The sequence below is a fragment of the Nomascus leucogenys genome, chromosome 2 (genome assembly GCF_006542625.1).
Source record: "Nomascus leucogenys isolate Asia chromosome 2, Asia_NLE_v1, whole genome shotgun sequence".
Lineage (NCBI taxonomy): Eukaryota > Metazoa > Chordata > Mammalia > Primates > Hylobatidae > Nomascus > Nomascus leucogenys.
Window position 1 is genome coordinate 50,716,716 of NC_044382.1, and position 72,089 is coordinate 50,788,804.

The following is a 72,089-nucleotide window of genomic DNA, read 5'->3' on the forward strand; positions in this document are numbered from 1 at the left end:
ATTTTAAAGCAGGAGATACCATAAGTAATGATACTCCAGGCCTGTAAAGCATTTTTCATTGTCCCACATTGCAGCTAAATGAGTATAAACTCGACAGTGTTCTGATTTCACAACATATGCATTTATGACAACTGCTAAAAGAACTTTACAGGCTCCTACGATAGGTTCCAAGGGATTTTTGTTTTTGCTTAAGCAGTCTTGAGGAGATCTAAACACAAGATAAACTTTGACCCCACCACTCTGTTATCTTTACAAATGCAGAAGTCATTTGGAAACCAAAACCAATTGCTGAGTAAGGGCTGAGGAATTTTGGTGTCATTTTAAACTAGTCTCTACTGAGGCAGGTTTAAACCCTGGCTCTCAGGCCAGGGGCAGTGGTACCAACACCCTCTATTTTGGTAGCACGAAATTTCTCTCACCTCCTCCTTCGTGTCCAGCAGCCATGATGTGTACAGTACACTTTGCTGCAGCAGCAGCAGCTAGTCTTCCTCAGGAATAAACAACCGAACACCCCAGAGACCAGCTCCAGGTGGCACTGTCAGCCAATGGGGACTGGCTCCACTTGCTCTCCAGAGGGTTTTTCACCACCTACCCATGCCAAGACTGTTTTGTGAATTCAAGTCTACTTCCTAAAAAAAGGTCCTTTTGGATGGATTTGGCTAGTGTGCTATATTACTTTATTGTATAGAAAAACCTCTGCAAACTCTCACACAAGACTTACCTTTCACCTGGCTGTTTTTGTAGGCAAGAGCATAATAGTAAATGGACCCCAAAGTGGTTTTCCAGATACAAAGTGACATCATATCAGCAGTAGTTCAGAAGAAGCCCTGGGTACTGGAGGGATTTCATGGGTGGAAGAGACAGTCTAATTATCTTTTCCTCTGGCTCTCAGCAAAAAAACAAGACCAGATGTAAACAGGAAAAGAAAACCAATGTGAAGTAGAAAAACATACCTTTTGCATTGGCATTTACCTTAAAAATAAGAAAAACACCAATTTTACTTAAGATGATAGTTCTTTAACATTTCTTATAAGCCAGATGTTTTTCATTCAGTTTTGGACATTGCCAACACACTTTTACAACTGATTCAAGTTATCTTCAGGCTTGGCTTTAGTTTGAATGTTCCCTTTCAAGCTCCTCAATACTCCTCTGTTCTTTACTTTTACCCCAATGTACTCCAATAATCACGCAATTTATTTATTACAGGAAATCATATACCAATCCTTCCTTGCCTTTAAATAGAGAAGCATCAAGTCATACCACTTTTGTTAAATAATAACCAAAGTTTTTTTCAATATTGTCTTAAAAGTAGCATCTTATAATGCATAAGAACATTTTTCTAAAGATAAAAGTTTTACTAAACCCATATCCCTGATAATAAAAGTCAGCCAGCAATCTCCTAAAATTACTCCCAAATATATCCAAGTGTTCAAGTACAAGGTTAATATTATTTTGATGAATTCTGTATTCATTCAACTGCTAAATCACAGGATACAAGACCTGGGTTGAACTTTTTCTTAAATAGTTTGCATGGGCAGTCCCTGGTGTGCTGGGCAGTTTCCTGTCTCATCAAATCCCTGGCAAGCTGGGAGGGAGGGAGGAGATGCTGAGCAGCCTCTATGGTCCTTCTTGAACCAAGCTGCTCCCTGCTGGATATGACAATGGCTCAGAAGCAGACTAGCAATTCTCAAAGGACAGGGAGAAAAATCACCACAGTTGCTGGCAGAAAACAGCCAGTGTACTATTTATTTCCTCAGGTGCTTCCATTGGGGAAAAAAATAAAAGTCTAATATGCCAGAAAAATCATCACTGAACCAATAAGGCACAGTAACATAATTCTAGTGACCTACTTCTCAATGAACACACATCTGAGAAAAAAACTGCCAGTATTTTATTCTCATGGAAAAACAGAACAAGTCCACAAGTTGGAGTCATGGAGGTAAAATACAGATGAAATGGAAAACAGTCTCTTGTCATGAACTCTCACTTTCAAATACCATTTTATATGGAAGTTACTTTACTGGGGGGCAAACAGAAGGCCATGTTGGAGTCTCTTACTTTTGGAAAATGGAGAATCAAAAATTTGCTAATCAACAAAAAAGGAGGGAAAATCCTTGGTAAAGCTCTACAAACATAATTATACATTTATATTTTACCAATAAAAGATAGCTAGGGTAGAAAAAACAGATGGTTAGAAACTGGTGCCAAACCAAAGTGAAAGCTTTGGTGCTTTCTCTAAACTCCTATCCTGTTTCTTTAGAAAACACCAGTTTTCTAAAGAAAGATTACTCTGAATTCACCAGGGTTCTATCACCCCAATTCATCCCTCCCTTTCCACCCCCAAGACACAAAAGGGCCATGTAGTTTTTTTGTCCGGCACCACTTGGGAAGGGGCTGGGCTCAGGGGGTGGGAAGAGCTACCTGCTGCCCTAGATTGAAAGGGAGGAGGTGGCCACACCACTCTTTGTATTTTTATCACGCACATAAAAGGAACAAAAATCATTTGGCAGTTTTAAGTTTAATAGGTGCATACCTTTACTTCAGGAATTAAACTCCTTATGATAAATAAAAGAATTAAATCAGATTTTTTTTTTAATACAGATAGGGGTCTTGCTATGTTGCCCAGGCTGCTCTTGAACTCTTGGCCTCAAGCGATCTTCCCACCTTGGCCTCCCAAAGTGCTAGGATTACAGGCCTGAGCCACCACACCTAGCCCTAAATCAGAATTTTTTTAAAAAAAATTTACTTAAAAGAAAAATGGAAAAATAAAAGTTTCAACACTAGACTGCCGCCCTGTTAAGAATGTCTAATATGCAATCAAAGTATTGGAAAGCAGGCATTTTTACCAAAGAGCAATGTCACTATAACTTATGAACAGAAAGTTGTGAAATATTCATGGAAACCAGTGAAGAGAGGAAACACCGGCAATTGTTCGACACAGAACAGTGAGCAGGTACTTTGGGAGTAAGGCTCTGAGAGATGGAAGATGCTGGTCTCAGATCTGAGGTGGATGTCTGGCCAATCGTCTTGGCTCCAAGGGGGAAGAATGCAACTGGCAGGATTCGAGGAGAGGGCACTTCTGCAGCCCCCAAGCAAGTCTCTAGTTTTCACCCCAAAGTGGATGCACTTTCCAACCTCAGCAAGGCCTCCTCAGGAGGATTTGCTTTCTGATGTGTAGTAGCGGTACAGGAAACCTAAGAGAACAGCGCCTACGATGGGTAAAATCCAATATGCCCAGCAACTAGGAAGAGGGGGAGAAAGCAATAAAGTTGTTAATAATTTAGGCCAAATGTTCACTATCTTTCAGCTTTCACATGTTTTTATACAGGCAAGGAGTTTTTATTTACTTTGGGAAATTTAACTGCTTTTATCACAAAGTAGTTGGGGAAAAAATATTTGAACTGGAGTGACAATATTACAAAGTAATTTTTTAAAAGGTTAAAAACAACCAATAGTATGATATCAAACAAGATGCCTTTAAATGCCTCTATATGTGTTTCTACAAAGTCATATAATGGTTATTTCTGAGTTAGGGATTATGGATACTCTCACATTTTCCTCGTTGTGCTTTTGCTTTTCACGTATTCTACAATTAAACATTTTTAAACAGGAAAAAACACCATTATGTAAGTGACATTTCATATATGTATAAAAACATATATCCATCCCAATATAAATTTGGAAGTAATCATATCTAATATAACTACCAGAAATATCCCATCTGCTTCATATGTATTGTAAAGATTTAATCCTTACAACACCCTATGAAATAGGGTTATTATTCTCATCTCATACAAGGGAAATATAAGCTTTGCACCCCAAATCCCAAAGCTAGTAAGGGAGTTGGAGAGTCTGATTCCAATCCCATCCTCTTAATTCTTAGTTAAGTTTGGACACTAATAAGGATACACATACACACAAAGCATATACAGTTCTAATAGGGTGAAGCAAATGGCAGCTTCAGAAGTACTGCAAGAGACCTTCCTTAGGAGCTTCAGAACAGTCATCATTCTCTTAACATAATAATTCTTTAATAGAACTTATTAGCACACTAGTTTTAAAGTATAATTCTTCCATGATCCAAATGACCCGGCTGCCCCTCTACTTAAGACATATGAGTCTTGGTATTAAAAGGTTTTGAACTCAATAAAACGAGCTGAAGTTCATAAGAAAAATGATTCTCTTTGCCTAAACATGCCTAGCACTCTGTATGCTTACATATAGCAGAAAGCTACTCTGGACTAGTTTAGAATATCAGCCAGGTAGCTTTGTTTAAAAAACCAAGCAATATGGCACGTATAATGGCAATACGCACATGGGGACTCTGAAGTAATCTCCTGATAAGAGTAATGAATTCAGACTCCTTTAAGAGCAACAACAAGAGACTAAAGAATCCAAAAGTATGATCCTTGAGAAAACATAGAAGAAGAAAATTTCTTTCTTTTTTTTTTTTTTTTGAGACGGAGTCTCACTCTGTCACGCAGGCCAGAGTGCGGTGGCGCGATCTCGGCTCACTGCAAGCTCCGCCTCTGGGGTTCACACTATTCTCCTGTCTCAGCCGGTCCTCGTGATCTGCCCACCTCGGCCTCCCAATTTGCTGGGATTACAGGCGTGAGCCACTGCGCCGGCCAGAAAATTTCTTTAGTACAAGACTGAGAATGGTTGACACCAATCCTCACATAATCTTTCCTAATACTTAACTGCCACTGAGGAGAGAACCAGAGGAAATACATTTATACTGCATCACAGGAGATTCAGGTTCAACAATAACTTCCTATCATAAGACAGATTTTTCTTCTTGGAGATCCATCTAGACTACTACACGTTTGTGATTCATTTATTTTTATTGTTTTGTAGTATTCCATTGTATGAATATACCACAATTTATTAGGGTTGTTTCCGATGTTTGATTATCTTGAGTAACGCTGCTATGAACATTCTTGTACATATTTCTAGGTGTACTTGTGCACACATTTCTATCAAGTATATCACTAGAAATGGAATTGCTGGGTCAAAAGTTAATTCATCCTATCGAATTTACTAGATAATGCCAAACTGTTTTCCAAAGTGATTATACTCATTTACATTACCCTAGGAGTGCTTAAGAGTCGGGGATAAATTTTCCAACCAACACTTATTTGCAAAATTTTTAATTTTTACCAATCTGGTTGGTATGAAATATACCTATGATTTTAATCCACATATCACTAATGATGAATGAGATTCAACCTCATTTCCATATGTTTACATTTGTGTTTCTTTTTCTGTAAAGTGCTTAAATCTTTTTCTCATATTCTACTGAGGTTTTAAAAAACTGATTTGTAGGAATTCTTTATATCTTCTACCTAATAATTCTTAATCAGTTTTATGTTTAGCATAAGTCTAAGTTTTATAGCATAAGCATAAGGTTGTTTTTTTTTTTTGAGATGGAGCTTCATTCTTGTTGCCCAGGCTGGAGTGCAATGGAGCGATCTTGGCTCACTGCAACCTCTGCCTCCCAAGGTTCAAGCGATTCTCCTGCCTCGGCTTCCCAAAGCTCGCACCACCATGCCCAACTAATTTTGTATTTTTAGTAGAGATGGGGTTTCACCATGTTGTCCAGGCTGGTCTCGAACTGCTGACCTCATGATCCACCCGCCTCAGCCTCCCAAAGTGCTGGGATTACAGGCGTGAGCCCCTGCACCCGGCCCTGCACAAGCATAAGTTTTGTTTAAAATCTGCAATTTTGTGGCTTGTATTTTCAAAATTTTTATGCAACATTTCGCTGATCCTAAGCCCTTAATATTAAGGAAACTAAATTTACTAATAGTTTGTACTCTTTTATACTGTGTCCATTACCTCAAATAATAGATCTGATATTTTATGGGAAAAAAAGACATATTTTCTTTCTCTGAAATACTTCGAGATGTCCAAAAAATAGAAGGGCTAGCTCTATATAATCTCCACAAAGATATTGTACAAGCCAAGGATTCCACAGTCATTTTAGATAGAGGCACTTAAGGGAAGGCAATTTATAACTTTCAGAGCTAATATTAATGAATTACTAATATTAATGCCAAGGAGTATATTGTAAATAAACCTGAGAAAACCCAAATTCCTAAATATGACCATAGTATTTTTTTCTCCTGCAAAATGTAATAATAGCACTTACCTTACAGAGTGGTTGTGAGAAGTAAATGAGATTAAGTTTTAAGTAGAATCATGTAGCTGGGTTGAACTTCGGGATTAAAGGCTGACCCAATAGTAGCTTCCTGTCCATGCATCCTGGCCTCTTACTGAGTGCAATTCCAATTTATGTCACAATAAGATTAAAAAATGACTCAAGGCATGAACCTTTTAGATTATTCAAAATGGCTGAAACTGTAAAAGTTAATTTTTCTAATGTCAAGGAACAATTGAATTTGCAATTATTTGGGCCAAAAAAGAATTAGTTGTCAAACTGCACTCATAAGTTAAGTTACATACATATATTTATGGAAGAGTCTCTTGCCAGACATTACCTTGAACATACGGAAACCTGTTAAGGGGATACTAACCTTTTGCATGTATCATTTTTTGAAGGGTCCTGAAATGAAATGACAAAAAAAAAAAAAAATTCAAAAATAACAAACAAAAAGAAAGAAGATTAACATAGCATATATACATTTTCTTGATCAAGCTACGTCAACCCTGTAACTGATACCAGAACTTCATCTTTCATGCATTTTGATGTTTACAAATATATAAGCAATGGATAGACTGGGAATTTTATTTCTGATAACATACTGGCACTTCACTAGGTTCCTTCCTAGTGAAGAATCACTAATGAAAGCATAAAAATGACCTAAACTTTTTTAGATGTTAAAAAACGTTAATGATACAAACTATATTGAAATGGACTACTCTGCGGCCATGATGATGTATCTGGTTCAGCTGGGCTTGCCATTGGCAGTAGCTAACATCACACTTTCTAAAAACATTTTTTAAAGTCCAAAAAGCTCTTCTAACATGTAGATCAACTGTGAAATGCTCTAGATCATACAGATGATTGCTTTGTAGATCACAAAAATACACTGGTTCACTCTTTGAAATCACAATAATTATGACAGGAGACCTTAGAATTGATTTCACAATGAAAAGAGAAAAAATGGAGTCAAGGGAAAGAAAATGACAAAATAATCTTAAAAAACAAATCTTGGCAATAAAAAGTACTGAAGTATTGATATATGCTACAAACTTCAGAGCATTATACTAACTGAAAGAAAGCAGACACAAAAGACTACATATTATATAAATCTGTTTATATAAAATGTTCAGAACAGGACAATCAATAGAGTTAGAAGTAGATTAGTGGTTGCCTAGGGCTGGTGTGAGGAGGACGAGTTGTGGGGAAATGGAAAACAACTGCTAATGAATATGGGATTTCTTCTTGGACTGAGAAATTGTTCTAAAATAGACTGCACAGTTCCGTAAATACACTACAAACTATTGACTTGTACACTTTAAATAGGTGAACTGTGTGGTATGTGAATTGTATCACAATAAAGCTGTTATTAAAATTTTTTTACTCAATTTAAGTATCAAATGAGTTATTGATTCCATTAATCAGCTGTATAGTACAAAAGGCCTGCTAACTTACTGCCAGAGGACAATAACCCTTTAGCATAGGTTGTTGCTGCCCAAAATACCGTCTCTGCAAAATGTAGAAGTATATCAGGTTATGAACATGGAATATTAGCTCTGCTTAACCACTGTTTTCAATAATCTCCAAGAATTTCCAGAAACCAATCACATTGGCCCCGATATACTTTAGAAATGAGTTTTAATTTCCTATATCCAAAACACTGTCATGCAAATAAATACATGCCCCAAACCTGAAAGAAATTAGCCTGTAGGCAAGAAAAATGTCAAACGAAAGGTTTTAAAGAAACCATATTAACATACTACCATACTTCTTTAAGACTTTAATGATTATCGTTATCTGGGACATTTCAGCTAGTCTAGTAAGGATCCGATTAATTAAAATGAGTTACAAGTCAATCTTTGAAAAATACAACAAATGTTACTGTCTACTCTACAGATTCAGAAGGTAGAAGTGGTAGCGATGGCAGTATGTGCATCAAGTTAATTTATAATGTTGCCTTTTAAAATAAATATTCCACCACAGTAACCAAGAAATAATTGAATTCCATCAAGAAAATGTTCATGGTCTTTTATGCTTTAGCTACATAAATACCAATGATTTATAGACAAAAAATGTAGTTACTATTTTTAAAAGGGATAATTTGAAAGGCTTATATGAGAGCATCACAGCATAATATATGTATTATGATGTTTAATCTATAGAGTAAAAATCATATACTTCATATAAATGGATTCTCTAGATTTCAAAGCTTTTAGCCTCTTTTACAATCAAAACCCCTGGATGTCTGCTAAGTAGGGTGAGCCTTAGAAAAAGGTAATAAGCAACTGAAGAAGAAAGAGAACAAAGACAGCCAAAACCATACTATGCTGAAATGTAAAAATTTCTAAACAATAAATAACTTAAAACATATGGTGTTCTTTGAACTAAGTACTGCAAAACGTGCCTGTTTTAAGATCAATCCATCCCTGGGGATGCAAAAAAAAAAAGACCAACTTGTCTAACCCATTAAAGGAAAGAGAAGAGAAAGAGGCATACACTCCCTTTAGGATACTGACAGCCAAGTAGATGCAAACCATAGTGACCCCACTTTTAATCAAATACATGATAATCAAAGAGATGTTGAAGGCACAGCTCTTAGCAGCCAAGACTCTCAGCCAAATTTGGAAATAAACCAAATCGGTTATTTTTAAACTGAAATGAAAAAAGTTCTATTAACACATAACCTCCCTTCACCTCCACCCTTCCCCTAGGCACAGTTCCCCCCAGTCTTCATTTCCACAGCTAAGCACTGGACTAAAGCTAATGGATGCTTAAGTGAAAATCTTACAGTTTATAGTTGACTTTAATTTATCCCTTCAGGTATTGAGGCATATCTAGCTGGTTATGTCCATGCCCAGATTTTAATGCTCTCAACCTTTGGCCTGGAAAGTAATAATTGCAATACTATGATTTTAGTTACAAGAGAGTGAATCAAATCCAAAGTTCTTCCAGCATAACCCCTACCAAGCAATTAATATGCATGCTTCTTTTTCTTCAAAAAGCTTAGAATACACTGGGGCAAACAACAAAATTGCTGTGAGTTTTGGTATTATAGGTTCTAAAACAAATTGCTGTTAAGTCTACTCTGACTTTAGCTCAAAACTCATGGAAATTAACTGTTTAAATAAAACTGGTTCCTCAAGTTCAAGGTTCATTAAGGCTTTAATTCCCCACTAAAATAAATAAGTAGAGGCTGGGCACTTTGGTTCACATCTGTAATCCCAACACTTTGGGAAGGCTGAGGCAGGAGGATCGCCTGAGCCCAGGAGTTCAAGGCTGTAGTGAACTAAGATTGTGCCACTGTACTCCAACCTGGGGGACAGAGCAAGACCCTGTCTCAAAAATGAATAAATATATTTATATACATATAAACACAAAAGACAGACTTTTTAGGGAAAAAGGAAATATTTTGTAATACCTGAATAGAATATTTATAAAGCTGCTCATAATTAAAATTATATCTAATATCTTCAAGCCCAATGTTATAAATCAGTTTCCTCATTTGTAAAATGAAAGACTCAGATCAATGTGAATTCTAAAGTCATATTCAATTATCTCAACACAATTTTCTGAGCCAAGGACATTGTGGCGAAACCTACAGGAGCAGGTTTCTAAAGGGTAGAGAGAAGAAAACATCATTCTCTCATGTCTAGGAAGACTGAAGCAGCACTACCATAAATAGATTTTTCTCTCTTCCACCAGCTACATAAAGGAGTAATTTCCCAGATACTCATCGCACCATAAGCACTAACCCAATTTGATAAGATTAAGAGAATGACAAAAAGGCCGGGCATGGTGGCTCATGCCTGTAATCCCAGCACTTTGGGAGGCCAAAGTGGGCGGATCATGAGGTCAAGAGATCAAGATCATTCTGGCCAACATGGTGAAACCCCGTCTCTACTAAAAATACAAAAAGTAGCTGGGCGTGGCAGCTTGTGCCTGTAATCCCAGCTACTTGGGAGGCTGGGGCAGGAGAATCGCTTGAACCCAGGAGGCAGAGGTTGCAGTGAGCTGAGATCGCACCATTGCACTCCAGCCTGGTGACAAGAGTGACATTCCGTCCCCCCACCAAAAAAAAAAAGAGAATGACAAAGAAATGTCTCAACTGGCAACCACATGGAAAGGATGTGGGGGTCAATGAGGGTGCATTTCACGATGAACTTTGTTTATGAGAAAACATGAGAGAAGAGCACACACTTAAGGAATGGAGTATACTTTGTCATCAGGACATAAATGTAGGAAAGAATGAACCAGAATCATGATTATGACACATTAAAATAGACAGGGAAGCCGGGCGCAGTGGCTCATGCCTGTAATCCCAGCACTTTGGGAGGCCAAGACAGGCAGATCATGAGGTCAGGAGCTCGAGACCATCCTGGCTAACAGGGTGAAACCCCATCTCTACTAAAAATACAAAAAAATTAGCTGGGTGTGGTGGCAAGCACCTGTAGTCCCAGCTACTTGAGGAGGCTGAGGCAGGAGAATCGCTTGAACCCAAGAGGCGGAGGTTGCAGTGAACCAAGATTGCGCCACTGCACTCCAGCCTGGGCAACAGAGCAACACTCCGTCTCAAAAAAAAAAAAAAAAAAAAAAAAAAACACCAAACCTCAAAAAAACAGGGCAATATACCTTCAGCCTATACAGCTTACATTTAGGCTTTCAAAAGCTTAAAAGGCAAATATAAGGTATATAAAGACCTTATGTTTTAATTCCTACACTGCTATTCCAAGAGGATTCTAAGTATTTAAAATTGGAAAAAGTAGATTTTAAGCCACAGGACACCTTTGGCAAATTTAATGGGTATTTATTTAGGTGGTCTGGTAGAGATTGTGTAGCTTTGAATTTGGAACACTTTGGTATCTCTGTGGCCAGTAACTTACGAAAAACAAGTTGGGAACTTCTAGCTTCAAATTCTAAACTGGAAAGGATTTTTCCCCCTTAATACCATGGACCTTATAGCATGAGCTACCACTGTATGAATTTTAACATTAGGTTCATTTTACCACCTAAAATGTTTGAGTATTGAAGGTATATGATTTCAGCATTTTACAGTCCCAACTATGACACAGTCATGTGGTATGGATCTTGAGGACAGCCTTCTCATGAAGCTCCAATGTACTAAAATATTCAAGTCAATAAGAACCATTTCTTTCTGGATATGAATATAATTTAACAATTACTGCCTTGCAAAGCATATAATCCTAGAGTCAAACCGTTATATTAAAAAATTTCCCTGTAGATATGGCAAAATTCAAAGATGAAAAACAGCCCCTAAAACAAATTGCTATAAACTCTCTTAAGAACTCATTGTGATAAAATATATAACACCTCACTCAAAAAAAAATATTAACACATTCACAGGATGATCTCTATTGGGACTTAAGAAGTGAAAAATTTGTTATAACACTGGAGGACTGATTTGAAAAGAATGTTTCCTTGCCCTTCTGATCCCTTGTTTTGCAAAACCATATATAATTTCTAAGTAAAGCTTTACCAATAGAAGACATTAGTCCTTGAGAACCCTCAGCAAAGGGTATTTTGTCTTTCAAGAGTAATTTTGGCATCACATTCTATGCTTTCTTTCAAAAGATTATGTTACAAAATATAAGCGTTATACAAAAACGGGAAATAAGCCAGGCGCAGTAGCTGGTGGCTCATGCCTGTAATCCCAGCACTTTGGGAGGCCAAGGCAAGTGGATCACCTGAGGTCAGGAGTTCGAGACCAGCCTGGCCAACATGGTGAAACCCCAATTCAACTAAAAATACAAAAATTAGCCAGGCGTGGTGGTGGGCGCCTGTAATCCCAGCTACTCAGAAGGCTGAGGCAGGAGGAGAATGGCTTGAACCCAGGAGGTGGAGGTTGCAGAGCCGAGATTGCGCCACTGCACTCTAACCTGGGTGACAGAGCAACACTCCATTCCCCTGCCCAAAAACAAAACAAAACAAAACAAAAAAAAAAACACAGGAAACCAGGAAATAACCAGACAAAATTCTCTGGTAAATAGCAATCACTCCTTGTCTAAAGGGCATCAGCATCCCATTCCAAACTTTAATAAATTAGGTAGTCGGTATGGTAGGGATATTAAATAATTCTTAAAAATAAAATTTTTAATTTAATGTAATCAACTAACTATATTTCATAATTATAAACAATATATTCTTTTTAGTTTCTCTCTCATAAAAGAAGTAAACTGTATGTTACATAATACATTATATAACAGAAAACTGTATGTATAATAAAATTCAGTAGCATCTGGGAGAAAAAAATGTAACTTTAAATGCAATTAATAGACCGCTTCTAACATGTAAAATTTACTAGATTTCAAAAGTTAAGCTTCTTAAGTTAAAAATGAAGTTTAAAAAACACGTTAAGCCTATATGGAGACAATTTTATTTGTTTTAAAAAACAGATCAAATCCTTTGAAAGCAAATGTCATCATATCAACACTTTCATCTACGGAATACTAAATATCTACTTAAAAAATGAGAAAGATCTTTTTTTTTAAGACAGAGTCTCGCTCTCTCGCCAGGCTGGAGTGTACTGGCACAATCTCGGCTCACTGCAACCTCTGCCTCCCGAGTTCAAGCGATTCTCCTGCCTCAGCCTCCTGAGTAGCTGGGACTACAGGTGCGCACCACCACACCCAGCTAATTTTTGTATTTTTAGCAGAGACAGGGTTTTACCATGTTGGCCAAGATGGTCTTGACCTCATCATCCACCCACCTGGGCCTCCCAAAGTGCTCGGATTACAAGCGTGAGCCACCGCCCCCAGCCCAAAAGATGTTAATAAACTGACAAGAAATAATGATGAATAAAAAAAAATTTTTTTTGAGACAGGGTCTCGTTCTGTCACCCAGACTAGAGTGCACTGGCACAATCTTGGCTCACTGCAACCTCTGCCTCCCAGGTTCAAGCCATTCTACCGCCTCATCCTCCCATGTAGCTGGGACACCACCAGTCCCAGCTAATTTTTGTATTTTTAGTAGAAACGGAGTTTTGCCATGTTGGCCAGGCTGGTCTCGAACTACTGGCCTTGTGTGATCCGTCCTCCTCAGCCTCCCAAAGTGCTGGGACTACAGTCGTGAGCCACAGTGCGCAGCCAACAAATAAAATTTTTAAGTAAAGAGAAGCAAGGTGAAGAATAGTATGTATGAGGCTTTTTTTTTTTTTCGAGGCGTAGTCTCGCTCTGTCGCCCAGGCTGGAGTGCAGTGGCGCAATCTCAGCTCACTGCAAGCTCCGCCTCCCGGGTTCACGCCATTCTCCTGCCTCAGCCTCCTGAGTAGTTGGGACTATAGGCGCCTGCAACCACCCTCAGCTAAATTTTTGTATTTTTAATAGAGACGGGGTTTCACCGTGTTAGCCAAGATAGTCTCGATCTCCTGACTTCGTGATCCGCCCGCCTCGGCCTCCCAAAATGCTGGGATTACAGGCTTGAGCCACCGCACCCGGCCGGCTTTTTACTTTTTTAAAGGAAATGATGGTTGGTTGGTTTGTCTATCTATCCATCCATCCATCCATCCTTATGAATGCATGGAATCTTTGGAAGAGTACACAACAACAAAAAAATGATGGCTGGTTACCTCTAGGGAAGGGGAACTAAGAGTCTGAGAGCTGGAGATACGAGGGAACTTTTTTTTTTTTTTTTTTTTTGAGACGGCGTCTCACTCTGTTGCCCAGGCTGGAGTGCAGTGGCGCCATCTCTGCTCACTGCAAGCTCCACCTCCAGGGTTCACGCCATTCTCCTGCCCCAAGTAGCTGGGACTACAGTTGCCCGACACCACGCCCGGCTAATTTTTTTGTATTTTTAATAGAGACGGGGTTTCACCATGTTAGCCAGGATGGTCTCTATCTCCTGACCTCGTGATCCGCCCGCCTCAGCCTCCCAAAGTGCTGGGATTACAGGCGTGAGTCACCGCGCCCGGCCAACTTTTTTTATAGTATACTGTTTTGAACTATTTAAATTTTCTTTTTACCATGTACATTTTATAATACTCATTCAAAAAAAATGTAATGGGGAACTGGTCAAATTACTAGACCTATTTGACTACAAGATTTGACCAGTAAAGCAGTTGAACTATTATCTAGATAATATCTGTTGAAGAAATGAATGAAATGGTGCCCACTTTTTTAGTCAGGTTAGGATTTGTATGCACTTTATCTCTTGAACTGATGGCAGATTAAGTGATAAAACAGCTAACCAAGAAATAAATACATCATCAAAGAGAGAATTCATAGACCACGAATATTTATAGGTTACTTGCTAAAGAGCAGGCAAGCAGGCAGGCAAACTGGTACAGAGGGCACTAAGTCTGTTTCTAAGGTGAGTTTCCATAACCAAAAACAGACCAGAAAAATGTTAAGTCAAATATAAGTAGGAGATTGACGGCTCCCAGCATGAGGGTTAATCCAGCAAGCAAGAGATTCACAAAGACAAATCATTTTTAATTCTAGTTAGTTATTTTTGATTGAAGCAGGTAAAAAAAAAACTCTGTTGCTAGATCTTTAAGTTTTTAAGTCTTTACGTTTTTAGTATAATAATTCTGGGCCTTCAACTCAGGTACTATCCATCTAACAATAAAACAATGGTGAACATTAATTATTTACCTGTGTTATAAAAGTAATATGAAAGGTGTTTTCTAAAAGAATTAGGGAATGGTTACTGACTTACACTCTGGAATAGCAACATTTTGAGTGTTTGTTTCTCGGGGCGGGGGGTGGCAGTAGGGAAGGTACGGTTCAGACAGGGAGTAGATATGGGGTTGTGGAGGTGGGAGAGGAGACGGGTAGAAATAGAGGAAAGGAGAAGGAAAATGGAAATGAAAACTCTCTCCCATAGGCTGAAGATACCTTTTAATTTGACTTTTAAAAATCACTTCTTCATAAAGATTCAGAAACCATGAACCAAGAGAAAGGAAGGTAACCAATAAAATGAACTCCACTTCCATTCCTTAATGGTAAATGTTTAAACCAGAGATAAAATATGGAGAAAAGAGATACCTACATCCTAGACACCAAGTGCCTATTTAAACCTCTGTAAGAAATAAATCTGAGAGATCAAGAATTTCTTCCTGGAACTGAAGTCAGGTTGGAATATAGCTCTGTAAAAACCTATGTAGGTGGTCTTGAAAATGTTCCAAAAGGCCTTTCTTGCCTGATCTGCCTGAAGTAGAGCAGAGTGACTAGAAACACAATAGCCAGACTCTCTACTTAATGAAGGCATGTCCCTTGAGTACAGTGACATGAGGAAAACAGGATTGAAAACACTGCCTTTAGTCACTTTTTAACCCAGATAGGGGCTAAACTACATTTGGAGACTTCTAAGTTATTATAGAACTTGGTGAGCTTAAATCCTTTCTTTTTCTATCTTTCTTACAAAAAAATCTAAGGCCCAGTAGTTTTTTGGGTTTTTTTTTTTTTTTTTTTTTTTGAGATGGGGTCATGCTGTGTTACCCAGATGGAAGTGCAATGGTGTTACCATGGCTCACTGCAGCCTCAAACTCCCGGGCTCAAGCTGTCCTCCAGCCTCAGCCTCCCCAGTAGCTGGGGCTGCAGGCACACATTACCATGCTCAGCTAATTTTATGATTTTTTAAAAAATAGAGACAGGGTCTCACCATGTTGCCCAGGCTGGTCTCCAACTGCTGGGCTCAAGCAATCCTCCCATCTCAGCCTCCCAAAGTGTAGGGATTACAGGTGTGAGCCACTGCACCTGGATGGCTCAATAGTTTTGATTCAGCTGAGAAATCTCTAATTCTTTGGCCTATAGAAGGCAGACAATGCTTACCACAGAAGAGAATTAAATTGTCCTAAGTTTTCAAATGAAAAGATGGGTGTATCATTCAGCAGAAAGTTTGGGCTTAGCTACCTACTTATCACCTAGATTAGTTAAATTGCAAATTCCTAAACTCTATCTCCAGAGATTCCAAAGCAGTAGGAGTAGAAGCCCAAGAAATAAACATTTCCTATATATATTCATGTACATACCAAGGGATTCTGATTGAGGTGATACAAGAACAGAATTTGGGGAACATTGTTCTACATTCCTAAGAATGGTCCTAACTATACTACCACGAAAGAAAAACAGCAACAAGAAGCAATCTGTAGACGTCTAGACATTGTAATTGCGAACATATTTTTTCTATTGTTTTAATATAAAAGATGCTCTCATAGTTGCTGTGCAGAAATGTGTTACGGCTCCTATATCCCTTGAATCAGATGTTGACCTCTGAGAGTGGTATTTTCTGGACATGTTCAATATACAAATCAAGGCCATGCTTAGTTCAAATTTTACCATAATAACACAAGTTATTAGGAGTAAGCAACAACAAAAAATGATGGCTGGTTACCTCCAGGGAAGGGGAACTAAGACACTGAGAGCTGGAGATAGGAGGAAGCTTTTTACAAAATACTGTTTTGAACTATTTAATTTTTTTTTTTTTTAAGGATTGGAGAATGGATAGTACATGTGTTAGGAGGAGAGGACTCCTAATGCAGTTAACAACCAACAGTTGTTACAAAGTGTTTTAAGAACCATGTCATTCGCCTTTCAAGAAACAATTCAATAGTTCAGAGTAGCAGTCTAGCAAGATGGAAGAGTTAATTTACACAAACACTCTGGATTGCACGGCAACAGATGGCAGACACTGTTAAGCAAGCAATCTCTTGAGTTAATAGAATTCTTGTGTCTAGGCCAACTTTAATTGCTGTGTCAAACCTATTCAGTAATTCCGGCTCAATGAGGAATGGGAAGCAAGCAGCAAGGAGGAGGAAAATGGAAGGGAGGCAGCATCACTTTCCTATGTTCTAGTTGGCACCTAAACTTCTGTCCCTTTAAATTAGAGTGCTGTGTAACAGCTATCTGAAGGACAGAAATTAAGGAAAATTGTTAGGGAATAAGGGAAATGAACTACCTAGCATGTGGGAAGCAGAAAATGGTTCCATATTTTCTTCCTGGTATGCAATGCAGTACACATTAAAGTTTTCAAACACTCAAATACTTAAGTCTTTTGTTTTCGCTGTATTACTAAGTAACCAGGAAGGGTGTGGGCCTAATTGAACCTACAGGATAAAAGAATTAAATTTGGAAAATAAGCACAGAAAGGCCTCTGTATTACAGATAAAGAAGATAACCTATAAGAAACAAAACAACTTTGCAATTATTTTTTTCCAACACAGAAACAATTATTATCACTTGTTCTACATAATGTAAAAGTAAGATATTTTTCTACAACTGAACCCATAAACTAATTTCTTTCAAAACCACACAGAGCATAGCTTTGGAGTTTCAGTTTAAAAAAAAAAAAAAGCGTATAGAAGCATTAGCAAAATGTTTCCTACTGTTCAAGACTCAGCTATTCTTTTTTTACTGAGATGATACTGAGTCCAAATTCCTGAAAAATAGGATTTTTGCTTGGGGAAAAAGTAAATACTTTGTAACTTCTCTTGTTAAGAAAAAATGTTTCAAAAAGCAGTTCTACTTGAGTAAACAGAAATATAAACACACAAGACAAACCGATGACTTCTTACCTTGCTACCATTTTCAGGTTTAAGGTCACTCTGTTAAAAAAAGGAAAACAAATAATATTTTAAGGCATACCCAAATGAATTCTCACTATATGCTTCTTTCTAACTTTGGAACATGAGACTGTATTCTGGTGATAGTGAATTCCCTGGGAGACTTGAGGATCTATAGAAAGATACCCCTACTCTGAGCATATCAGGGTCCCTTGTTAGAATGGTATATATGGATAGTTTTAAAAGTCCATAATTACTACCTTTAGCAAGGAGCTTGCAAAAACAAGCAAACCACTATTTTAGGTAAAGGTGTTATTAACTGCATTACAAAAATAAATCAACATATAAAAATAATCCAGAATCAGTTCCCTTAGCTTTTTAGAGATATTACATTTGCTACCTGGCAAAGAAGAAATTATATCCTAGCACAGTAAGACTAGACAATTTTGGAGAAAATTTAGCCTGATGGCTAGACTGAATGAATTTCCATTTTAATAATTTTTTTTTTTTTTTTTTTGAGACAGAGTCTCGCTCTTTCACCTAGGCTGGAGTGCAGTGATGCAATCTTGGCATACTTCAACCTCTGCCTCCCAGGTTCAGGCAGTTCTCGTGCCTCAGCCCCCTGAGTAGCTGGAATTACAAGTGTGCGCCACCACACCCGGCTAATTTTTGTATTTTTTAGTAGAGGTGGGGTTTCACCATGTTGGCCAGGCTGGTCTCGAACTCCTGACCTCAAGTGATCCGCCTGCCTGGGCCTCCCAAAGTACTGGGATGACAGGTGTGAGCCACCGCGCCCGGCCAATAATTCATTTCTTCATCCTGTTCTGCAGCTGTTGAGTAGTTTTCTCTGCATAAGGGCTCCCATCTCTGACAGTTCTTACCGGATGGATATCACCAATATAGTACTGCTTTAGCATTTCTCTGGCATCAGAAGAGTGTCCTACATCTTCAAAGCTTTCACTTGCATCTACACCAGCTTGTTCCAGCAGAACCTCTTCTCCTCCAGGGTGCTAGAAGGAAAAGATATTTACTGAACCGAGGGTTCTCTGAAAAGTAAACCAACAAGTTACTTTCCCATACCCCTTTCTTCCTTTCTCCCTTTAATAGAAATAATGGAACAAATTGACATTGTGTGCTGCCTGACAGGATGCAATGGGAAGAACATAGCATAACTTCCGTGATACTGTGGTCAAAAATGCATCATATGGGGATTACTGTGAGGACACCTAGGACAACCACAAATTTAGAAATATCCTACAAAATCTCTCTGGACAGGTCTGGCCTGTGATCTCTAAAGATACCACAGTCATGAAAGTCAAAGAAAGAGTGAAGAAACTGTTCCAGATTGAAGGAGGCTAGAGATTCATGACAACTGGGAACAATGTGTGATCCTAGGTTGGTTCCTTTTGCCAATATTATTGAGATAGCTGCAGAAACCTAACTGAGGACCCCAGGCAAAGGGTATATGCAATTCTTTATTCTATTCTTGCAACTTTTCTGTAACTTTGAAATTGTTTCAAATTAAAAAGTTAACTAGGCCAGGCACGGTGGCTCATGCCTGTAATCCCAGCACTCAGGGAGGCCAAGGCAGGCAGATCACTTGAGGTCAGGAGTTCAAGACCAGCCTGGCCAACTTGGTGAACCCTTGTCTGTACTAAAAATACAAAAAGTGCCAAGCATGGTGTTGGCGGGTGCCTGCAGTCCCAGCTACTCAGGAGGCTGAGGCAGGAGAATCACTTAAACCTGGGAAGGTCAGGTTGCAGTGTGCCAAGATCACACCACTGCACTCCAGCCTGGGCAAAAGAGTGAGACTCTGACTCAAAATAAATGAATAAATAAATAAGTTAACTATATAAAGTAGTGCCTCAGGAAGTAGATTCTATAACTATCAGCTATGTGACCCTGCACAAGTTATTAAGAAATTGAGATGTCTTTAGTTCCTTACTTGTAAAATGGAAATATTAATAAGAGTACCTGTCTTGACAACTATTGCACATATGAAATGAGATAAGCATATAAAACACTTTGTACTCCAGAAGAGCATAATATAATACCATCTACAATTTTTAAATGAAGATACATATATGCATATTTATACCCAGGCATAAAATATCTCTGAAAATGGTGAAAGAACCTAGTGGCTGGGAGATAGGGTAGAAGGAAGACTTCACCACATACTCTTCTGAAATTTTTTTTTTTTTTTTTTTTTTTTTTTTGAGACGGAGTTTCGCTCTTGTTGCCCAGACTGGAGTGCAATGGCACAATCCCAGTTCACCGCAACCTCTGCCTCCCAGGTTCAAGCGATTCTCCTGCCTCAGCCTCCCGAGTAGCTGGGATTACAGGCATGCACCACCACGCCCAGCTAATTTTGTATTTTTAGTAGAGACGGGGTTTCTCCATGTTGGTCTCTAACTCCCAACCTCACAGGTGATCCACCCGCCTCGGCCTCCCAAAGTGCTGGGATTAAAGGTGTGAGCCACCATGCCCAGCCTCTGAAATTGTTTTACCAAATAATGCATTACTTACTCAGAAAATTAATCATTTTGTAAAATTATATTTAGCAGTCCTTGACTTAAATACTCAAAAAACATTTACTTAAATTAGCAAATTTAGAATTTATATTAATATATCGAAATTTGTATTTTTGAAATATTAATGCTTTTTACTTTTTATAATAACCATTTCAGCAGGAATAAATTATCATTCCTATTTTAAATAAATGTTAATTCAACTGAAGTATAAAAACTGTGTTACTTCCCAGTCATAGTCACCAGCCTATGAGCTCCCTGAGGATAAGGATAACTTCTATTTTTATCTCCTAAAAGGTCTCCACCCAGTGAGTGGGTCTCGCATCCCAGTATTTAAGAATGCTATTTTACAGCAAGAGGAAGACAGCCACGATTCACTTGTTATTATATCTGAAATTCTCAGGTTATTATATCTGAAACTGTTCTTTGTTGTGGAACTAAGTCATCAGTTCTGGAATTATGTCCCAATTTGTTCTATATACCTCAACTATGGATGATATTTTTTCCTTTTGACACATCCCAACTATTGTGTTGCTTTTCAGAGTAAAAGGACAATAAAACTCCTTAGTAGATTACAACATTTCAGGGAATGACTGAATTTTTGACTTGCTACACAGTTCTTTCCACAAAGTACTTTCACTTTCATCAGTCTCTCACCACTTATAAACAAGAAAAAGCACAACACTTTTTTAAAATATTAAGTAAAAATTATATATTCACGGTGGTAAGTTTGGAAGAAAATAATCAACTGGAGTCCTGGAACAGAAATAAGTCCAGTTAACAATTTGGTGCATAAAATTTCATTTTTCCTGTGTATTCTTTCAATCATTTCTGCCATAAGTCTACAATTTTTTATTGAATCCTTACTATTTTATGTGGTAGGCAGTGATAAATAAAAGTTTTTTGTGTTCTCACAAAGTGAATGTTATAATGTTTTATAGCCTGCTTTTTTTTTTTCACTGAAGCAAGTGGGGGTCAGAGTGATCAAACAAAATTCTTTGGTTTAATAACTTTCACTCTAAAATATGGTCTTAATAGAGATGGCTTAGAACAAGCAAAAAGACGTCAGGGAGCTCTTGGTTTCTGTTTAGAACTCTATAGTCTTCAGATAGAGTTAATGAAAATCAAATGGATGCAGGGCGGCCGTGGGCCACTGGCAGCCCAGCTGGAGGAGCTGGAATCAGTCCACTAGGCCCGAGGCTGTAGCAGGGTCCTGGCCAGTCTTAGGCCAAGATAATACCCAGGCTGAGGAGCATGAGAAGGCCTCGAGGAAAACCCAAAGAGCCCCGGAACCCCAGGAGAAGCCAGACCAGCTTTCAGTGAAGACAGAGGGTAGGAGCTACTGTCCAACTCTAGCATCAGCCACTGGATGGTCCCGCCCATATTTATCATCTTCTTCTTCTCAGATATGATCTGCCACTACACGTTCATCCTGGTACAGAGCGACAAGAAGCTCACCCAGGAGCAAGTATCTGACAGTTAAGTCCTAATCTGAAGCAGAGCCTTCAGTGAAAATGGAAATTACATTCCCAAAAAGTCTTTTTCTTGACATGAGAATATTACATCAACAACCCAGAGGATAAAAATATCACCACTTCCTCCCACTATGCTCTCAGGCATGATGAAAGGAAATATAACAAACGTCATCCCTATGATTCTTACTTGTGAATGGATCAACATTGACATACTCAGGCATTGTTGCAACCAAGGTCCTATTTCCACTGACCCTCTGTTTTTTTGTTGTTGCTGTTTGTTTGTTTTGAGACGGAGTCTCACTCTGTTGCCCAGGCTGGAATGCAGTGGCACAATTTCGGCTCACTGCAACCTCTGCCTCCCAATTTCAAGCGATTCTCCTGCCTTGGCCTCCCAAGTAGCTGGGACTACAGGTGCCTGCCACCATGCCCAGCTAATTTTTGTGTTTTTAGTAGAGACAGGGTTTCACCACATTGGCCAGGCTGGTCTCGAACTCCTGACCTCAGGTGATTCACCTGCCTCGGCCTCCTAAAGTGCTGGGATTACAGGCATGAGCCACTGCACCCGGCTGACCCTCTGGTTTTAAGCCTATGCTACAGCAAGTTATCAAACCACTCACATTAGATCCACCCTGAATGAGCTCTGCATCCTGGTATTTCCTCAACGTATTTGGGCTTCAGAGAATTTACTGTGATTCTGGGCCAAGATAATGGCAACTGACCAATAAGAAATGAGGCAGGAGCAAATGACCAGAGCAGCCATGGCCATGCCCACAGAAACCAGCAAAGTTTCCAAGACAAAGTAGAAAGTTCTAGAGCTGATGGGTCACCAGTGGACACCAGATGATGTCAAAGAGCTCATGGGCAAAGACCTTCACTTTGAAGTTATGTTCAAAAAGGAGTTACAAGACCAAGTGCCATGGCTCACGCCTGTAATCCCAGCACTTTGGGAGGCTGAAGAAGGTGGATCACTTAAGGCAAGGAGTTTGAGACCAGCCTGGCCAATGTGGTGAAACCCTGTCTCTACTAAAAGTACAAAAATTAGCTGGGCATGCTGGCGCTCACATGTAATCCCAACTATTCAGGAAAACCACTTGAACCTGGGAGGCGAAGGTTGCAGTGAGCCACAATCGCACCACTGCACTCCAGCCTGGGCAATAGAGTGAAGCTCTGTCACAAAAAAAATTAAAAAAAAGAGTTATAAAGTTCCGTTTTTTAAAGACCAAGCAGTAAAGATTAGCTCTGCCAGAACTTGGAGTAGCCCTTAACCTGCTTACTTGTGTTTGAACTAGAGCCTCTCAGAATTAAAAAAATAATAAAAAAAAAAGGATAGCTAGGCACAGTGGCTCACACCTATAATCCCAACACTTTGGGAGGCCAAGGCAGGAAGATTGCTTGAGGCCAGGAATTCAAGACCAACCTGGGCAATCAAGACCTTGTTCTCCACAAAAAAAATTTTAAAAATTAAAAAATTATCCAGGCATGGTGGCTACTCAGGAAGCTGAATTAGGAGGGTCATCCAGGAGCCAAGGAATTCGAGGCGTGGCGCCATTGCACTGCAGCCTGGGCAACAGAGACCCTGTCACTAAAAAAATTAAAAATACATAAATATTAAAAAATAAAAAATAATAATTTTAAAAGAAAGATATATGAGCCGCTGAGCATGCAGCAAGGATTATTCTTATCTGAGCCAGGTTTCCCTTTATGCCTGAAACTAGAAAAAATGCAGGGTGTGTGCTGGATGATTTACAGGGAAAGAGCCATTTAAAAAATGTTTTATATTTTCCTTCTGGTGACTCTAGAAATGAGAGGCAGAGAAAGGGGAAAACTTAAGCTAGCCAAAATATAAACATTTACTAAAAATTCAATCTTTGAAAAAGCATTATTATTTTCTGAAAGATTTCATGTAAACAAAAAGAAGAAAAAGCATTATTAATTATAACTAATTATTATATGCAGTCTGACTTTTAATCACAGTAAGCTCCTATTTTCTTGGGATCCAAGCACCCTGCATTTTTATATTTAATTGTGTTAGTATTTTTATAACTTTCTTTACAAAAGTAATAATTTTCATTACCAAAAATTTAGAAACTATAGATAAGCAAAATGAATCTCCCTGTATTGTTCATTTTAGCCTACAAGATGACATGAAGAGCAAATATGTGAAAACTTCATTCATACAAACTCTTTTCAGATGGATTATCCAGGGCCAGGAGACAGCAAACCTTCTATATATTTTAATACTATCCAGGGAAAATTAGTGACCCTGACATACTGCTAGATCTATTTCCCATCTAGGGAACTTTCAGGATCATCAAAGACAGGTTAAGTAATGGGAAGTTCTTGATCTAGAGTTGAGAATATTATCAAACCCACTGAAAAAAAAAAAATGAGTTTCTATACTGTATATGTCCAATCAGTTGAACTAAAAACCCCAGCTATTCTAGATAAGAGTTTACATAACTTTTTAAGAAGGCAGAGAGATCAACTGCTGGCAGATATGTAGGTGAGGGTTGCGCAGGAATTTTTCTGTCTGGAATAAATGTCCAGGGAAGTGGCAGGGTACCATTTTTGTATCAACAGGTAGATGAAATTTGCATAATGAGCACTGTAATCAAAAAGAAATGACTCTTGACTACAAATTAAACCATCTCGCTTTCTCTTTAAGAAATAAATCAAAGAAGTAAGGCCAGTCGTGGTGGCTCACGCCTATAATCCCAGCACTTTGGGAGGCCGAGGCAGCAGATCACGAGGTCAGGAGACCGAGACCATCCTGGCCAACATGGTGAAACCCTGTCTCTACTAAAAATATAAAAAATTAGCTGGACGTGGTGGCATGTGCCTGTAAGTCCCAGCTACTCAGGAGGCTGAGGCAGGAGAATCGCTTGAACCCAGGAGGCAGAAGTTGCAGTGAGCTGAGATTGCACCACTGCACTCCAGCCTGGGCAACAGAGCAAGACTCCGTCTCAAAAAAAAAGAGAAGTAAAACTGGGAAATCAGAATAATATCTGTGGACTGTATTAATGTCAATATCCCGGTTGTGATACCATACTAAAGTCTTGCAAAATGTTACAAATGGGAGAAGAGTACAAAGGATCTCTATCATTTCTTACAACTACATATGAATCTACAATTATCTCAATAAAAGTTTCCATTAAAAAAGAAATCAAATGAAGGCCAAGCACAGCGGTGCATGCCTGTAATCCCAGCACTTTGGGAGGCCAAGGTGGGAGGATTGCTTGAGCCTGGGAGTTCATGACCATCCTGGACAACATAGTGAGATGCTATCTCTTTCAAAAAAAAAAAAAAAAATCAAATGAGATCCCTTTATACTAAAGAGAAATGTGTAATAGATATATGTATTTACACACACAAACACACACACACACACACACAACACACACGACCATAGCAGCATTGATTACAGTCCCAAACTGGAAACAGCCAAACAGCAGAGTATGTACAAAATGAGATATAATCATATAATGGAATCCTAATCTGCAATGAAAAAGAACGAACTACTGCCACACACACAACACATGAGAATGCAACATGTTGAACTAAAGAAACCAGACACAAAAGAATACATACTGTGAAATTTCCATTTATAAAAAGTTCAAACACAGGCAAAATGAATCTATGCTGTTATGGTAATACAGTGGGTACCTCTGGGGATGAGGAAGAACCAGATGGTGGTTATACAAGTGTGTTCACTTACTACAGTGACATCTTATGGCTAAATCTCAAAAATATAGGCAGTACGTAAAGTAAATTCATAGAAACACAAAGTATAATGTGATTGCCAGGCACTGCGAAAGGAAAAAAAGGGAATTTGTTTAATAAGTATAGTCTCATTTTTGTAAGATGTAAAAGTTCTAGAGATCTGATTCACAACAATATTCAATATTCAATATTTAAAACAATTTAATTGTACACTTAAAAATGTTTAAGATGGGCCAGGTGCAGTGGCTCAGGCCTGTAATCCCAGGACTTTGGGAGGCTGAGGCAGGGGGATCACCAGAGGCCAGGGGTTGGAGACCAGCCTGGGCAACACAGCAAGACCCCAATCTATATTAAAAATAAAGAAGGCCAGGCGTGGTGGCTCAAGCCTGTAATCCCAGCACTTTGGGAGGCCGAGGCGGGTGGATCACGAGGTCAGGAGATCAAAACCATCCTGGCTAACACGGTGAAACCCCGTCTCTACAAAAAATACAAAAAATTAGCCGGGCGTGGTGGCGGGCGCCTGTAATCCCAGCTACTCGGGAGGCTGAGGCAGGAGAATGGCGTGAACCCAGGAGGCGGAGCTTGCAGTGAGCCAAGATCGCGCCAGTGCACTCCAGCCTGGGGGACAGAGAAAGACTCTGTCTCAAAAAAAAAAAAATAAATAAATAAAATAAAAATAAAAAAAATAAAGAAAAAAAATTGGCCAGGTGTGGTGGTGCACACCTGTAGTCCCAGCTACTTGGGAGGCTGAGGCAGAAAGATTGCTTGAGCCCAGGAGTTCGAGGCTACAATGAGCTACAATCACACCACTGCACTCGAGCCTGAGTGACAGAGCAAGACCCTGTCTTTAAAACAAACAAATGTTTAAGATGGTAGATTTCGGCTCACACCTGTAATCCCAGCACTTTGGGAGGCTGAGGCGGGTGGATCACTTGAGGTTGGGAGTTTGAGACTAGCCTGGCCAACATGGTGAAACCTTATCTCTTCTGAAAATACAAAAATTAGCTGGGTGTGGTGGCCCACACCTGTAATTCCAGCTACTCAGGAGGCTGAAGCAGGAAAATCACTTGAACCTAGGAGGCAGAGGTTACAGTGAGCAGAGTTCACACCACTGCACTCCAGCCTGGGTGACAGAGTGAGACTGTCTCAAAAAAAAAAGATGGTAGATTTCATGCTGTTTTTACCATAATATAAATTTTTAAGTAAAATACAATTAAAAATAGAAACAGTCCGGGCGTGGTGGCTTACAACTGTAATCCCAGCACTTTGGGAGGCCAAGGCGGGTAGATCATGAGGTCAGGAGTTCCAGACCATCCTGGCCAACATAGTGAAACACCATCTCTACTAAAAATACCAAAATTAGCTGGGCCTAGTGGCGGGCACCTGTGGTCCCAGCTATTCGGGAGGCTGAGGCAGGAGAATCACTTGAACCCAGGAGGCGGAGGTTGCAGTGAGCCAAGATCGAGCTCCCATTTGATTTTTCACAAGGATGCCAAGTCCATTCAGTGGAGGACAGAACAGTCTTTTCAACAAATGATGCTGGGAAACTGGATTTCCACATGCAAAGGAAAGGTTGAACCCCTACCCCACACCATATTACAAAAATTAACTCAACAACCTAATATAAAATATCAACAACCTAAATATAAAAGGTAAAATCATAAAACTCTTAGAGAAAACATAAGGGTAAATGTTCATGACCTTGAGATTGGCAATGGATTCTTAGATATGATACCAACAACAACAAAAAACAGATTTGGACTCCATCAGAATAAAAACTTTTGAGCATCAAAGGACATTAAGAGTAAAAAGACAATCTACAGAATGTGAGAAAATATTTGCAAATCATGTATCTGATCAAGAATATCCAGAATATATAAAGAACTGTAACCTAACAACAAAGACACTCCAATTTAAAAGTGGGCAAAGAGCTCTCTCGCTCTCTCTCCTTCTCACATCCAAATTTAAAAAAAGGCAAAGAACTCCAGTAGACATTTCTCCAAAGAAAATAAATAAATGACCAATAAGAAGATGAAAAGATGTGCAATATCAGTAGTCATTAAGGAAATGAATTCTGTCAGAAAGGGACTCCCCACACCAAAAAAAAAGAAATGAAAATCAAACCATAACGAGACACCACTTTACATCTGCTAGATGGCTACAATTTAAAAAAAAAATCGAAAAATGGGATCTTTGTACATTGCTGGTGGGAATATAAAATAGTGCAGCTGCTGTGGGAAACAGCTTGGAGGTTCCTCAAAAAGTCAAACACAGAATTTCCATATGACCCAACAATTCCACTCTTAGATATGTCCAAATGAATTAAAAACAGATTCACACAGATACTTGTACACCAATGTTCACTGCAGCATTGTTCACAACAGCCAAATGGTAGACAATCCATGCCTATAAACAGATGAATAGATACAAAAAATGTGGTATATACATAAAATATTATTCAGCCTTAAAAATGAATGAAATTCTGATACATACTACAACATGAATGAACCTTGAAGACATTATGCTAAGTAAAATAAGCCAGATACAACTGGACAAATATTGTTGATTCCATTTATATTCTAGAGTAGTCAAATTGATAAAAACAAAAAATAGAACTGTGATTACCAGAGGCTGGGAAGAGGGGGAAATAGGGAGTTATTTAACAAGTACAGAGTTTCAGTTTGGAGTAATGAAAAATTCTGGAGATAGATGGTAGTGATGATTGCACAGCAATGTGAATGTACTTAATGCCATTGAACCGTATGCTTAACAATTAATAAAATGGTAAATAAAAATAAAACAAAACACATTATGCTAAGTGAAAGAAGCCAAATACAAAATGACAAATATTATATGATTCCATTTATATGGGGTACCTAGAACAGGCAAATTCAATGGAGACAGAAAGTAGATGAGAGGTTAGTTTGAGTTTGGGGAGAGGAATACAGAGTTATGGCTTAATGGCTAGAGTTTCTGTTTGGAGTGGTAACGAAAAAGTTTTGGAAATAGATGGTGGTGATGACTGCATAACAGTGTAAACATAATTAACGCCACTGAATTATACAACTAAAAATGGTTAAAATGGCAAATTTTGTTATCTATATTTCACCACAATAAAAGAAAGAGTAAAGTTAGGTTTATATATCTATAATTAATATAAACTAAAAATGTGCTTTTGTCTGAATCCTAACAAAACAAGACAGAAGTGTATGGGGGCAGGTTATGCTCAGTAGTCTAGATTAGTTGTCTATACTATTCAAATCTACTAGATACTCAAAAATTCCTCCCTACTTTTTATTAAGTAAACCTAGTAAGACAGTAGATATTTCCCATTTTTTTCTAGGATTTGCTTTGTATTTAAACCTCTTGCGAATTTGCAAAAAAACATTCTTCCAACCTGAATAGCCTTTTTACTTTAACACTAATGGACTCTTTGTCTACTTAATATTAATATTATGTACGCAGTTACACAATATTACAAATGAAATGTTTCAAATAAACTACACTGCAACTGAAATTATAAACTGCCAAAAAAGATGAAACAATGATTGTGATCTATTCATTTCTATCTAAGTCAAGCAATAATAATCAAGTGAAATACTTTACGGCTACAAAGGAAATTTCGTAATGTCCTCTTGTGAAAAATTTTATCCAGTTCAACTGTCCAAAGAATATGTGATAGGAGTAGGGGACATCTATTGACTTTTCCTTAAGTTCATTTACTTTACTAAGTATTTTTGGAGAGCAGACAGAAAATCTATGTTTCAACAAAGAAGAGGACAAATTCCTTATGGAAAATAATACTTCCAGATTACTAATTCTATGGAAATAGGGGACTGATGGGCAGAAAAGAGGAGAATGTGAAGAATGGCAGTTATAGAATAAATATCTTGTTGGAAAAAAATTACACAAATTATCTGTAGGTGGAAATTCCATAGTGATGTAATAAAAATATAACAATGGAGATATACTAGAGATCACCTGACTTGGAAAATGAAATCTAGAAACATTAAGATTGAGGAAGTGCAAAATTAGGCCTGGTGATGAAAGGGGGTCCTCTGGCCAAACACGTTACCTCGTCAAAATAAAACATGGAGGTTAAAATTTTGGAGAGGACAAAAACTACTTCCTAAAAAACAGTCTGCAGGGCAGAGAAAGATAACAGACCTGGGGGGTGAACAGGAGGAAACGATGCAGGTCTATAGGTATTTGCATTTGGGTTAGAATGAGCCTGATAAGAAAAGGCTGTCACCTAAGAGAGGCAAACCAGCTGGCTGCCAGGAATGGTGTAACCTTGGCAGGGTCTGAAGTTCAGGTCTGCAGTCCAAACATAACTTGACATCCTTATCCCCCAGATGGGGTCCCACTGCACTGATTCTCACAACACCATATGTACCTTCATGATATTTATGTATCACAATTGCAATTATTTATTTAATATCTTTCTTTTCCATCAGACTAGATAAACTCCATTGGGAACACAGACCACGCCTGTCCCATTCATGGCTGTTTTAGAACACAGCATGGTGCCTGGAACATAATGGGAGCTGGGAGTGAGCACACACAGCGCTCACAAGCGCGAACACACATGTGAGTGCATGCCATGCCCCCGGGCAAAATGAATAAATAAATGAAAGTAGATTCCTTGATCAGGTCACCTCACCTGGGCAGTGATAGAGGTTAAATTCTGCATCTTATTTCTCACCTTCCCTAGAACTAACCACTTGGAACCACTCTTGGCAGAGAGCATTCTTTCTATAAAATTATAATGTTAGGCCAGGCACAGTGGCTCGCTTCTGTAATCCCAGCATTTGGGAGGCTGAGCCAGGAGGATCACCCGACGTCAGGAGTTTCAGACCAGCCTGACCAACATGGTGAAACCCTGTCTCTATTAAAAACACAGAAAATTAGCCAGGCGTGGTGGCGGGTACCTGTAATCCCAGCTACTCGGGAGGCTGAGGCAGAAGAATTGCTTGAACCCGGGAGGCAGAGGTTGTAATGAGCTGAGACCGCGCCACTGCACTCCAGCCTGGGAGACACAGTGAGACTCCATCTCAAAACCAAATAAATTAATTAATTTAATTTAATTATAATGTTAATTCCACTGGCCAGGCAACAATCAACTTTCTTTTGACCAGCCTTGGAGAAGTACAGTAGGAATTATTAGTCAAACGCCAAAGCTTTCAAAAATACCCTAGGATTGTACCAAATCGAGCCTGCATTCTCAGCAGTCTTAAGGCAAGGCCACTCTATACCTCACACAACAATTACTTGGGCACAGATCTTCCCTGCAAATCCAAGTCATCTAATTTACCTTTCAATCCTTCAAAGCACTTGCCACTTGGTACTCAAAAGATGCTGCAGGAAACAATGCAATTTTGTATTCAATGCAATTTTGTATTAAAAACAAAAATAATCACTAACACTTATTGAGCTCTTTAAGCCAGGTAACATGCCATAATAAGTCTATATATGCATTATTTAAATTACTTGTCACAACCACAACTACCCTGTGAAGTATGTGCTATTATCTCCATTTTACAGAGGGAAAAGGGCCTTTACAGAGCTTATTTCCACAAGGTTCCACAACTATTATGTGGTAAAGTAGAAAGCTCAACCAGACACTTGGACCCCAAAGCTAATACCCAGCCACTAGAGAAAATGCTTTCAAGTCAAAAATAGCAAACAACCCAATTTTAAAAAGGGCAAGACCAAACAGATACTTCATAAAAAGGCATATATAAATGGACAATAAGCCCATGGAAAGATACAACTTCATTAGTCATCAGGAAAATGCAAGTTAAAACCACAATTATATACCATTACACACCCATTACAATGGCTTTTTTTTTTTTTTTTTTGAGATGGAGTCTTGCTCTGTAGCCCAGGCTGGAGTGCAGTGGTGCAATCTCAGCTCACTGTAACCTCCACCTCCCAGGTTCAAGCAATTCTCTTGCCTCAGCCTCCCAAGTAGCTGGGACTACAGACATGCACCAACACACGTGGCTAACTTTGTATTTTTAGAAGAGACGGGGTTTCACTATGTTGGCCAGGCTGGTCTCGATCTGCTGACCTCGTGATCTGCCCACCTCAGCCTCCCAAAGGGCTGGGATTACAGGCGTGAGCCACAGCACCTGGCCAACCACACACGCATTAGAATAGTTAAAAGTAAAATAACTGACAAATACAATGTATCAAGGAAGATGTGAAGAAACTGGAAAACCTACATTGTGGTGGGAGTATAAAATGATACAAACACTTTGGGAAATGCTCTGGCAGTTGCCTAAAAAGTTAAACAGACATATAACCTAGTAATCTCACTCCTAGCAATTTTACTACTAGGTATTTGCCCAGGAGGAATAAAATCATATGTCCACACAAAGATTTGTACATGACAGTTTCTAGCAGTTTTATTCATAACAGCCCCGAACTGGAGACAACCCAAATGTCAATCAACAAGTGAATGGATAAACAAATTTTGGTATGTTCACACAATGAAATCATAAGTTACAAATCACTGATAACACAGAAAAAATAGATGAATCTCACAGATATACTGAGCAAAAGAAGCTAGACAGAAGAGTACATACTATGGCGTTAGAAATAAAATCAGTGCGTATGGGGACAACACTGGTAGAAATGTTCTATACAGTTATGTGCCACATAATATGGTCAACAATGGACCATATATATGATGGTGGTCCCATAAGATTATAATACCATATTTTTATTGCACCTTTTCTATGTTTAGATGCACAAATACTTGTTACTGTCACAACTGCCTACAGGTTTGTACAGGTTTATAGCTTAGGAACAAGAGACTATACCGTACAGCTAAGGTGTGTAGTAGGCTATACTACCTAGGTTTGTGTAAATATACTCTATGATGTTCGTGAAGGGGTAAAATCAACTAATGATGCAGTTCTCAGAATGTACCCTCATTGTGAAGTGACTCATGACCGTATATTGATTGTGATGGTGATTATACAGATGAGACATTTGTCAAAACTCACTGAACTCTACATTCAAAATCTGTACATTTTATTGTCCCTACATTTGATTTCAATTAAGTTGATTTAGAGAAAAAAATGTGACAGCAAAATATTGATAAACCCAAATGTTTATCAACAGGATACTGCTTAAATAATGATCCATATAATAAATCCTATGCAGCTGTGGTGAAGGAGGAGGAGGGATGCCAGTTATTGCTATGGAAAGATCCCTGAGATATACAGTTAAGTGAAAAAAGGCAAGACGCAGATCAGTGTGCACAGTATGTTATCTTTTGTGTAAAAAAAGAGAAACTACATTCACTTTGGCTTGTACAGGCAAAAAGAAACTAGAGGGATACACAAACAATGGTAGTTAACTTTAGGAGGCAGCGAAACCGGGCAGAGGGGAAGGTGGCTTTTCACTATATACCTGTTTGACCTACTTAAGAAATGAAAAAATTACCTAGGTTCCAGGAAAGGGGTATCTGTTCTAACTTCCCTATATCACATTCCCAATCCTTCCAAATTATATTTAAAATGTGAACGAAGCTATAAAACAGACCTAATTCCATACTCTGCAGCCATGAAAAACATTGAGGCAGATCCTAGGGTACGGTTAAGAGTACAGGCCACAGGCCGGGCATGGTGGCTCAGGCCTGCAATCCCAGCACTTTGGGAGGCTGAGGCAGGGGGATCGCCTGAGGTCAGGAGTTCGAGACCAGCCTGGCCAACATGGCAAAACTCGTCTCTATTAAAAATACAAAAATTAGCCAGATGTGGTGACAGGTGCCTGTAATCCCAGCTACTCAGGAGGCTGAGGCAGGGAGAATCGCTTGAACCCGGGAGGTGGTGGAGGTTGCAGTGAGCCGAGATCGTGCCATTGCACTCCAGCCTGGGTGATAGAACGAGACTCTGTCTCAAAAAAAAAAAAAAAAAAAAAAAAAAAGAGTACAGGCTATAGGGTCACAGTGCTTGAGTTCAAATCTCACTTGTGCCACCTAACTTTATGACTCTGTGAAAGTTACTCCTCTGCTCCTGTTTTCTCATCTCTAAAACAAGTTGTTGGGAGGCTTAAAAGAGAAATTACATGTAAAGCACTTAGAATAATAAGCACTCAATAAATACTATGACGACTATGAGGGCAAATCAACTAATAGAATACTATGACTCTATTTCTGTATATATTTGTACATATTTGTATATATAAGTATACACATGTTTGCACATATAAGTATATGCACGGAAGATGTAGTATTCAAACAAATTACTGGGATTGAAAGAGTTTAGCCTACCCTAACTTAAATGTGTTCAGAACACTTAAACATTAGCCTACAGTTGGGCAAAATCATTTAACATGAAGCCCGTCTTACAATAAAGCGTTGAATATTTCATGTAATTTATTGAATACCACACTGAAAGTGAAAAACAGAATGCTTGTATGAGTACTCACATATCACTTTCACACCACGGTAAAGTCAAAAAATTTTAAGTCAAGCCATAGTAAGTCAGGGACTGTCTGTAAATTGCTTCAATGTCATCCCTCATCTTAAAACACGTCAGTGGTTTTCTATTACCTTTTAGATCAAATCCAAACTACCTACCAGACTTTGCATGTCCTGGCTCCTCCCTAGCTCTCTGGCCATTCTTGTCCTTCATTCACTATAGACACAGCTTCTTTCAGTCCCACTAATGTGCCAAACTCTTGCTTGACTTCAAATGCTGCTGGAATGCTCTTTTCTGTATTCTTTCCAAATCAGGTTCATGACCATCAGCTCAATTAAAAGTTATCTTCTCACAGAGGCTTTCCCAGATCACTCTTATTAAATTAAATCTTTCCTGATTTTTCTTTCTCATTTGTTTTCTTCATAAAAGTGCCATAATTTAAAATTATTTCATCTGTCTGTTTTGGTTTTGACTCCTCTAGAATGGTAGCTTCAAGAAGGCAGTACCATGTGATTTTTTTGTTTTGTTTGTTTTGAGACAGGGTCTCGCCGTCACCCAGGCTGGAGTGCAGTAGTGCTGTCTTGGCTCACTGCAGCCTCGATGTCCTGGCCTCAAGCCATTCTCTCACCCCAGCCTCCTGAGTAGCTGGGACTATAGGCTCATGCCATCATGCTCGTCTAATTTTCATATTTTTTGTAGAGATGGGGTTTCACCATGTTGCCTAGGCTGGTCTCAAACTCCTGAGCTCAAGTGATCTGTCCACCTTGGCTTCCCAAAGTGCTGGGATTACAGGTGTGAGCCACTGCACCCAGCTTTGTTTTGTTTTTAAGACAGAATCTCACTCTGTCACCCAGGCTGGGGTTCCATGTTTATTTTTATACACCACCAGGGCCTACTACTATACAGAACTTAACAAATATTTGTTGGGTTAATAAAATGTTATACCATTTACGAGATGGGTCCTAAAGTAATATACTCATTTATGGTGACAGTTTCTAAAAACACATATAGGCCGGTGCCATGGCTCACACCTGTAATCCCAGCACCTTGGGAGGCCGAGGTGGGCAGATCACTTGAGGTCAGGAGTTTGAGACCAGCCTACCTACCATGGTGAAACCCCATCTCATAAAAACTAGCCAGCTGTGGTGGGAGGGACCTGTAGTGCCAGCTACTCCAGAGGCTGAGGCAGGAAAATCGCTTGAACCCAGGAGGCAGAGGTTGCAGTGAGCCAAGGTAACGCTACTGCACTCCAGCCTGGGCGACAAAACAAGACTTCATCTCAAAATAAATAAATGATTAAATACACATATAAAGCTTTAAAATAGGGCTGGGCATGGTGGCTCACGCCTGTAATCCCAGCACTTTGGGAGGCCGAGGAGACTGAATCACCGGAGGTCGAGAGTTCAAGCCCAGCCTGGCCAACATGGCGAAACCCCGTCTCTACTAAAAATAGAAAAATTAGCCGGGCATGGTGGCATGCACCTGTAATCCCAGCTACTCAGGAGGCTGAAGCAGGAGAATCACTTGAACCTGGGAGGTGGAGGTTGTAGTGAGCCGAGACCATGCCACTGCACTGCAGCCTGGGCCACAAGAGCGAAACTCTGTCTCAAAAAAAAAAAAAAGTTTTAAAATATCACAATGTTATTTCAAGTTACTCTTTTGACAAATGGCTATTTATACACAAGTCAATGGCTTCCAAATTTTCACTTGTAATACCCAGTAAGAAAATAATTTTACACTGCAATCCAGTAAACACCATATACATGAGATATTATAGGCCAGGCACAGTGGCTCATGCCTGTAATCCCAACATTTTGGGAGGCCAAGGCGGGAGGATCACTTGAGCCCTGAGTTTGAGGCCAGCCTGGGCAACATGATAAAACCCCATCTCTACAAAAAAATACCAAAAAAATTAGCTGGGTGTGGTAGTACATACCTGTAGTCCCAGCTACCTGGGAGGATGAGGCGGAGGATTGCTTGAGCCCAGGAGGCAGAGGCTGCAGTGAGCCAAGATGGCACCACTGCACTCAAGCCTGGACAACAGAGCCAGACTGTCTCCAAAAAAAGAAAAAAAAAAAAAGACATTATATATAACTGAACAAAGTTTCACAAAATTTTACCCTTGATAAGAGAGATGCACTTTGATATTTTCTATTCAATGTCATAAGATATTACAATCATTTTTATGTGATTTTTCTAAACTACTAAATAGTGGAAAGATAATGACATGTACTACTTTCATTCATGATTTCAACAACTCATGAATGCACTGATTCAAACAATGCAAAATTAATCTGCTAGGGAAAGACAATTCAATTATATTACCAATTCTAAACTACCACATTCAAACTCCAGTATCACACTCTAACCAGGCATTAATCAAAAAAATGGTAAGCTACAGACACAGGACACTTAGATTAGGAACCTCTTGCTAAAGGAGGGGCCCCGAAGTGACATCAGATTGGAAAGAGAAGGATGAACACCAGTGTAAATCTTCCCTCTCTCATCTAATAGCAACCCAATTCTTGAAGACTCATAAGCCAAAAACTTTGGTGTTATCCTTGACTCCTTTTTCTTTCATTCCCCAAATCTGGGACATCATTAAATCCTATTGGCTCTTCCATCACAACACATCCAAAATCTGACACTTGTTCTGCTACAACCCACTATCTCTTGCCTAATTACCAAGACAGCCTCCTAACTGGGCTCCTCAATTCTGCCCTTGTCCTCTTGAGAAGGCAAAGCCAGCTGGACTTCCTGGGTGGAGTGGGGACTTGGCAAACTTTCGTGTCTAGCTAGAGGATTGTAAATGCACCAATCAGTACGCTGTAAAAACACACCAATCAGCACTCTGTGTCTAGCTAAAGGATTGTAAATGCACCAATCAGCACTCTGTAAAAATGGACCAATCAGCGTTCTGTAAAATGGACCGATCAGCAGGATGTGGGCAGGGACAAATAAGGGAATAAAAGCTGGCCACCCCAGCCAGCAGCAGCAACCTGGTCCAGTCCCTTTCCACACTGTGGAAATTTTGTTCTGTCACTCTTCACAATAAATCTTGCTGCTGCTCACTCTTTGGGTCTGTGCCACCTTTAAGAGCTGTAACACTCACCGCGAAGGTCCATGGCTTCACTCTTGAAGTCAGCGAGACCAAGAACCCACCGGAAGGAACCAACTCCAGACACACTCTTCCTTCAGTCTTTAACTATTCAACCACTGTGGCCTCCCTGACTGTTCCTCAAACATACCAGACATCCTCCCATCTCAAGGCATTTGAACTTGTTTCCTCTGCCAGGAATGGTCTTCCTACAGATATCCTCATGGCTAGCTCCTTTACTTTGCTCCTGGCCTTTACTTAGTCAAATTCATAAAGTTATCTCGCCACCATCGCTAAAATTTCAAACCCTCCTCCTCACACCACATACATATTCCACAGTCCTCTTCCCTGTATTATTTTTCTTTTTTTTTGTCTTTTGTGATGGAGTCTCACTCTATCACCAGGCTGGAGTGCAGTGCCACAATCTTGGCTCGCTGCAACCTCCACCTTCTGGGTTCAAGTGATTCTCCTGCCTCAGCCTCCCAAGTATATGAGACTACAGGCACATGCCATCACGCCCAGCTAATTTTTGTATTTTCAGTAGAGATGGGATTTCACCATGTTGGCCAGGATGGTCTCAATCCTGACCTCATGATCCACCCGCCTCAGCCTCCCAAAGTGCTGGGATTACAGGCGTGAGCCACCGTGTCCAGCCCCCTGTATTATTTTTCTTCTTAGCACTTACCACTACCTAATGTAGTATATATTTTAGTTATTTACTCTGCTTATTGTCTGCCTCTTATGCCATGTAATCTCCATGAGGGCATAGCTGTTTATTCACTACTAAGTCTCTAGCACCTAGAACAGTGTCTGGAACATAGTAAAGGCTTAACAAATATTTGAATAAGTAAATGAATGAATAGGCTTGGAATGAACAAGAAAACAGAATAAATAAGAATAGCTAATTAGGCTGAGCACAGTGGCTCATACGTGTAATCTCAGCACTTTGGGAGGCCCAGGCAGGAGGATCCCTTGAGCCCAGGAGTTCCAGACCATACTGGGCCCAAGGGGACATAGTGGGACCCCAATTCTTTTTTTTTTGAGATGGAGTCTGGTTCTGTCGCCCAGGCTGGAGTGCAATGGCGCAATCTCGGCTCACTGCAACCTCTGCCTCCCAGGTTCAAGCGATTCTCCTGCCTCAGCCTCCTGAGTAGCTGGGATTATGGATGTGCGCCACCATGCCCAGCTAATTTTTTTGTATTTTTAGTAGAGACAAGGTTTCACCATTTTGGTCAGGCTGGTCTCGATCTCCTTACCTCGTGATCTGCCCGCCTCGGCCTCTCAAAGTGCTGGAATTACAGGCATGAGCCACCACACCCAGCCAGTGGGACCCCAATTCTACAAAAAATTTTTAAAATTAGCCAGGCATGGTGGTGCACACCTTTTCCCAGCTATTCGGGAGGTTGAAATGGAAGGATCACTTGACCCCAGGAGACTGAGACTCCAGTGAGCCGCACTCCAGCTTACTGGGTGAAAGTAAGACCTTGTCTCAAAAAACAAAACAAAACAAAAAAAACTGCAAGTAAAGAGCTGTGGCTCAAGCTCCAAGAGAAACCTTGGCACATTAGTGATGTCTCTGGCTATATCAGCATGTGGTTGAAACAGGTTAGTTACTTCTGGAATCTTCACAGAGGAAAAAAAAAGAAAGAAACAGGTTAGCAACTATTACTTGAGACTGAATTAATGCTCTCTGTAAGGGCTGTATTCCCTCCAAGCTCACCATCTATTCTGAATCAATCAAGAAAAAAAAATGGAGGGAAATAAAACCACAAATGAAAAACATGACTTTTTTTTTCTTTGTTTTGAGACGGAGTCTCGCTCTGTCACCCAGGCTGGAGTGCAGCAGCGCCATCTCAACTCACTGCAGCCTCCGCCTCCCAGGTTTAAGCGATTCTCCTACCTTAGCCTCCCAAGTAGCTGAGATCACAGGTGCCACCACGCCTGGCTTATTTTTGTATTTTTAGTAGAGACGAGGTTTCGCCGTGTTGGCCAGACTGGTTTCGAACTCCTGAACTCAGGTGATCTGCCTGCCTGTGCCTCCAAAAGTGCTGGGATTGCAGGCATGAGTCACTGCGCCTGGCCAAAAAACTTGATTTTCTCCCCATTATGAACCATGCTTTAGCATGAAACTTATTATGAAGCAAATACCAGAAGTCATAGCTAAGGCTAGAATTTTGAAGTAATGCTATGCAGACAAGAGAAATCAAGGGATCTGTCAAATCTGCTACTAATTGATTGTATGACCAGGATCTCTCTGAACCTGTTACTTACCTCTGTTAAAATAAAAATCACTACTATCCAAGTCACCCTCCACTAGCTGTTTTGAAAGCCCTTTTTTTTTTTTTGGAGTCTCGCTCTGTCGTCCAGGCTGGAGTGCAATGGTGCAATCTTAGCTCACTGCAACCTCCACCTCCCAGGTTCAAGTGATTCTCCTGCCTCAGCCTCCTGAGTAGCTGGGATTACAGGCGCCTGCCACCACGCCCAGCTAATTTTTGTATTTTTAGTCGAGTCGGGGTTTCACCATGTTGGTCAGGCTGGTCTGGAACTCCTGATCTCATGATCCGCCAGCCTCAGCCTCCCAAAGTGCTGGGATTACAGGCGTGAGCCACCGCACCTGGCCGGCAAAGCACTTCTTTTTTTTTTTTTTGAGATGGAGGCTCGCTCGGTCCCCCAGGCTGGAGTGCAATGGCACGATCTCGGCTCACTGCAAGCGCCGCCTCCCGGGTTCACGCCATTCTCCTGCCTCAGCCTCCCGAGTAGCTGGGACTACAGGCGCCCGCCATCATGCCTGGCTAATTTTTCGTATTTTTAGTAGAGATGGGGTTTCACTGTGTTAGCCAGGATGGTCTCGATCTCCTGACCTCGTGATCCGCCCGTCTCGGCCTCTCTAAGTGCTGAGATTACAAGCGTGAGCCACCGCGCCCGGCCGGAAAGCACTTTTAAAAGCATAAAATGCCATACACCATACAAATGCAAGAAGTTAGTAAATTCTGAGTTTGTTAAATTATTGTTCACTACTAAGATTTACTAAAAATAATGTTCTTTGGGGGAAACTTTTAAATTTTAAAAGTTTTTAGAATTAAAAGTCAGGATGCAGAGATTTCTCTTTTAGGCCCCAAATTAATCGAAAAAATATTTCACCAGTATATTTGCTGCAGAGAAATAGAAGTGAACTTTCACAAGTCATTAATCTATTGCTCAAAATAAAATGATCACACACACACACACACACACACAAAATCAAAGCTTCAAATCAATCTTTAGTGGCTGCATATCACTAGTTGCCTGGGGTTGGGAGAGAATCACTGCAAAGGGAAAGGAAGCTTTTTAGAGTGATGGAAATGGTTTATGTCTTAACATGGATGGATACATTTTTCAAAACTCATCAAAATGTACATTTTAGATAGGCACAGTTTACGTATGTATATTACACCTCAATAAAGTTAGTTTAAATTTTTAAAAGTCTATACTGTTTCCTTAATTAAAAAAAAATTAGTTGCACCATGGTCTCAAAGATAATTTTTAAAATGAGATCTAATGCAACAGGCTTGAAGATTAAATAAAACAGTCTTGAATATTTAAGAAAAATGACAAAACATGAGTCAAAGACAAAAAAAAAAGGGTTGATTTATGACTTTCTGGCCTCAAGGTCAACTCAAGATTAGGGGAAAAAAAAAAACAGTGGAGGCATAATCAAAATGGGGGAGCGTGTGGAGAGAAATCTCAGCTTCTACTCTAGAAGACGAAAACCAAAAACGGTATTACTTCAGAAGGCACACTGGAAAAGCACAGATGTGGGTGCACTTCAGACCTAGGTTCAACGGATCTAGGCCGTTAACTCTATGGCCCTGAGACTCCTCAACCCGTGAGGCTGTTTTCGCTTTCTGTAAAATAAAGATAATGATGGCTTAGAGTTTAGCTGAGCACACAGCAAGTGCTCGACACATAAGTAATACATGATATTACATAAGGCACCAGAACTCGGAGCTGACTGGAAATGCATGCAAACTAAAGCCCTCCTCCAATCCCACCCCAGTTTCCCTCTGAGGGTCGTGATCCCTTTCGTACGCCTTATCGCCCCCGGCCAAGCCCTCCTTCCTTCCCACATACCCTCCATACAGCCTTTTCACCCCTCGCCCCAGCAGCTTCAGAGGCCTCCCGCCTCCCAGGCCCCACCTCGTTAAGGAAGCGGGTGACATCGTAGACTCGCCCATGGATCACAAGCCACAGTTCCTTCAAGGAGTTGCGCTTGGCCACCTCCTCCAACCGGTAATAGGTGACTGAGGTCTCGACTTCCTGCCCTTTCCCATCGCTGCCGCTAGCTTCCGCAGTCGCCATTGAACCGGACATACCGCCTCTACACCGCTAACTGAGATTCCGCGACTACTTTCCTTGAGAGCCCGCGCTCAGCCTTCCTCGGCTTCCGTAACCAGGGCCCATAAGGCCTTGAAACGGTTCCTAGCAACAGCCAATCAAACTTCCGAATAGTTCCTGGTTCGTTTTCTTTTCACCAATGAAGCGAGTGGCTCAGTTCGAAATCCCGCCCACTCCTCTCCCGATCCTCCAGGTGAAAGTCTGGTTCGAGGTCCAACTAACCAATTAGGGTCGTTCAGCCCCTCCAACCTCGCCAATCAGATACCGCGATTTTTGGACTGGCGCCCAAAAGAGGCGTGCTGACAGGTGTCACCTCAGGAGAGGTTCCACTTCGTTCAGCCTGTGGGCCTTTAGGGTCTCCACTGTTCCGCTTCCCTTCCCATCGCTGTGGCTTTCTCCTGAGTCTCAGGAAGCTCGTATCCCCTACACTACCGGCGCAGCCTGTATCCCAACCCTGATTTTACATCTTTGCTGCCTCCAGGTAGTGATCTGGCCAATCCCGTCTCTCCTCAGTTTCCCCATCAGTAAAATGGGCTTGATAAACGCTCTTTTACAGGGGGGTTTGCCTTTTTTTTTTTTTTTTGAGACAAGGTCTCGCTCTGTCGCGTAGGCTGGAGTGCAGTGGCGCGATCTCAGCTCACTGCAACCTCCGCCTCCCAGGTTCAAGCGATTCTCCTGCCTCAGCCTCCCGAGTAGCTGGAATTACAGGCATGCGCCACCACGCCCGGCTAATTTTTGTATTTTTAGTAGAGACGGGGTTTCACCATGTTGGCCAGGCTGGTCTCGAACTCCTCACCTCAGGTGATCCGCCTGCCTAGGCCTCCCAAAGTGCTGGGATTACAGGCGTGAGCCACCGCGCCCGGCCCGGTTTGCCTATTTTAATGACAGTGCCTGTAAAGCGCTTGGCGCATAGTAATCGCTAAACATGGTAGCCGATTAGAAAGGCAATTGCTGTCCCTTGGGACAGCAATTCGGGGTAGAATGTGGAGTATCCCACGTTTCTACCACCATTCAGAATCCGATTTTCAAACGAATTCTGTGATGATCAGGATCAATCGGCATTATTTTAGTCTCTACGTGATCTAAAATAGAATTGAACTCAACTGCTCTCCGCTAGAGGTCCCGGCACTTTGGAATTCCAAGTTTGGTTAAGGTGCAGTGTTGTGCGCCACTTTTTAACTGCCATTGTAACTGACAGATTGCTCTTCCTATAATGTCATTTTCATCCTGTCAGTCTCGCAGTTTACCATTCAGGGCTCTCCACAATCCATTCGCAACCTCTTTCACTAACATATAATATTTTCCACCACTCCCTTTATAAGCCTGTTGCACCAGCCCCGACTCCGAAACCTCCTGGTTTAAAACCACATCCGTGGTCATCCCAGGTCCACCGAGTTAATTTTAGATCACGTAGAGACTAAAATAGTGCAAACTGATCCTGATCATCAAAGAATTCATTTGAAAATCGGATTCTGAGTGGTGGTAGAAACATGGGATACTCCACATTCTACCCTCAATTGCTGTCCCGAGGACTCCTCTTCCTTTCAAAGCCTACTGGCTTTTCAAGTTCCTCTTCAGTTTCTTCTGTTTTCAAACTTCTTCTCCTACCGTTTTGAGCTCCAGTTGGTTCCATCCCTTTGTAGTACCTAAGAAAGCATATTACTATTTTGGGAAACCTGCTAAGTCTATAAATTTTAACTTTACGTATTTTACCTCCCTAGTTAGACTGACACTATGAGAGCAATCTCACAAGATTCTTAGGATCCTCCACAAACTCTACATTCAAATATTTACACTTATTCCAGACATTTACTATTTACTGTTACAAGTCTTATGATAGGCATTGGGAGTAGAGAGATAACATAAGAAACAAAACCTCTGAAAGAAATAAAAACATGTACAGGCTGAATGCGGCGGCTCAAGCCCCGTAATTCCAGCACTTTGGGAGGCTGAGGTGGACAGATCACTTGAGCCCAGGAGTTCAAGACCAGGCTGGGCAACATAGTGAGGCTCTTGTCTCTTCAAAAAATACAAAAATTATCTAGGCATGGTGGCACACAACTGTAATCCCAGATATTTGAGAGGCTGAGATCCGAGGATGGCTTGAGCCTGGGAAGTCGAGGCTGCAGTGAGGTATGATCACACCACTGTGCTCCAGCCTGGATGACAGAGCGAAACCCTGTTTCAAAAAAATAAATAAATAAATAAAAATAAAAAATAAAAAAATTACAAATTCTAGTACTTAAGTGATATATACATGTAACATTTTATTTGAAAATTTTTTTAGAATTTCAAATAAGCAAGTTACAAAAATAATACAATGAATGACCGTATACTTTTAGCTTAGGTTTACCAATTGTTAATATTTTTCAGTATTTGATTTTTTCCATATTATTTTGATCGTTGTTGTTAATAATGCTGAACTATTTCAGATATCACCACCCTTTACAGCCAAATAATTCTACATGTATCTTCTAAAAATAAGAACGTATTGTTACATAACTGCAGTATGATTTTCAAATTCAGAGAATTTAACATTCACACAAAACTATTATCTAACATACTCTCCATATTATTTTCCATTATTGTATTCATGTCCTTCATGGAATTTTAGTGTGCCTGTATGACCCAGGATCCAGTTCAGGATCATGTATTGCACTTATCTAAGTCTCTTGAGTCCCCTTTAATCTGGAACATTTCCTTAACTTTGCTTTTGCTTTCATGACATTGACATTTTTAAATAGTATAGCCTCAAATTGAACTTTACACTGAAAAATTATTGTGACCTAAATATTTTGGTTATAAATTTATATTTACAATTTATAGCACATGTTAGCCAGAAAGTCTGGCTTGGAATACCTGTCCCTGCCACTCACAAACTTGGTGACCTTGGGCAGGTTTCTTAGCCTCTTTTTTTCCATGTGGATACCCGCTTGTTCCGGCACCATTTGATGAAAACGCAATTCCCCCTTGAATTGCTTTCCTGTCTTTGTCGAAAATTGATTGATCATATAAGTATGGTTCTGTTTCTGAACTTTCTACTCTGTTCCGATGACTTATTTGTTTTTCCTTGTGCCAATTCCACAGTCTTGATTACTGTAAGGCATTAAATCAGGTAATATAAGTCTTATAGCTTTGCTCTTAACTTTTGAAAATTATTTTTGCTATTCTAGATCTTTTAGATCTTTTGTATTTCCATATACTTTTTTCTTTTTTTCACTCTCGTCACCCAGACTGGATGGAGTGCAATGGCGCAATCTCAGCTCACTGCAACCTACACCTCCCAGGTTCAAGAGATTCTCCTGTCTCAGCCTCCAGAGTAGCTGGGATTACAGGGCCCCACCACCACACTCGGCTAATTTTCATATTTTTAGTAGAGAGGGGGTTTCACCATGTTGGCCAGGCTGGTCTCAAACTCCTGACCTCAGGTGATCCGCCCACCTCGGCCTCCCAAAGTGCTGGGATTACAGGCATGAGCCACCATGCCCGGCCCTACATACAATTTAAAATCAGCTTGTTGACCAAGTGATCAAATTAAAACATCTCCATAATAAATCATGTTGAAAGCATGTACCCCCTGGTGTGATGTGATGAAAAGGGCATGCACTGTGGCATTCTTCCACAAAACCCATAACCATAGTCCAAGCATGGGAAAAACATCAGGTAAACCCAAACTGAGGGACATTCTACATAATGCCTGACCAGTACTCCTCAAAACTGACAAGCTCATAAAAAAAAAAAAAAAAGGAAAGATTGAGAAATTGTCACAGACTCAAGTAAACTAAGGAGACATGACAATTAAATGCAGCGTAGTATCCTGGACTGGATCCTAGAACAGAAAAAGGGCACTAGGGAAGAACTAGCGAAATCCAAATAAAACAGTAAGGTACCAGTGTTGATTTCTTACTTTTGACAAACATATTATAGTAATGTAAAATGTTATCATTATGGAAAATTGAGTGAGTATAGAGAAAATCGTTGTATTATTTTTGCAACTTTTCTGTAAATCTAAAATTATTACAAAAAAAGGTTATTATTTTTTGCTGGGCACTGTGGCTCATGCCTGTAATCCCAGCACTTTGGAGGGATTACAATCCTCAAGGATTGCTTGAGCTCAGGAGTTCAAGTTCTGTAAATCTAAAATTATTACCCAAAAAAGGTTATTATTTTGTGCTGGGCACTGTGGCTCATGCCTGTAATCCCAGCACTTTGGAGGGATTACAGTCCTCAAGGATTGCTTGAGCTCAGGAGTTCAAGACCAACCTGGACAACATAGCAAGACCTCATCTCTTTTTTTTTGAGACAGAGTCTCGCTCTGTCACCCAGACTGGAGTGCAGTGGCATGATCTCGGCTCAGTACAACCCCCGCCTCCCGGGTTCAAGCAATTCTGACTCAGCCTCCTGAGTAGCTGGGATTACAGGTGCCCACCACCATGCCCAGCTAATTTCTTTGTATTTTTAGTAGTGACAGGGTTTCACCATGTTGGCCAGGCTGGTCTTGAACTCCTGACCTCAGGCGATCCGCCTACCTCGGCCTCCCAAAATGCTGAGATTACAAGCGTGAGCCACTGTGCCTGGCCTGCAAGATCTCATCTCTTTAAAAAAATGTAAAAATTAGCTGGGCACGGTGGTGGGCACCTGCAGTCCCAGCTGCCTGGGAGGTTGAGGCAGGAGGATTGCTTGAACCCAGGAGTTGGAGGCTACAGTGAGCTATAATTGTGCCACTGCACTGCAGCCTGGGTGGCAGAGTGAGAGCCTGTTTCTAAAAAAAAAAAAAAAAAAATCAGCTTCTTAATTTTACAAAAGCACTTATAGATGAATTTACAGAAAAAAGACACCTTAAAAACCTTACATTTCATAAACCATTTACTTCAGTTTAGTTTGTAGTTTTCAATGTAGACATCTTTAGCATCTTTTATTAAATTTATTTCTAAATATTTTGTTTTTTAATGCCCCTATAAATGAAATTATTTCATTTTCCAATTGTTTGCTGCCAGTCTAGATAAATATAATTGATTTTGTACATTGACTTACTATCTTATACCTTGCCAAATTCACTTATAGTTCCTTTAATTATTTTATGGATTTCTTAGAATTATCTATGTAATATTTATGTCATCTGCTAATAGAGACAGCTTTGCTTCCACCTTTCTTCCTAATCTGTATGCCTCTTTTTTCCTTGCCTTATTGCACTGGCTAGGACTTTCAGTCCAGTGTTGAATAGAAATGGTGAAGTAAGCATCCCCGCCTTGTTCCTAATCTTAGGAGGAAAGCATTCAGTCTTTCACAATTTAGTATAATTTTTCAGTAGATGCCTTTTATCAGCTTGAGGATCTTGAGGATCTAGTTTCCTGAGTTTGTTTTATTTTTATTTTGTTTTTATTAAGAAAGGGTGTTGAATCCTGTTGAATATTTTTTCTTTTCTTTTTTTTTTTTTGGTTGTTGTTGTTGTTGTTGAGACAGGGTTTTGCTCTGTGGTCCAGGCTGAAGTGCAGTGGCACGATCACGGCTCACTGCAGTCTCAACCTCCCGGGCTCGCAAGCAATCCTTCCACCTCAACCTCCTGAGTAGCTGAGACCACAGGCTCACACCATCACACTCGGCTAATTTTTGTATTTTTTGTAGAGACAGGGTTTTGCCATGTCACCCAGGCTGGTCTCAAACTCCTAAGCCCATGTGATACACCCACCTCAGCCTCCCAAAGTGCTAGGATTACAGGCATAAGCCACTGTGCCTGGCCTGTTGAATATGTTTTATACATCTATCAGAATGACCATATTATTTTCCTCCTTTATTCTGTTAATATGGTGAATTACACTGAATGGTTTTCAAAAACTTAACCATCTGGCCAGGCGTGGTGGTTCACACCTGTAATCCTGGCACTTTGGGAGGCCGAGGCGGGCAGATCATGAGGTCAGGAGATCGAGACCATCCTGGCTAACATGGTGAAACCCCGTCTCTACTAAAAATACAAAAAATTAGCCAGGCGTGGTGGCATGCACCTGTAGTCCCAGCTACTTGGGAGGCTGAGGCAGGAGAATCACTTGAACCCGAGAGGCGGAGGTTGCAGCGAGCCGAGATCACACCACTGTGCTCCAGACTGGGCGACAGGGCAAGACTTCATCTCAAAAAAAAAAAAAAAAAACTTAACAATCTTTGCATTCCTGAGATAAATCCCACTTTGGTTATGATGCTAATCTTGTTTATTAAATTCAATTTGCTAATATTTTAAAAGGATCTTTGCATTTATATTCACGAAGAATATTGGTCTGTAATTTTCTCTTCTTGAAGGTCTTTGATAGGTTTTTCAAGCTCTTTGACAAATATTTACTGGGTAGCTACACTAAAGTGTTGTGGCGACATGAGAATTAAACAAAATTCTTAGCACACTGCCTATCACAGAGAGTCCCCAGTAAATGCTAGCTATTTTGGGGGTTATTATTTCTAGATGCTGAAAAATGAAACCCAGTTCTTAAGGAAATTTACAAGGAAGATGGCACTTACCATATAAAACAAGTTTAACATGAACATTTTACTATTGCTGTTTTTACAAGTTAGAAAATTCTCTCCCCAGGCTGGATGACAATCAGTGTGAATTCTGTAATTTACCTCAGATACCAGTACCTTAGCATGTGAGACACTGCTCCACCGGAGTTGTTATTTACCTTGCAAGCTCATTTTACTGCTTTTGTATAAACAGGAAATGGTCAAGGCAAACACTGTGCATGCTCCTTGAGAACAGAGCAAGAAGCGAGGATGCTGTCCCAGTTTTTGCAGCCATCAGGCATGCCCTGTGTTCTCATACCCTTCTGAGGTGGCAGCGAGGAGGAATGTTCCCTTTTCCTCTTCCAGGAATGAAATACAATGAGGTGGCCCTCCAATCTGTTCTTGACCTTCTCAAGGTATTATGTTCCCTGGCAACCTACTCTTTGCCCCTGCCAGAGGGAAGACAAACTTCTAAAGCTGTCACACTCCAACACTCTTTCCCTTCCCAGGGCCAGGCCTGAGTCATCCAGTGTTTGGGAAGCTTCAGGAAGTCCTTGCAAAATTGGGAACCTATATCCTCCAGGGGATAGCCTCAGGGGGTGTTTGGTTGTCAGCATTCTGGGGTAGATCCCACCCCCAAGTCAGCCAGATCTTCCCGGCCCGTTAGGTGGCCTCTTCTGGAGTTTCATCCAAGACCATCCTGTCAGTCTTATGCCAGTAAGGCCCAACCCCCACCAGCCCAGCCCAGCTTCTAGGAGTGAAAGAAATTATAGGCTGATGCAAACAGCCATTGGCAAGGATACTTTCCACCCTGGGTTGGTTTTCCTGGCTTCAGAACACTTGCTGTTCTTCCTTCCAGTGTTTGCTAGTTTATTTTTAATAGGTAATAAATACACTTTTATTTATCCCTTCCACAGCCCTTCCCTTTTTATACAAAGCATAGCTTATTATAGATAAGCTTTACTGCTTTGTTGCTTTATTTGCTTAAAATTTTTCTTCAAGGTCATTCTATTTATTTATTTATTTATTTATTTATTTACCGAGACAGAGTCTCGCACTGTCACCCAGGTTGGAGTGCAGTGGCACGATCTTGGCTCACTGCAACCTCCACCTCCCAGGTTCAATGATTCTCCTGCCTCAGCCTCCCAATTAGCAGGGATTACAGACACGCGCCACCATGCCCGGCTAATTTTTGTAATTTTAGTAGAGACGGGATTTCACCATGTTGGCCAGGCTGATCTCTAACTCCTTGCCTCAAGTGATCTGCCTGCCTTGGCCTCCCAAAGTGCTGGGATTACAGGCTCAATATCATTTTATTCTTGTATTATTTTAATTTGTTATTATATATATTTTTTGAGACAGAGTCTCTGTCGCTAAGGCTGAGCGCAGTGGCACAATCTCAGCTCACTGCAACCTTGGCCTCCCACGTTCAAACAATTCTTCCGCCCCAGCCTCCAAGTAGCTGGGATTACAGGCACACTCCACCACACCCACCTAATTTTTGTATTTTTAGTAGAGATGGCGTTTCACCATGTTGGCCAGGATGGTCTCAAACTCCTGACCTCACCATGTTGGACAGCCTGGGTGACAGAGCAAAACTCTAACTCAAAAAAAAAAGAAAAAAACTACTCCAACTCAAAAACAAAAGAAAAAAACTGGCTTACAAATATTCATAGCAGCATTATTTATAATAGCCAAAAAGTGGAAACAATCTAAATGTCCATCAATTAATGCATGGATAAATAAAATATGACTGTATCCTTAAAATGGAATAGTATTCAGCCACAAAAATAACATGCTAAAGCATGGTGAAAACATCATGCTAAGTGAAAGAAGCCAGTCACAAAAGATCACATTCTATATGATTTTATTTATAGGAAATTTCTAAAAGGGGCACATCTCCAGAAAAAGAAAGTAGATTTAGTGGTTGCCTAGGACTGAAAGAGTTGGGGGGAAATGGGGAGTGACTGTTAATGGGTAAGAGTTTTCTTTTGGGAAAGATAAATATGTTCTAAAATTAAATCGAATCTCATAAATTTGCATAATTATTATGTATCAAAAATAATAAAATTAGATTGTAATAATGATTGCACAACCCTGTGACTATACTAAAAAAAATTCAGTTTTACAAGATAAGTGGTAAATTGTATGGTATGTGAGTTATATCTCAATAAAGCTGTTAAAATCACAAACGAAACCTAGATATAGTGTTAGAAGTCTGGATTCGGTGTTGCAGAAAAGTCATGAAGAGGAGGAGGGACAGTGATTTAAAAATATTGAAAGGCTGCAATCCCCATCAGGTGCAGAGCCAATGAGTAAATGGATGTGAAAAGATTTTAAAATTGTGAAGCTCTTTACAATAGAAGGGATTCTTTTTACTTTTTTTATTCTTTTTCTTTTTTCTTTCTTTTAGATGGGTTCTTGCCGTGTCGCTCAGACTGGAGTGCAATGCCAAGATCTCAGCTCACTGTAACCTCTGCCTCCCGGGTTCAAGCGATTCTCCAGCCTTAGCCTCCTGAGTCGCTGGGACTACAGGCATGCCCCACCATGCCCAGCTAATTTTTGTATTTTTAGTAGAGACATGTTGGCCAGGATGGTCTTGACCTCTTGACCTCATGATCTGCCCGCCTCAGCCTCCCAAAGTGCTGGGATTACAGGTGTGAGCCACTGCACCCAGCTCTTTTTGTTTTTTTGAGATAGGGTCTCACTCTCTTGCCCTGGAGTGCAGTGGCACGTTCATAGCTCACTGCAACCTCGAACTCCTGGGTTCAAGTTATTCTCCGCCTCAGCCTCCCGAGTAGCTGGGTCTACAGGCATGTGCCGCCATGCCCGGCTAATTTATTTTATTTTTAGAAGAGACAGGTTCTCCCTATGTTGCCCAGGCTGGTCTCAAACTTCTAGGCTCAAGCAATCCTCCTGCCTCGGCCTTCCAAAGTGCTGGGATTACAGGCATGAGCCACAGCGCCTGGCCAGATTCTTTTTGTTAAAGATAATCTAGCACATAGATTACATGACTCACTGTTTTTACTACAGTCTGCTGGGCAAAGGCCACTTCGATAAGTCATAATCTTTCTATAAACACAAAGTTTCCTGTAGGTTGGTTTTGCCCTCCAAATGCACCAATTGCCTTTGGCCAATTGCCTTTTTTCTAGTCTGTTGAGGATGAATAGCAAGGCACAGAATCCTCCATGGTGATTAAGTTAACTTTTACTGGTTTTCTTTTTTTTTTTGAGACAGACTCTCACACTGTCACCCAGGCTAGAGTGCAATGGCTCAGTTTCAGCTCACTGCAACCTCTGCCTCCCAGGCTCAAGTGGATCTTTACCCTGCCTCAGCCTCCCGAGTAGCTGGAACTACAGGCATATGCCACCACGCTTGGCTAACTTTTGTATTTTTAGCAGAGATGGGGTTTCACCATGTTGGCCAGGCTGGTTTCTTAACTCCTGACCTCAGGTGATCCTTCTGCCTTAGCCTCCCAAAGTGCTGGGATTACAGGCATGAGCCACCACGCCTGGTCATTTACTGTACTTTTAAAATCAGCTTTATTAAGATATCCTTTTTTGGCCGGGCGTGGTGGCTCACGCCTGTAATCCCAGCACTTTGGGAGGCTCAGTCAGGTGGATCACCTGAGGTCAGGAGTTTGAGACCAGCCTGACCAACATGGTGAAACCCCGTCTCTACTAAATACAAAAAATTAGGCTGGGTGCGGTCACTCACATCTGTAATCCCAACACTTCGAGAGGCCGAGGCGGCTGGATCACAAGGTCAGGAGTTCGAGACCAGCCTGGCCAATAGGGTGAAACTCCGTCTCTACTAAAAATACAAAAGTTAGCTGGGTGTGTTGGCATATGCCTGTAATCCTAGCTACTTGGGAGGCTGTGACAGGAGAATCGCTTGAACCCGGGAGGCGGAGGTTGCAGTGAGCTGAGATCATGCCACTGCACTCCAGCCTGGGCGACAGAGTGAGACTCTGCCTCAGAAATAAATAAATAAACAAATAAATAAATAAATAAATAAATAAATAACAAACACTCCACAGCTGGCCATAATTACCCTTAAAACTAGGGGTAAGGAGTGGTGTTAAAAGTTGGAGGCAGGGCCAGGCGCGGTGGCTCACGCTTGTAATCCCAGCACTTTGGGAGGCCGAGGCGGGTGGATCACGAGGTCAGGAGATCGAGACCACGGTGAAACCCCATCTCTACTAAAAATACAAAAAATTAGCCGGGCGTGGTGGCGGGCGCCTGTAGTCCCAGCTACTCGGAGAGGCTGAGGCAGGAGAATGGCGTGAACCTGGGAGGCGGAGCTTGCAGTGAGCCGAGATCGCGCCACTGCACTCCAGCCTGGGTGACAGAGCGAGACTCCGTCTCAAAAAAAAAAAAAAAAAAAAAAAAAAAAGTTGGAGGCAGGCCAGGCGTGGTGGCCCATGCCTGTAATCCCAGCACTTCGGGAGGCTAAGGCGGGCAGATCACCTGAGGTTGGGAATTCGAGACCAGCCTGACCAACATGGTGAAACCCCATCTCTACTAAAAATACAAAATTAGCCGAGTGTGGTGGCGCATCCCTATAATCCCAGCTACTCAGGAGGCTGAGGAGGGAGAATCGCTTGAACTCGGGAGGCGGAGGTTGCGGTGAGCCAAGATTGCGCCATTGCACTCCAGCCTGGGCAACAAGAGCTAAACTCCGTCTCAAAAAAAAAAAAAAAGTTAGAGGCAGTATGTTGTACCGCCACCAGGCTTTTAGGGTTCATTTCCTGAGAGACCCTTAAGGCAATGGATCCTTCGAGCCAGTCACATGGGCTTTGTATGTACTATGTCAAGCAGAACCTGCATCAGGTCCTCATAGAAAAGGGAAAATAAGCTAGGACCTCCCCTTTCGTTCTTTCTCCTCTCCCTTTAAATAAAACAAGGAGCTGGGCGTAGTGGCTCATGCCTGTAATCCCAGCAGTTTGGGAGGCCAAGGCAGGAAAATTGCCTGAGCTCAGGAGTTCGAGACCAGTCTGGGCAACATGGAGAGATCCCATCTCTTCAAACATTTTTTAAGTTAGCTGAGTGTGGTGGCACACGCCAGTGGTCCCAGCTCCTTGGGGAGCTGTGGCAGGAGGATTGCTTGAGCCCAAGAGGTTGAGGCTGCAGTGAGCCTTGTTCATGACACTGCACTCCAGCCTGGGCAACAGAGTAAGACCTTGTCTCCAAATAAAAAAACAAAAAACAAAACAAGGGTTTGTGAACACTGGCCTTGAGTGCACAGAGCGCCTACCTTCCTTTCCCAGGAGCAGAACACTGAGTGGTTTTTGTAACCTTGGCCTCTCAAAGTTCTGGGATTACAGACATGAGCCACTGCGCCTGGCTGTAACAGTCTACACATCTAACATTTTGCACGGTCAGATCCAAAGGGGAAAAACTTCGTGAGTTGTGATGAGTTGTTTGGGGAAGTGGCATGGGCAGACCACTCACTGTAGAGGGCCCAGCATATCACAGAGGACTGAAAGGGCCAAGGCGAGGGAGAGGTTGGGCCGAAATGTGTTACACACCAATGGCCCAACTCTGGTGAGCCTACACCTCTTCTGGTACCACCAGCAGGAAGGCACCGTCCTTTCCCTGCAAATAATGTTTTAGAAATTTCCTGGCTGGTGTGGGGGCTCACCCCTGTAATCCCAGCACTTTGGGAGGCTGAGGCAGGAGGATCACTTGAGGCCAGGAGTTCAAGGCCAGCCTGGGCAACATGATGAGACCCCCGTCTCTACCAAAAAAGAAATTCAAAAATTAGCCAGGCATAGTGGCAGTTGCCTGTGGTCCCAGCTACTCAGGAGGCTGAGGCAGGAGGATTGATTGAGATCACTTGAACCCAGGAGGTTGAGGCTGCAGTGAGCTGTGTTCATGCCTCTGCACTCCAGCCTGAGCAACACGGCAAGACTCTGGCTAAAAAAAAAGGGGAAAGAAAAAGAAATTAACTTCTAGAGCTCACTCCTGCCTCCAATCCACTCGGGCATCTTGTTTTTGGAATCAAGGTTGTAGCAGGCCCTGCCTCACTCTGGAGCACAGATCCGGTGCAGCCTTTCGAGAGGCCTCTTCCGTGCTTCCATAGCGCTGAAGCCCACACCCATGCAGCGCATACCATTAGTGAGCACAATGGCACCTGCAGCCCTGCGCAACAGCTTCATAGCCTTTTGTTTGAAATGCTGCCATAATGACGTTCACATTATTGTAACGCCGATGATTCAGATACGGCCTTGTCTTCTTTCCAACGCACACAACTTGTGTTTTTCATTTTAGGATCCAGGGAGGGCTAGAAACATTCCCCTCTTCCCTCCAGAGGAAGAAAGTAAGCTTAGCAGTCTTTTCAGGATTTCTGAGGTTCACCTTATTCTCTAGTGTCCATGTTTTATGCTTTGTCACTGGGAGAAATGGTAGGAAACAAAAGGGAATGAAATCCACCTCCACTTTCTTCTCAATAGAAAAACAACTTTGGGATTAGTTGATTTTGCCACCACTGTCAATGTGCAGAGTTTTAGAAAATCATAGAAAATGTGAAGCCTTGTTTCCTTTTTCTCACTCTCTCCTCTCACCCTCCTCCAAAAAAAACACAATTTTGTATTTTCCTCTCGGAAAATGCCAACCAGGCCTCAAGGTAGGAGGACCAAACAGAATCGGTCATGTCCCTCCTTTTCTTCCATTTCTTTCAAACTTCCATGACACCAATTTAAGAAAGAAGGCCTGGGTGGTGGATAAAAATGCAATATTCGAGCAGCTATCAAGGGGTGTTGGGATGGTGAGCCACGCTGGGGCCTCAGGGGCAGCCCTCCATCCCTTGAGTGCAGTGGAGCCCCATGGGGCTCTGGCCAAGGTGGGCACAGCTCCTTCAGAAAGTGAGGACACCTGCCCCCTTACACTGAGCCTGACATCAGCGGCTGTCACTAGCCAGCATATGCATCCTCAACATGGCTTAATTTCTTTTCTTTTCTTTTTTTCTTTTTTTTTTTTTTTTTTGACATGGAGTTTTGCTCTTGTTGCCCAGGCTGGCGTGCAATGGCACGATCTTGGGTCACCACAACCTCTGCCTCCCAGTTCAAGCGGTTCTTCTGCCTGGAGCCTCCTGAGTAGCTGGGATTACAGGCGTGCGCCACCATGGCCGGGTTTCACCATGTTGGTCAGGCTAGTCTCGAATTCCTGACCTCAGGTGATCCAGCCACTTCGGCCTCCCACAGTGCTGTGATGACAGGCATGAGCCACCACGCCCGGCCTCAGGATGGCTTAATTTCTATATGTCAAGTACAAGCCTGTCTTGGAGGATTTTCCCTCTGCCAGGAATGGTCTCCCCAACGCCTGCTTCACATACAGATCTTATTCTGATGTCAGTTTAAATGTCATTGTCTTCCTAAGATCAAGGTTCGCCACTTCCTCCTAAGTGGTTACCCAGTGTCTCTCTAACACATCATTCTGTTTTCTTTTCTCTCCATTTGCTCATGGCTACATGACACTTTCTTTTTTTCTTGTGGTTTTTTTTTTTTTTTTTTTCTGAGATGGAGTCTCACTTTGTTGCCTAGGCTAGAGTGCAGTGGCGCAATCTCAGTTCACTGCAACCTCTGCCTCCCAGGTTCAAGTGATTCTCCTGCCTCAGCCTCCCGAGCATCTGGGATTACAGGCGCCCACCACCACACCCAGCTAATTTTTGTACTTTTTGTAGAGACAGGGTTTCATCAGGTTGGCCAGGCTGGTCTCAAACTCCTGACCTCAAGTGATCCTCCCACTTTGGCCTTGCAAAGTGCTGGGATTATAGGCACGACCCACCGTGCCCAGCCTACATGACATTTTCTGATTTGTGTGTTGATTGATCTGTATGCTCTCTGTGTCCTCTGTCCAATGTCATGCATTGCACACAGTAGGTGCTTGATAACTATCAGCTTAATAGATAAATGCTCAGCTTCTGCGATAAGGAAAAAGGGGTAAAGTTTCTAAACAGAGTTTTTTTGAAATCGGAGTGTGGGAAAGGAATTTGGCCTTGCCGCTGGGTTGAGAATGCCTACAGACAGCTCCAAACCTCGATGCTTTCTTCTTAAAGCATTTTAACTTTGTGCTAACTTGAGCAGTGGACGTAAGACCCACCCCCGGTTAAGTTCAGGTTAGGTTTGGGACACTGGGATATTTTCTTTCATCCATAATCACTGGATCAAGTGCTATAAATCAAACAGTTGAGAAAGAAAACACAAACAAGGTTGTAATTTGTTTCTTCCTGCCCTCTGTTTTTCTTGGCATGGAAAAACTCAAGCTTTTCCTGACTAAGGATGGGTAATGACATTGAGGGGTGATTCATTAAAAGTGGCCTAAGTAACTGGCCTTTTATTTCTTCTCATTCTTTCCCCATATTGTCCCAAGTTCTGTAAGGAAACACATTGAATAAAATAATTCTTCTGTTGATAAAGAACTTTCCCTTAACTCTTTGTTCACTTGCAGCTGTACGTTCCCAGAATCAAATTCTTGGAACTGGAGAGGCCAGTGTGAGTACGGGTAAATGTGATGGGTATTTCTGGTACAGAAAGAAAGGCCAAGAGCCCCGGCTTATGGAAGCCACTTCTCTTACCACCTTTTCTTTCTTTCTTTTTTTTGAGACAGAGTCTTGCTCCTTCGCCAGGCTAGAGTGCAGTGGCATGATCTCGGCTCACTGCAACCTTCAGCTCCCTGGTTCAAGCGATTATCCTGCCTCAGCCTCCTGTGTAGCTGGGATTACAGGCATGTGCCACCATGCCCAGCTAATTTTTGTATTTTTAGTAGAGACAGGGTATCACCATATTGGCCAGGATGGTCTCGATCTCCTGACCTGGTGATCTGCCCGCCTCGGCCTCCCAAAGTGCTGGGATTACAGGCATGAGCCACTGCGCCCAGCCTCTTACCACCTTTTCTTAACCAAGCTGCCTATTAAGTAACGAAATTGTTCCTGTCCCCAGGGATCCTGGCCACCCAACCAAGAGTGGGGTGTTGCTGTGGGTGAGTCTGGGAGCCTCAGTTCCTCAACTCTACAATGGATGTCATAATACGAGTACCTTCTTCTCACATGAGTGCCCTTTCTTTCTTCCTTCCTTTCTCTCTCTCTCTCTCTCTCTCTCTTTCTTTCTCTTTTTTTTTGACAGAGGGTCTGGCTCTGTCTCCCAGCCTGGAGTGCCAGTGTAGTGGCATGATCTCGATTCACGGCAACCTCCACCTCCCAGGCTGAAGCCATTCTCCTACCTCAGGCTCCCAAATAGCTGGGACTACAGACATGCACCCGCACACCTGGCTAATTTTTTGTATTTTTTGTAGTGATGGGTTTTCACTGTGCTGCCGAGGCTAGTCTTGAACTCCTGAGCTCAAGCACCTCACACCTCCGCCTCCCAAAGTGCTAGGATTACAGGTATGAGCCACCTCGCCCAGCCGTGTGTGCAGTATTTCAACCATTCCTGAGACCAGGAAAGAGAAAAGGATGCGGTGATGACAACAAAAATTCCATGTAATAATACAACTACATCATAATAGTAGGAGAAATAGCAGAATAAACCATTTTCATCTTCTACATCATGCGCTTCTATATTATTTGAACTACTTTTATAAAATTTTTTAAGGAATATGAAGAAATTTTAAAATATGTATAGAAAAAAGGCTGAACACTTAATAAACTAAAAGGTTAACAGTAGCTATCTCAGAGTTGAGGGCTTGGAGCTGACTTTAGCTTTCATCTTTATACTTTTCTATGCTTCTCTATATCTTTGTTTAGTTATTTCAAAGATTGTATATTACTTTTGTAATTAAAAATTAATAATAATAAAATACTATGTTATTTAAGCTGGTATGTATGCACCAAACTCCTGCTCCTCTCTGTGGAAGTGGAACAATCTATTTTCCAAGAAGTGTGCATAAAAGGATACAAGTGGGTTAGGCGAGGTGGGGGACAGATGTGACTGTGGTCCCGGTCAGGGTGAGGCTGTGGAAAAATACCAGAGATGCCACACCCTGCGCGTGGTTCTGGTGAAGTCCACTATTAAATCACTGCTCTGTTGTTCCCCGCCCCGCTACATGTGATATAATCCGTTTCCTCTCACCTGCTGTTGTAAGTAAATCTAACTTTTCTGCCTTTCTTGGAATTTCCCTCCGAGGCTACTTCTAGCACTCCACTATCTCTATAGATTCCCAAGGAGAACAGCTTCTTCTCCTGGGGCTGAGAATACAGCAAGGAAGGGGAGAGGTGAGAGGATGAATCTATGGGTCCTTGATGCTCTAAGTTGGTAGTTCTTGATAACTTTTGAGAAGGGATTCAATAAATAGCAGACTCAGCCTAGCCAACATGGCAAAACTCCACCTCTACTAAAAATACAAAAATTAGCCAGGTGTGGTGGCGCACGCCTGTAGTCCCAGCTACTTGGGAGGCTGAAGCAGGAGGACTGCTTGAACCCAGGAGGTGGAGGTTACAGTGAGCTGAGATGGCTCCACTTTACTCCAGCCTGGGTGACAGACTGAGACGCTGTCTCAAAAAATATATAAATAAATAAATAAATAACACACTCCCTCCCTACTGAGGCTCTAAATCAATTCAGGGGGGAAAAAAGTCAGAAGATGGATTATCTCCTGATAAAGGCTATAGGCTGCAGAATGTGCCTGAGTGTGTCCTTGTATCCTAATAAGACAGACTATCCCATCAGTCCCAAGCAGCGGTGGACCGGAGCACCCTCCCATGTGGAGGAAGAGAATTTCTGCTCCCTTCTTGATCCTCAGATACCAGGAAGAGGAAGACACGGCAACTCATGCCCAGTTTCTCCTGGGGCTGGGAATATGCTAATACTCTCCTTTCCCTATGTGCAGGAGTAAGGGCTGAAGGGGGAGGCTGGAGCGTTATAGTAGTTGATGGCCCTTCATACCAAAGGAAATATCTGGAGTGGGAGGAAGCATTTTCTTCTCTAAAAATTCTTTTTTTTTTTTTAAGAAAACAGCCTTGCTTTGTCACCCAGGCTGGAGTGCAGTGCAGTGGTGCAATCTCAGTTTACTGCAACCTCCGCCTCCCAGGTTCAAGCAATTCTCCTGCCTCAACCTTCCGAGTAGCTGGGATCACAGGCGCCCGCCACCATGCTCGGCTAATTTTTGTATTTTTAGAAGAGACAAGGTTTCACCATGTTGGCCAGGCTGGTCGCGAACTCCTGACCTCAAATGATCCACCCGTCCCGGCCTCCCAAAGTGCTGGGATTACAGGCATGAGCCACCGTCCCTGGCCCCAAAATTCTTACTATTTCTTGGATTATACAATAACTTTGAGGATGTGAAGCAAGCTATGAACCACCATCCAAGGAAAATGCACGTAGGTCTTGTCATGGACTTTTGTATCCCTTTCCCTGTCTTCTGGTTTCTGTAGCTCCAATTTTTCTTTTAGGAGCTGTTCCTCTTCCACTCTATGTGAAGTAGCGGTGCTGCCAATCAGTATGCTCCGCTTCCCCTTGGTGACAAGGGTTGGGCATGTGATCCACTCTGTCCAATCAGAGAAGCCTGTTTTCCTGGCCCTATTGTTTCAGGAATAGGAGTGTGATTTAAAGCAGCCAATCAGGGAAAGACAACTCAGGGAGGCGTGACATACTTTCCTTAAGAATACTAACCTGGCCGGGCGCGGTGGCTCACGCCTGAAATCCCAGCACTTTGGGACGCCCAGGAGGGCAGATCACGAGGCCATGAGTTTGAGACCAGACTGGCCAACATGGTGAAACCTCATCTCTACTAAAAATACGAAGTTAGCCGGGTGTGGTGGCACACACCTGTAGTCCCAGCTACTCGAGAGGCTGAGGCAGGAAAATCGGTTGTACCCGGGAGGCAGAGGTTACAGTGAGCAGAGATCATGCCACTGCACTCCAGCCTGGGCGACTGAGAAAGACTCCGTCTCAAACAAACAAAAAAAAAGGGCCGGGTGCAGTGGCTTAAGCCTGTAATCCCAGCACTCTGGGAGGCCGAGGCAGGTGCATCACCTGAGGTCGGGAGTTCGAGACCAGCCTGACCAAAGTGGAGAAGCCCATCTCTACTAAAAATATAAAATTAGCTGGGCGCGGTGGCACATGCCTGTAGTCCCAGCTACTCCAGAGGCTGAGAAAGGAGAATCACTTGAACCCGGGAGGTGGAGGTTGCCATGAGCCGAGATCATGCCATTGCACTCTAGCCTGGGCAACAAGAGCAAAAACTCCGTCTCAAAAAAAAAAAAAAAACTAACCTGGAGAAAAAGTAAAGCTTAGACTCTCTGTAGATGTTTTTTTTTCTGCCAAGTAGAAAGAATCAGTCTGAAGAATGGAGCCCAACAAAGCAGAAATGTGTCTAAGGACATTAGTGAACACTTGAATCTAGTCATCAATTAAATCTGGTCTTCTGGTTACTTGAGCCACTAAATTCACCTTTGCTTTTGTCCAAGCTGCTGGAGGTAGGCTCCCGTTCTTTGGTATGTGCACACACAGAACTCGGCCTCCACTTTCCAGAAGTGCTAACTATGAGCCCAGACCTGCCTTATGTATTAAGAGCCCCCTCTGTGAGCGGTGCCCATTATGAATTTGAAAAATGATCAACTATTCCAAAACATTCAAACACATCTTGCTGCTGCATTTGGGGCAACAATACTTGCTTCTTCATGTTGGCACCGTTTCTGCCTGTCAGCAATTTGGAAACCATACTGAAAATACAGGCCGGAGGGCATGTAGCTTAAGAGAAAACAAGTCTCATGGGTGCGTTACAATGTAGGAAATGCTAGCAAAAGTGTCCACCAGAGGACAGAGAGGTTAAAGTTCAGCCACCCTCTTTTTCTTTATATATAATGGGTGAGAGTTGGAGGTGGGAAAGGGAGAAAGAGAATCTCACCCAAACCAAAGAGGATGTTTGGACAAGTTAACCTGCGGAAAGCTCTAGAAATTTGATGCAGGGTGATGAAAAAGCTGTGGCATGATAACATCTAGTGTTTGATTAAGCCTTTCCTCTAGGCTGGATGTCGTACTAAGCACTTTACATACATTATAGCAATTCTAGTGGGTACTATTATTCCCATTTTACAGATGGTGAAACTAACACTGAGAGGAGTTAGAAACTTGCCCAAGGGTCCTGCAGCTGGTAGAGCCAGGATTTGACATCAGGGCATTGAGAACCCTATATTTGCTAACCACTATGCCCTTCCTTTCTAGCTAAAGACCTAGGTTTGAATCTAGCTCTGTTACTTGCTGGTTGAGTGACCTTGAGCAAATCAACCTCTTTGAGTCTGTTGCCTCATGTAGAAAATTCAGGGATTGGGCCGGGCGTGATGGCTCACACCTGTAATCCCAGCACTTTGGGAGGCCGAGGCAGGCAGATCACGGGGTCAGGAGATCTAGACCATCCTGGCTAACCAACATGGTGAAACCCTGTCTCTACTAAAAATACAAAAATTAGATGGGCGCAGTGGTACACGCCCGTAGTCCCAGCTACTCAGGAGGCTGAGGCAGGAGAATCACTTGAATCCGGGAGGCAGAGGTTGCAGTGAGCTGAGATTGTGCCACTGCACTCCAGCCCAGGCAACAGAGCAAGACTCTGTCTCAAAAAAAAAGAAAGAAAGAAAGAAAGAAAAGAAAAGAAAATTCAGGGATTATACTAAGTAATTTGTTTTCTCTCTTTCAACTCTAACATTTCAAAAATTATAATATACCCAATCCCCCAAACTAGGATTTGTATTCCTGGCTTGAACTTTTTTCGCTCAAGACCCTATAGATTGGTTTTCCCATGGATTTCGGATCAAAAGCCTCCTTTGGGTTATGTATTCCTTTGAAACAGATTCAAAGGCAGGGGGATCTGAAAAGACTTCTTCCTTGCTGAGTGAATCAGCATCCCGTGAGCACAGGTGACAAGTTCTGACCCATCCCTTCACTGTCTGATAAGCCCAAAGGTCATGCTCTGGACTCAAACCTACTTTTCCTTCTTCCTGCCCATTTTGTGGGTTTTCTGATAAGGTGCCCTAAGTCAGCTGTAACACTGTTTTCTCTCCCTACAAACACAGTCCCCAGGGCGTGCACTCTGCCTGCAAACTTCCCAGCTGCTTCCAGCTCTCCCTCTGCCCACAGCCCTTTATTGCTGCATTCCAACAAATTAGCCATGTGACAGATTATTTTTAACTTCAATAGAGCAGCTCCCTCTCTTTTAATATATCATGCTTGGCCCACATTCCCTCGGTGAAAAGGGCACCATCGGCTACTTCTGAGAACTTTTAATTACTCCAATTGTTTGCAAAACTCTCTTAGAAGCTTGGGAAAAAAATATTGTAAGCTACAGTTCTGATTAAAAGAAGAAAGGAAAATACATTTCTTTCTCCGTTCCCCTCCAGTGTCCTTACTCCCCAGTTTCCTTACTTAGTGGAGACCTGGGAATTTTCCTGGTCTTCTCAAATCCCCTCTACCCCCCTGCCACCCATTATCTAAGAGGAGGGTTTTTAAAGTATAAATCCATCTCGAAAAAAGCTAGAGAAAAAAAGTAATAAAGTGCAAATCTAATTGGGAGGAAGGGAGGGCAGGTTCCTGAGTAACAGAGATCCCCACTCCAATCCCACACAGAACCCCAGCAGGTGAAGGATGGCAGCTCCCAAATCACTGAATGCCAAACCTTCCTAGGTCTTGGAAGTCTCCAAGAGGGTCCTGGAGGTTGAGCTTGACACTGAGGTTGAACCTTCTATCTTGAAGTCAACTGCACAGAAACAACGAGCATCTCAGTAACCACCGCATGGGCCAAAGGCCCTTCTCCAATTTTTCTGAACTTTCTAAATCCCAGATACTTCTCTAATTTCTTTTTCTTTCTTTCTTCTTTCTTTCTTTCTCTTTCTTTCTTTCCTTCTATCTTTTCTTTCTTTCTTTTCTTTCTTTCTTTCTCTCTCTGTCTCTCTCTCTCTCTTTCTTTCTTTCTTTTTTTGAGATGGAGTTTTGCTTTTTCGCCCAGGCTAGAGTGCAATGGCACCATCTCAGCTCACTGCAACCTCTGCTTCCCGGGTTCAATTGATTCTCCTGCCTCAGCCTCCCGAGTAGCTGGGATTACAGGCGCCCGCCATCACGCTCAGCTAATTTTTGTATTTTTAATAGAGACGGAGTTTCACCTGTTGGCCAGGCTGGTCTTGAACTCCTGACATCAGGTGATCCACCCACCTCGGCCTCCCAAAGTGCTGGGATTACAGGCGTGAGCCACGGCACCTGGCCCATATAGTGTTCTATTGCTAGTGTAAAATTAAAAAAAAAAGGAGGGAAGAAAATATAAATGTGTTATTTTATTTTTAAAATTTTTTTGGAGACAGAGTCTCATCTTGTCATCCAAGCTGGAGTGCAGTGGCACAATCTCAACTCACTGCACTCTCCACCTCCCAGATTCAAGAGATTCTCATGCTTCAGCCTCCCAAGTAGCTGGGACTACAGGCATGCGCCACCACACCTGGGTAATTTTTTGTATTTTAGTAGAGACGGGATTTCACTATGTTGGCCAGGCTGGTCTTGAACTCTTGAGCTCAGGCAATCTACCTGCCTCTGCCTCCCAAAGTGCTAGAATTATAGGCGTGAGCCACCATGCCGGGTCTATAAAGACAAGCCTGGCCAACATGGTGAAACCCTGTCTCTACAAAAAATATGTAAGACATGTTATTTTAAACATGTACAAAATATCTATCTAGGGGAAGGTATTCTAGGAACTGGTAGAACTGGGGAAGGGAACTGGGCAACTGGACAACATGGATGGGGAAACAAATTTCACTTTATACCCTTTGTATCCTCTGAATTTTTAAATTATGTGAATGCATAACCTAATCCAATATAATTACATTTTTTTTTAAGTTGAAAGGAATATTTGGCAGTATTTCCAAGCACCTGGGCCCTCGAGATATGAAAAACGCCCACCATTTATGAATTGGGGCAGGAGGAAAGGGCCAGATCCCAGCTGTCACTCACTGTAGTCATGAACCGAAGCCATAGCATCACTCTAGTAAGATAAAAGAGGTACCAGGAGGACAGGAGGAAACAAAATCAGTCTTGAGTCACATATGGGCATCATGGGTATTTATAAAAGGCTTAGATGGTTCCTTCCTAAATTTGAATTTATGTCAAGAGAGAATCATTTCAGGAAGTGTGAGTTCCTCTCTTCAAACTGTTTTGGACAATCCCATTCTGATATGAGCTGCATAGAGCCAAGCTCATTTATAGGGAACATCTGTGTGGGAGGAAGCGGGGGAGTGGAAGCTCGTAGAAAAGAGACCTCCTGAAGCTGAACTCGGACACCTCTTGTGTCTTTTCCTGGTTTCCTTTGAGTTGTGCGTTTGCTTGGTTGTGTGACAAGGAAGGTCTATGAAACTTTTATGGTCCATTATGTCGGTTTATGTATATAACATGAAAAAGTGACACGTGGAAGAGGAGCTTCACTGACATCTGCACTCTTTTTGTGAATGTCTGTGTTCCAGAAGGTTCCTAGAGTTGTTGGGTGATGGCTCTGATTACTGACTCCTTGTGACCACTAGTCAGCCAAAAAAAAAAAATTTGGCTTCGAATAACAAGTTTATAATTATTCATCTTATTTCACAGTAAGTTACCCCTTTAACATTCTACCATTATTTTTCTTGTATTTTTATTAGCATTTAATTACTAGTGAATATATGGTAATACATTCTTCCCTTTTGAAAAAAATTAGAGTATTGCAGACAAAGTTTTGGTTCTCTTTAATCACTCCCCACAATGCCAGTTCCTTTCTCCCTTCCTCTAAAAAAATCACTCACTGACTTTTCAGTATACTTTTACATACATATAAATGTACTCATAGAAAATAAATATGTAGTATTTTTACATGCATGCTTTTAAGAAAACAAATTATATTCTATATATTATTCTGCAGTTTGATTTTTTTCACTCAATAATATAATATTGAACACTTTATACGATTATTATAGATAGTCATTCTTTTTTTTTTTTTGAGACAGGGTCTCACTGTCACTCAGGCTGGAGTGCAGTGGCGTGATGTTGGCTCACTGCAACCTCCACCTCTGGGGCACAAGTGACCCTCCTGCCTCAGCCTCCCAAGCAGCTGGTACCACAGTCACATGCCACCACGCCCTGCTAATTTTTGTACTTTTTGCAGACACTGGGTTTTGTCATGTTCCCCAAACTGGTCTCAAATTCCTGGGCTCAAGCAATCTGCCTGCCTTGGCCTCCCAAAGTGGTGAGGTTATAGGTATGAGCCACTGTGCCTGGCCCTTTTTAACTTTTACACAATATTCCATTGTGCTTGGCTATTTCTCTTTTGATAGGCATTTAGATTAATTTCAACCTTTGTCTACTATAGTCAATGCTTCAGTAAACTTTTTTTTTAATTATACTTTAAGTTTTAGGGTACGTGTGCACAACGTGCAGGTTTGTTACATATGTTTACATGTGCCATGTTGGTGTGCTGCACCCATTAACTCGTCATTTAGCATTAGGTATATCTCCTAATGCTACCCCCCTCCCCCCGCCCCACAACAGTCCCCGGTGTGTGATGTTCCCCTTCCTGTGTCCATGTGTTCTCATTGTTCAATTCTCACCTATGAGTGAGAACATGCAGTGTTTGGTTTTTTCAGTAAACATTCTTGTACGGTTCTCATTATACACACATACAAGTACTTTATAGTCAATAAACATTCGGTCGTGCAAATAAAAAGCCAATATGCAATCTTAGAATGAGGTTTAGGGACAATGAAACTCTAAATTTACCATTTAAAAATTGTCATCATCGTGGGCATTTTGCACCTCTGTAGATTATTATAGTGTGGCCCTGAGACTGGGGCTTGTGGAAGAACTGACTGAAGATGTTCCTTGGCCAGGGAGAGAGACAGAGCGAGCTGTAAAACACCCTTGTGAAAGGTAGGGCTGGGATACTCAAGACTGTGCTATCTAACACAGTAGCCACTAGCTGCATGTGACTATTTAATTTTAAACTTAAGTTTGTTAAAGTTAAATCAAATTAAAAATTCGGTTCCTCAGTTATAGAAGCCACATTTTAAGTGCTCAATAGCCACATATAATCAGTGGCTACCATATTGAGTGCAAATACAGAACATGTCCATCATTAAAGAAAGTTCTGGCCAGGCGCAGTGGCTTACGCCTGTAACCCCAACACTTTGGGAGGCTGAGACGGGTGGATAACCTGAGGTCAGGAGTTCAAGACCAGCCTGGCCAACATGGTGAAACCCTGTCACTACTAAAAATACAAAAATTAGCCGGGCATGTTGGCAGGCGCCTGTAATCCCAGCTACTCAGGAGGCTGAGGCTGGAGAATCACTTTAACCTGGGTGGGAGGTTGCAGTGAGCCGAGATTGTGCCACCATACTCCAGCCTGGGTGACAGAGTGAGACTCCATCTCAAAAAGAGAAAAGAAAAGAAAAAAAAGGAAAAAAAAATTCAAGTCAGGCTCAGTAGCTCACATCTGTAATCCCAGAACTTTGGGAAGCCATTTGGAAGATTGAGGCAGGAAGATCACTTGAGCCCAGGAGTTCAAGTCTGCACTGAGCTATGATGGCACCACTGCACTCCAGCTTGGGTGACAGAGTGAGACTCTGTCTCAAAAAGAAAAAGAAAAAGAAAGTTCTGTGGGACAGTAGTACTCCAGAAATTATTTTATATAGTTATATCTAGTAGCCAATTTAAAATTTCCTTTCCTGAAAGTAATTACTTCCATTATTACTAAACCTTTGATGAAGTATTTTAAATAATAGTAACAGCTAACACTTATTGAATGTATGTATTGGTTAGTTTTCTTTGTTGCAGAAAACAGATTTCACTCTTGCTAATTTAAACACAAAAGGATTTATTAAGGGGTATGGATAGCTCATGGACTCATTAGGGAAGTTGAAGAAATAGACACTAGGATAAATATCCAGGAATGACTTTCAAAATTACACTGTGGTTGGGCACAGTGGCTCATGCTTGTAAACCTAGCACTTTGAGGGGGCCAAAGCAGGAAGATCATTTGAAGCCACTAGTTTGAGGCTGCAGTGAGCTATGATTGCACCACTGTACTCCAGCCTGGGTGACAGAATGCGACCCTGCCTCAAAAAAGAAAAGAAAAGAAAAGAATTGCTAAGCAGCCACCACAGCTGTTGGCTCCAGAATAGCACTGCCTCTGCCCTGACCAGTGCCAGCAAAATGGATGCTTCCTGCTCTGTCTCCCCCTCCACGTGACTCATAGTTATCAAGTCTCACACAGTAGAATCTAAATCATAAACAGAACCAGAGCTGCAAGGGTGTTTGAGAAATGTCATATTTAGCTTTCCATCCTCTGCAGTCCAGGAAGCAAAGCTAGAAAGGGGTTGGGATGGGTTTTGAGTGACCCAGTCCAAAGCATCTGCCACAACTTGCCAGGTGCCAGGTGCTGGAAACATGCCTGATCTCATTTCATTCTTACAAGAATTCAGTGAGGCAGGGACTCTAGTCATCCCCATTTGACAGATGAGGACACGACAGTCATGGTGGGGTGCACGGTATGACCTTAGTTGTGCATTGGAGAATTAAAAGAGGACCGGCTGGGTGCAGTGGCTCACATCTGCAATCCCAGCACTTTGGGAAACTGAGGTGAGAGGATCACTTGAAGCTGGGAGCTCAAGACCAGCAACATAGCAAGACTCTGTCTCTATTTTATTTAAAAAGAAATAGACCGGGTGCGATGGCTCATACCTGAAATCCCAGCACTTTGGAAGACCGAGGTGGGTGGATCACCTGAGGTCAGGAGTTCAAGACCAGCCTGGCCAACATGGTGAAACCCCATCTCTACTAAAATACAAAACTTAGCTGGGCGTGGTGACGGGTGCCTGTAGTCCCAGCTACATGGGAGGCTGAGGCAAGAGAATCGCTTGAACCCAGGAGGTGGAGGTTGCAATGAGCTGAGATCGTGCCACTGCACTCCAACCTGGGCGACAGAGTGAGATTCTGTCTCAAAAAAAAGAAAAGAAAGAAAGATGGGCAACATAGCAAGATTCTGTCTATTTTATTTAAAAAAGAAAAAAAAAAGAAGGGTTTCTTGTCTACTCTTGGAGAGAAGTAACATAAAGAGGAGAAGAGAAAGCTGCCTGGAGAAATTGGGATGACCCATGAGAAGAAAGCATCGATCCCAACGTGACAAAGGACAGCCAGGATGAATCTGAGAGCTCATGAGTAGTGCTGTTGAATGCGTTCATGCCAGACAGATTCCAGACTCCTGCTCTCTCCCTAAAACCATGCTGCCCCCAATGGAAAGAACCAGAACTTACCCACCCATAGCAAAGACAGAAGGACACGGCCCTGGTTGTATTCCCCCAACTCCACTTGCATCTGTGGCACAGAACACAGTGTGAAAGTGAAAAAACTCAACAGGGAAGGCTTCCAGAAGGAGGTGAGTTGTCAGTCGCTTTTAAAAGAGAAGCGAAGTGTTAGGCTGTGAGAAAGCAGATGATTTCAGATGGAAGAATTCACACACCCTCATGCCAAGACTCAGAAGCTGAGAGGGGCAGCCACTATAGCAAATCAAAGCAATGCCCTTGACTGAGGATAAAGGAAGTGAGTCAGTGTTTGGGAGAAAACAATAAATAAACTGGTGGGGAACTGGGGTGTGCAGCAGAATAAGATCACGTGAAACTCTTCCTGTGATTATAGTTTTATGAAAATATTAAACTATCTATTGAATTTCATTTTGGAACAGAATGAAAATCTTGGAGACTGGATCCTGGAAACTTTTTAACAAATGCCCCCAGATGACTGATTGCCTGTCTTGGCCGTCTTGATTTGCCTGTTCCAAGGTCTAGTCTCCATCTCAGCTCTCCTTCCCTGGGAACTTGCCCCAGGTTTTGGGGCTTGGGTGCTGGGGCCTCTTTGCATCATTCTTTCCTGAAGACATTCTAACATGATCAAAAGATAACTATGGGCTGGGTGGGATGGCTCACACCTGTAGTCCCAGCTACTTGGGAGGCTGAGGTGGGAGGATCTCTTCAGCCTGGGAAGTCAAGGCTGCAGTGAGCCATGATTGAACCACTGCACTCCAGCCTGGGCAGCAGACCAAGCTCCTGTCCCAGAAAAGATAACCGGCCAGGCGCGGTGGCTCACGCCTATAATCCCAACACTTTGGGAGGTTGAGGCTGGTGGATCATGAGGTCAGGAGATCAAGACCATCCTGGCTAACATGGTGAAACCCCATCTCTACTAAAAATTCAAAAAATTAGCCAGGCATGGTGGCGGGCACCTGTAGTCCCAGCTACTCAGGAGGCTGAGGCAAGAGAAAGGACCTGGGAGGCAGAGCTTGCATTGAGCCGAGATCACGCCTGCACTCCAGCCTGGGCAACAGAGCGAGACTCCGTCTCAAAAAAAAAAAAAAAAACAAAAACAAAAAAGACAACTATGTCAGGAGAAGAATACATTTCTTATAAAAATATAGGAAATGAATCTTTTGGTGATGGGAGATTCTGAATAATTTGAGAAGGGGTGTCTACACCCCAGAAATGTGGCTGTATGTATGATTCTTATTTTGCTTAAGCTTTATTAAACAATATTATTAACTCATATTTTAACAAGTCTTTCCAGTTGCCAGGTCCCATGCTAAGCAATTTGATAATGCATTATATCATTTCACCCTCACAGCTATTAACAGTCTTAGAGGATTTTGGTATCCCCATTTTACAGATAAGGAATCCCAAAGTGCTGGGATTACATGCATGAGCCATCATGCCCGGCCGATATATATATATTATAAAAGTAATAGATTAGTGCATTCTCAGAAGAGCCCTCTCGCTGGAGTAGCCAGAGCTCTCTGACCTTCTCAAGGCCCCTCCTAGTGAGAAAGACTGAGCAGCAAGAACAGAGACTTGTTGTGGTTAAATGATAACTTGTGTTTATTTCTCTACAACTGCCTGTTGTTTAATTTGGCCAACCCAGTGAAGATTCTTTCGTAAGCCTGTATGTAATTTCTGAACACCAGACCCACGACCTTTACACACATGCTAAACATTTATAGAGTGGGAGAGTTCTTTTTCTCCATCAGTGAGTTAAGTAAATACCAACATCCTCCTCCCTGAAAAAAAGTATTCTTTGATCTACACTAAAGATAAACTGGCAATAATTCACTGACCAGCTGAGGGTTTTAAAGCAGATTCTTTGATAAGCCAGTTAATTTCAGAGGGCACTGGGGCTTGTTTCTTCCTGATACTGGGTTTTAAGTCATAAAGTCTTAGCATTACAGAGATGGAAAGAGAACTTTTAAGATGATCTCATCAAACCCCCTCAATTTAATGGATGAGAAAACTTTGAGCTCCAGAGAGAGAAAAGGCAGTTTAACTCGCAGATGTGTTAACAAAGAGCCATACAGAAATGTTTTGTTACACAACAATTCCTGAGGCATTTTAAGCCTTCTGTGGTTATTGCGTTTTGTTTCCCTTATGATCTGGTGATGCAAGGACAGTATTTGGGCCTGGAAATGGAAACCTGTGGACATTAATCCTCAGCTTTGTGCTGACGTCAGAGATATTTGAGAATCGTTGCTGCCCCCTGCTGGAAGTTTAAGATTTCATGGGCTCTCAAGATTATACGGAACTTTTGTAACGGTTTAAAAACACATGAAGAAATGCTCATCATCACTGGCCATCAGAGAAATGCAAATCAAAACCACAGTGAGATACCATCTCACACCAGTTAGAATGGCCATCATTAAAAAATCAGGAAACAACAGGTGCTGGAGAGGATGTGGAGAAATAGGAACACTTTTACACTGTTGGTGGGACTGTAAACTAGTTCAACCATTGTGGAAGTCAGTGTGGCGATTCCTCAGGGATCTCGAACTAGAAATACCATTTGACCCAGCCATCCCATTACTGGGTATATACCCAAAGGACTATAAATCATGCTGCTATAAAGACACATGCACACGTATGTTTATTGCGGCACTATTCACAATAGCAAAGAGTTGGAACCAACCCAAATGTCCAACAACGATAGACTGGATTAAGAAAATGTGGCACATATACACCATGGAATACTATGCAGCCATAAAAAATGATGAGTTCGTGTCCTTTGTAGGGACATGGATGAAACTGGAAAACATCATTCTCAGTAAACTATCGCAAGGACAAAAAACCAAACACCGCATGTTCTCTCTCATAGGTGGGAATTGAACAATGAGAACTCATGGACACAGGAAGGGGAACATCACACTCCGGGGACTGTTGTGGGGTGGGGGGAGGGGGGAGGGACAGCATTAGGAGATACACCTAATGCTAAATGACGAGTTAATGGGTGCAGGAAATCAACATGGCACATGGATACATATGTAACAAACCTGCACATTGTGCACATGTACCCTAAAACCCTAAAGTATAATAAAAAAAAAAAAATTAGAAAAGTAAGCTTTCCTTAGGTCAAAATTTTTAGGCCAAGTGTAGTGGCTCACGCCTGTAATCCCAACACTTTGGGAGGCTGAGGTGGGAGGATCAATTGAGGCCAGGAGTTTGAGACCAGCCAGAGCAATATAGCAAGGCCCCCTCTCTACAAAAAATACATTAAAATAAAATAAAATAAAATTTTCAACCAGCATGAAAGGATATAAAGAGAAAATCAAAATCTTCCCTTCCTAGTTTCATTTGCTAGTTCTATTGCTAGCAATTTTTTAATGTTCTTTCACAATTTTTTCTATGAATGTATATCTATATATGCATATGTAGATAATTTTTATCCACGAGTAGGATAATACTGTATACCCTGTTTTGAAACTTGCTTTTCTTTCTTTTTTCTTTTTTTTTTTTTTGAGACAGAGTCTCGCTCTGTTGCCCAGGCTGGAGTGCAGTGGCGCAATCTCTGCTCACTGCAACCTTCTCCTGGGTTCAAGTGATTCTCCTGCCTCAGCCTCCTGAGTAGCTGGAATTACAGGCATGTGCCACCACACCTAGCTAATTTCTGTAATTTTAGTAGAGACAGGGTTTCACCACGTTAGCCAGGCTGGTCTCGAACTCCTGGCCTCAAGTGATCTGCCTACCTCGACCTCCCAAAGTGGTGGGATTGCAGGCTTGAGCCACTGCACCCAGCCGCAACTTGCTTTTCTCTTTTTTATTTTCTTCATTTGGAATAGGTAATACATTCAAAAGATCCCTAAGTTTAAAAAATTGTCTTATACATCTTTTCAAAGCAGTATATACTGACAAACCTCATTCCTTTTGATGGAGGCATAATATTCCATTGCTTGAGTGTATCATAAATTATTTATTCAGTCCTCTTTTGACGGATTAAAAAGTACCTGTCTGTAAGAATAGGGACTTTATTATAGGTATTTTGTTTTTGCTGT

The 72,089-nt window shown here is 41.6% G+C and overlaps 1 protein-coding gene across 1 annotated transcript; it reads right to left on the reverse strand.

The window, feature by feature from the left end:
- Positions 1-1,011: 1,011 nt before the first annotated feature.
- LOC100602615 (cytochrome b5 type B) lies at positions 1,012-41,467 on the reverse strand. Its single transcript, XM_003262945.4, has 5 exons — positions 41,110-41,467; positions 18,560-18,688; positions 17,691-17,720; positions 6,537-6,565; positions 1,012-3,241 (listed from the first exon to the last, which is right to left on the reverse strand). The coding sequence occupies exons 1-5, from the start codon at positions 41,281-41,283 to the stop codon at positions 3,151-3,153; spliced, it is 453 nt and encodes a 150-aa protein (XP_003262993.1). The 5' UTR covers positions 41,284-41,467; the 3' UTR covers positions 1,012-3,150.
- Between the last annotated feature and the right edge of the window lie 30,622 nt (positions 41,468-72,089).

What these genes read in the sequence shown, in the direction of transcription:
- LOC100602615 (XM_003262945.4), bottom strand. Translation starts at nt 41,283, where the DNA reads ATGTCCGGTTCAATGGCGACTGCGGAAGCTAGCGGCAGCGATGGGAAA. An exon ending in TCACCCGCTTCCTTAACGAG is followed by an intron (nt 18,689 to 41,109) that starts GTGGGGCCTGGG and finishes TTTTCCTTCTAG; the next exon opens with CACCCTGGAGGAGAAGAGGT. An exon ending in ATATTGGTGATATCCATCCG is followed by an intron (nt 17,721 to 18,559) that starts GTAAGAACTGTC and finishes TTTTTTTAACAG; the next exon opens with AGTGACCTTAAACCTGAAAA.